The sequence below is a fragment of the Syngnathus floridae genome, chromosome 8, assembly GCF_059516105.1.
Source record: "Syngnathus floridae isolate MCC-2025c chromosome 8, RoL_Sflo_1.0, whole genome shotgun sequence".
Taxonomy (NCBI): Eukaryota; Metazoa; Chordata; class Actinopteri; order Syngnathiformes; family Syngnathidae; genus Syngnathus; species Syngnathus floridae.
The window spans coordinates 12,107,403-12,179,491 of NC_142420.1; the positions used below are offsets into that span (position 1 = coordinate 12,107,403).

The 72,089-nt window shown below is 44.6% G+C and overlaps 1 protein-coding gene across 1 annotated transcript; it reads right to left on the reverse strand.

Annotated features, from left to right (window-relative positions):
* Positions 1 to 12,310: 12,310 nt before the first annotated feature.
* LOC148394627 (uncharacterized) lies at positions 12,311 to 16,749 on the reverse strand. Its single transcript, XM_088383631.1, has 7 exons — positions 16,738 to 16,749; positions 16,057 to 16,592; positions 15,794 to 15,994; positions 15,499 to 15,583; positions 14,630 to 15,425; positions 14,343 to 14,517; positions 12,311 to 14,283 (listed from the first exon to the last, which is right to left on the reverse strand). Exons 2-5 carry the CDS (start codon positions 16,432 to 16,434, stop codon positions 14,647 to 14,649), a joined length of 1,443 nt encoding a protein of 480 aa, XP_088239757.1. The 5' UTR covers positions 16,435 to 16,592; positions 16,738 to 16,749; the 3' UTR covers positions 12,311 to 14,283; positions 14,343 to 14,517; positions 14,630 to 14,646.
* Positions 16,750 to 72,089: the final 55,340 nt, after the last annotated feature.

Consider the following 72,089-nt stretch of genomic DNA (forward strand, 5'->3'; position numbering starts at 1 on the left):
TCCACACAGAGGGGGTCTCACTCTCAGAAGGAACAATAGCAGACATTGAGGACAGCTACAAATACCTTGGAATTCCACAGGCAAATGGCAACCTTGACGAGGAAACAAGGAAAGCAGCCACAGCCAAATACCTCCATCGAGTAAGGCAAGTCCTAAGAAGTCAGCTCAATGGCAAGAACAAGTCCCTAGCCATTAACAGCTACGCCCTACCAGTAATCAGATACCCTGCAGGAATCATACGGTGGCCAAAGGAAGATATACAGACCACAGATATCAAGACACGGAAGCTCCTAACCATGCATGGAGGATTCCATCCCAAGTCCAGCACCCTGAGACTGTACACTAGCCGTAAAGAAGGAGGCCGAGGACTAGCGAGCGTGAGAGCCACTATCCAAGATGAAACATCCAAGATCCATAAGTACATCAGGGATAAGGCCCCAACGGATCACGTGCTCAGTGAATGTCTCAGACAATGGGCATCAAAGGAAGATGAGGTGCTGGAGGGACCATCATGGGAGGACAAGCCCCTACATGGGATGTACCACCGAAACATAGCTGAAGTAGCTGATATCCAGAAATCCTACCAATGGCTAGAAAGAGCTGGTCTGAAGGACAGCACAGAGGCACTGATCCTGGCTGCACAAGAACAGGCCTTGAGCACCAGAGCAATAGAGGCCCAAATCTACCACACCAGACAAGACCCCAGGTGCAGATTGTGCAAAGAGGGTCCTGAGACAATCCAGCACATAACTGCAGGGTGTAAGATGCTGGCAGGTAAAGCATACCGTATTTTCCGGACTATAAGTCGCTCCGGAGTATAAGTCGCACCAGCCATAAAATGCCCCAAAAAGTGAAAAAAAAAAACATATATAAGTCGCTCCGGAGTATAAGTCGCATTTTGGATGGGCAATTTATTCGACAAAATCCCACACCAAAAACAGTCATGAACGAGCAACAACAGGCTAAACGATAGCAACAACAGGCTAAACGATAGGTATGCTAACGTGACAAACACAAACAAAGAGCTGAAAACGGGCCTGATGTAACATATAGAGTGATTAAGGACAACTATTACATGAATAACATGTTTATAAAACCATCGGTGTCACTCCAATTCATTAAATCCATCGATCATTCGATACGATAGCAACAGGCTAAACGATAGGTATGCTAACGTGACAAACACAAACGAGGAGCTGAGAACGGGCCTGACGTAACATATAGAGTGATTTAGGACAACCATTACATAAATAACATGTTTATAAAACCATCGGTGTCACTCCAATTCATTAAATCCATAGCACAAGAACAGGCCTTGAGCACCAGAGCAATAGAGGCCCAAATCTACCACACCAGACAAGACCCCAGGTGTAGATTGTGCAAAGAAGGTCCTGAGACAATCCAGCACATAACTGCAGGGTGTAAGATGCTGGCAGGTAAAGCATACATGGAGCGCCATAACCAAGTAGCTGGAATAGTGTACAGGAACATCTGTGCAGAGTATGGACTGGAAGTCCCAAGATCCAAGTGGGAAACACCTCCAAAGGTGGTAGAGAATGACCAAGCCAAGATCCTCTGGGACTTCCAGATCCAGACAGACAGAATGGTAATGGCGAACCAACCGGACATTGTGGTGGTGGACAAAGAGCAGAGGAAAGCCGTTGTGGTTGACATAGCCATCCCAAATGATGGTAACATTAGGAAAAAGGAACATGAGAAACTTGAGAAATATCAAGGGCTCAGAGAAGAGCTGGAGAAGACCTGGAGAGTTAAGACTTCAGTGGTACCTGTGGTCATTGGAGCACTAGGGGCAGTAACCCCCAAACTGGAGGAGTGGCTGAAACAGATCCCAGGAAAAACATCTGACATCTCAGTCCAGAAAAGTGCAGTACTAGGAACAGCAAAGATACTGCGTAGAACCCTCAAGCTCCCAGGCCTCTGGTAGAGGACCCGAGCTTGAAGGGAAAAAGAGACCACCCACGGGGGGTGAGGAAAAGTTTTTTTTTTTTTTTTTTTTTATATACATATATATATATGTATATATATATATATATATATATATATATATATATATATATATATATATATATATATATATATATATATATATATATATATATATTGGCCTGAATATAAGACGATGTTTTTTGCATTGAAATAAGACTGAAAAAGTGGGGGTCGTCTTACATTCGGGGTCTAGACATTATACCCATTCACTTGTGCGCAGCGGCAAGTTAAAAGTTGCTGGTATCGACCGAGTATGTTGCTGTGATCGTGTGCGTCTTTGACACAAAGTGAGTATACACTGTATGCATTTCATTGTTACTCCTGTCCATTGTTGTGCCGTTTGTCCGATCACGGTTTGCTTCATGTGTGTGCTGTTTGATTGACAGCTCCGGTGTGCTCCTTTAAGTTTGCCTCGCATCGTACGAGTAGCCGTTACGCAGCGGCACGGCGACTAACGGTCGCCAGCAAATGTATTTTGTTGTCTCGATGCCTTATGTTAGGTGTGTTGCCGACAGTATTTCATTCATGGTTATTTAGTATAGCGGAACCGTTACGCACAGTTAGTTATGTAATATGTGCCGTCTACTAGTGTTGTGTGACGTCAGAAGTTGAGCGTTGACTTACGTGTTGTATTTCTGTCTGTTGCAGAACCACACACAAATACACACGTACACACACACGCACACACACACACCCGCACACACACCACACACACAAACGCACACGCACGCACACACACCACACACTCCCTTCACACGCTTCATACAATAATCACACACGCAAGAATCACATTCACACACCCAATGACTCACCCATGTACACTACACACACCTGCTCTCACATCCTCAAGACCAAACGTGTGCCTATATCAGGGGTCACCATCACGGTGCCCGCAGTCACCAGGTCGCCCGTGAGACCGCATGAGTCGCCCGCAGGACTGTTCTAAAATTGGCTCAAATAGCGGCACTTGTCAGTGAGATGCATCTATTTATTTTACAGTCAAACCTCAGTTTCAGAACGTCCTGGTTCTCGAAAAAAATCGGAATTCGAACAAAAAATTGGAGATTTTTTTTGCTTCGGTTGTGAAGAATGTGAATATATATACTATATATATAATATATGTAATATATATATATATATATATATATATTATATATATACATATATATATAATATATATATAGATATATAGATAGATATAGATATGTATCTATATATATAATATATATCTATATCTATATCTATCTATCTCTCTCTCTCTCTCTCTCTCTCTCTCTCTCTCTCTCTCTCTATATATATATATATATATATATATATATATATATATATACACATATATATATATAATCAATTCCCCTAATCCTTAGGGATGTCATTTTGTCATGGAAATAAATTGTGCTGTAATTAGTTTTTGTCTGCTGATTGTGTGATGCATTGGCTTATTGTACTGTACAGAGCATAATGTTATATTGCCCTTCCACTGTACATTATATTTGTGTCCACATTGTTTGCACAGTGCAATGCAGAAAACACCTTGTTACTGAATGCACATATGAATTTGATCTGTTTGATCTCTGATAGGAGCCGTTAACCACATGGGATTGTACATGACACTCCTACTGTACCCATCAGTGTGTCGTGTCATCTCATGATGGCTGCACTGTCCAAAGTTAACACGCAATCTTGTGTTTGCCACTTTCAAGTTGCTGCAGGTGCTTCCAACATCACCTTTCCCACACTAAATGGCACTGGGGGGGATCTACACCTTGGCTGTCTATTCAAGTAACACAGCACAGGGCAATCACCAGGGTCAGGCCCCTCCCCTCTCAATAGAAAAGGACCGCTGCTCTCCACATAGTTGAACAATGGGCACAACTATTACTGCCTGGCTACACAAACCTGGGTGTGGACCCACCAAGAGATCATAAAAGATGGGGTCACAAGTAAGATATTCCTTTATGAAACCCAAAACAGGCCTTTTCACTTGACTTAAAAGATAATTGTAATTCTAGTGTTTTATGTGTAAATTTTGTGGGTGCACATAGTACATACCATATGTAAATATGCTCTCCTCTCCAAAAGTATTAGAATTGTGAGGACAACTTTTTATTTTTTGATAGACTGAAACCATATGTGGTTGAAATGGAAGGTTTTGTAACTAGCAGGCAGTGTTGGTGGTAACTGACAGACCGGACAGGACAGCCAAGTGCGGTATGAGACAAACTTTATTGATAGGTAGGGTAGGGGGAGTGGAGAGCTGGAGCACTGACTTGACTGGGGTGGCGGATCAGCTGGCTTGTGTTCTTGACGGGTGAAGGTGACAGCGCCACTGCTGTCAACGTCCACCGAGTGACTGACGGGCGGATGACAGGAATCAACCTGGTGGGACAAGCAACAGAGTGAGCATGCAACGCAGGAGGGAGTAGTGCGTAATGCGTGGTCTGGGGCAAGCAGATGGTCAGGGCAGGCGGCAGGCAGAGCTTGGTCAAAAACGGACAAATGGTCAGGGCAGGTGGCAAGCAGGGCTAGGTGGGCGGGTCGGGTCAGTACGCAGACAGAGTTGGCACCGCGAGTCAGACGGGAGAAACGCAGTGAGCTTATACAGGCATCACGGACAGACTGACAATGAACAGCTGGAATTTAAGTAGCGTCTACTAACAAGCCAGGACAGTTGCGGATGACTATTTGATTGCGTGGGCGTGGCTGTGAACACTCAACGTCAATGGAAGTGAGCGACTGGGTGGCAGGTGACTCAGGCACGTGACAGTAACACATTAGCTGACAAAATGCAAATCAGTCTGTCTCTGAGGACGAGATCTGCTCGCAGATGATGTCATGCTCCGGCAACTCCAAATCGGACAAACTCCATTCCGCCCCATTAAAATCAAGAGTCAGATGCGATAATTTATTATTTCCATTTGTTTGTTCCATTTACCTTGAACATTTGTCTACATCTAGAAAAGAGAATTAATTAAACTGAAATTGAATTATTTTGGTGTTTTGTTAAATATGTTCTCATGTGGGATCTATCTATCGACCGGCGATAGCAACAAGGTATGCAAGACATTGTTCAATGGAATGATGTTGTAGAAAGCTGTTCAAAAACACTGCTCAGAGAAGCAAAACCCATTTTAGCCAATGGAAGCATTTTACTGGAAGTTCCACCAACGTTTGCATCCCCATAAAAGCGCCCAGGAATATGGTGGATATAAGTTTGTCTACAATGGTATTTTTATTGTGTATTCGTTCTCTTAAGAGAGTAAAATAACAGCCTCATTTGACTTTGATATTCTCAAAATACTTCCTTGGCTTCCAACAATTAGCTTCTCAATGTTTATTAGTGTTCAGTTCAGTTATAAAAGAGATTTTCACCAACAAATCTAGAATTGTTACTTGTGCATACAATAACTTTATTCTGCACCAGCCTTAATTTTTCTTGGTCAGTGACCTTGGAAAGAAAGCCTGATGACGGAACATGATTTTGTCCTTTCCTCCCTAGTTCTCTGAAAACCTATTGGGAATTCATTAATGCAGAGATTATTGTTGTAATGTGTTTCGGAATGTGGCACTGAAAACATTGACATGCTTATGCCCACTGCAAGAAAGCCATGCAGTCCAGAGGTCATAAAATCTTAAATTCACCATACTCTTAATACGTATTACCGTCACGACTGCTACTTTCATCTGTCAACTATTGTAGAATGCACAAAGCAAATAACATATGCCAGTTTTACACTTAATGGAGGCAATGATGGATTTATGAGGGCAGGAATCAAGGCTCTACTTTTGTCTCGGCAAAGGGTTGGAAAAAACTACATATATGTTCATTATTTCACTTGGAGCAGTCACCATGTCTGAAGTAAATCTCTGGGGGAACCATAAAACAGCGTCTAAAACAGCACCTCACTGTAGACATTTAGCTCTTTTGTCACATTAATGAGGGGAAAATGTTTTTCTGAGATCACTTTTGGGACTCTACTGAATGCCTCGTATTTTGCTGATGTCCCTTGTGGCACTGTCATAAAGTGTTTTCCTGAATTTGATTACAGTGTATTTATTCATTTTTAAGAATTGTTTGAAAGTGTGATCCAGAAATATGCCACTATGACAGTTTCCCAATAAAACAGTGAGTGAGTGACCTGTCCTGATGAGTGATGTTTATATAACGTCACACCATTAATTGTATAAGATATAATGTTATGGATATAATGAAGGCAAGAAAATGTTGCCTCTTTGATCATTAATCTTAAAGTTATTCATAATAAATATATGAAAAAAAACATTGATGATGATTTAACAGTTTTTAAACTCTGGAAAATGTACTTTTTAAATTTTATATATGAAAAGTTAGGTAATCTAGCGTTCCTGTCCATCCATCAAGTGCTAAATTTAACAGCCAAATAAATTGCTATTCTGCACCTACTGTTATGAAACACCGTCTCAACCAATACGCGCTTATGGTGGACAAAGTTCTAGTTTCATCACTTGCAGCTTCCGAAACACTATCATATCAAAGCCAATGCGATGTTAGCAAGGTGACACTTAAGGCAGGAGTGGGTACAAACTGAAGCGACAGTGACCTCTTGTTCCTGAGACTAAACAGTGGGGGTTGTTACCCAACGGTGACCATGAAGGGTGACATTGCAGTGGCAGAAGAGGTAAGAGAGGTATGGGAGTTGTCCACCCAGAAGTGCTGGCTCCAAGATGCAGAATGATGACAGATACAACAATCAGCTGACGCCAAATCTTATTTGGCTTTCTCAGAATTTCTTTGGAGTGGAGATTGTAACTAGAGTAGAGGCAGGAAGAGGCTCCAAGAGCCTTACACTAGGACTATTCTACAACAAATTTAGTTGGGCCAAATCTTTAGATTGCTCTACTCATTGGAAACAGAAACATCAACTATTTGTTGAGGAAACACTAATTGCTAAATCATTGCCAAGAACAGGGCTATTCAAATACGAATTCAGTTGGCCCTAATTTCAAATCTCAACATGTAGCCGAATCAGTAGGTTTTAATTGTCAATTTTACGTTTCAAATTTCAAACTGACATGTTTTTTCTACAAGATCTTGCCACTAGTCTGTTTTTAAAACCACTAGCCACACTTCAAACCAACTCCGTCAGCAATGTGGGTAGGCTACGCGAGTATTGCATTCCCGGTATCAAACACTGTAGGGATTCTTCATGTCTTGGGAACCGAGATACCCTCTGCATCTCTTGAATGCAATTCAATTCATGGAGGCTGGGCCACTTAGGCATAGGTTTTGGGTTGCATGTGGATTAAATAGGTTTGAAGGCAAATGCTAAACACATGTGCAGACTGAGAACAACTTAGTAGTGAATTGTTTAGATGCAACAAAATTCTTTACAGCCTTTACTCAAGTGTCCGGAGTTTAGGGCAGGGCTTAAACAAAGCCAAATGATGTAAGTTGGCCTCTGGCATGCGTCAAACTATCCACCACTAAACAAGTAGAGCTATGGATGGACCACACAATTAAACAGGTGAAATACAATTAATTGAGGACCCCAACTGCAGGTGGTGGAAAGATACCAGTGAGACAGTTCTTCTTCCACTTCCACTTCCAATCCCTTAGACCTTTGTCCGTTGGGGCACCGCTGAGGATTTGACAGTCAGTTTTCTCCATTCCTCTCTGTTCTCCGCTGTTCTCAATAGCTCGTATGTTTTTAGGCCTGTCCAATCCTTTATGTTGTCCTCCCATCTCTTTTTCTGTCTCCCTCTCTTTCTGCCTCCGTTCACTATGCCTTGCAGGATCGCCTTGGCAAGTCCTGTTGATCTTGTGACATGGCCGTACCATTCCAGTTTCCGCCTTTTGACTGTCGTTAGTAGGTCGACGTATGGTCCGATTGCACTCTTTACACATGATTTTACCTCTTCGTTTGTGATGTGGTCTTTGTAAGATATTCCAAAGAGTCTTCTGTAGCTGTCTGCTGTTAGGGTCCAGGATTCACAAGCATATAGAAAGATTGCGATTACTAGGGAGCACATTAGTCTGATCTTCGACCTGGTAGAGATATTTTTGTTGTTCCAGATGGTCTTCAGCTTGGTCATTGCATTTGTTGTTTGGGCAATCTTGGCAAGTATTTCGGGTTTAGATCCTTCATCTGAGACCACAGCACCTAGGTATTTAAAGTTGTTGACTACCTCTAGGGTCTGGTTGTTAATCTTGATGTCTCCGGTGAATCCGTTGGGGTTGTTGGTCATTAGTTTTGTTTTTTCTGCACTTATCTCCATGCCATAGTCTGTGGCTGTCTCTTCTAATCGGTGGATCAGGTCGACTAGTTCTTGTTCGTCGTCGGCAAGACCATCAATATCAAAGTCAAAGTCAAAGTCAAAGTCAGCTTTATTGTCAATTTCTCCACATGCCAAAGACACAAAGAAACCGAAATTTCGTTCCCCCCTATCCCACGGTGACAAGACATAGCTCACAACAGACAAACAAGTAAACAAGTATAACAAAAGCGTGCTGAATAAATAATGAATAAATAACACAACTAATAAATAAATAAATAAATAAATAAATAAGAGGAGCAGAAAAAAAAGGAGCAAGTGCGCGTACAGCAGACAGTCCCGAAAATACGGCAACAGTGCCGCACGCTACGCAGAAGGGGGTAGCGAGTTCAGGGCCCTAACAGCCTGGAGAAAGAAGCTGTTGGCGAGTCTGGTGGTGCGGGAGCGCAGGCTCCTGTACCTCTTCCCAGAGGGCAGAAAGTCAAACAAAGAGTGAGCCGGGTGACTCACATCTCTGGCAATCAAGGTTACCTTGCGGGCGAGATGGGAGGTGTAAATGTCCTTCAGGGAGGGGAGCGAAGCACCAATAATCTTACCAGCCATATTCACTATGCGCTGCAGGGCCTTCAAGTTCTGTTCAGTGCAGTTACCACCCCAGACAGCGATGCAACTGGTGAGGACGCTCTCAATGGTGCCACGGTAGAATGTAGACAGGACTGCCTGAGGAGCACATGCACGCCTGAGCTTCCGCAGGAAGTACAGGCGGCGCTGAGCTTTCTTTGCCAGTGACGAGGTGTTTGCGGACCAGGAGAGGTCCTCACCGATGTGCACCCCCGGGAACTTGGTGCAGCTCACCCTCTCCACCACAGCACCGTCGATGATCAGCGGCAGGTGCGTTGTGTGACCCTTCCGGAAGTCAACAACGATTTCCTTGGTCTTATTGACGTTCAGCAGGAGGTTGTTGTCCCTGCACCACGTGGTCAGAAGGTCAACTTCCGACCTGTACCGAGTCTCGTCGCCCTTCGTGATGAGACCCACCAGAGTCGTGTCGTCAGCAAACTTCACTATGCGGTTGTCGCTGTAGGTCGCAGTGCAGTCATGCGTCAGCAGGGTGAAGAGCAATGGGCTGAGCACGCAGCCCTGGGGGGCCCCCGTGCTCAGCATGATGCTGGCGTAGATTTTGTCGCCAACACGCACCACCTGAGGCCTCTGACAGAGGAAGTCCAGTAGCCAGTTGCAGAGGGAGCTACTGAGGCCCAGCTCGTCGAGTTTGCAGATGAGTCGCTGCGGCACAATGGTGTTGAAGGCAGAGCTGAAGTCCACAAACAGCAACCTCACATATGAGTCCTTTCTCTCCAGGTGGGTGAGGGCCGAGTAGAGGGCAGAGCAGATGGCATCCTCAGAGGACCGCTTGGCACGGTACGCAAACTGGAAAGGGTCAATGGTGGGGGGGAGAACGGACTTGATGTGCTCCATGACAAGCCGCTCAAAGCACTTCATGATGATGGGCGTCAGTGCCACGGGGCGGTAGTCATTGAAGCAGGACAGTGCAGGTTTCTTTGGCACAGGAACAATGGTGGCAGCCTTGAAACACGAGGGGACGATGGCCTGCTGCAGGGAAACGTTAAAGATGTCCATGAAGACACCCGACAGCTCCCCAGCGCAGTCCTTCAGCGCTCGACCTGGGATGTTGTCAGGGCCCGCCGCCTTACGGGTGTCAATAGCGGCAAGCGCCCTCCTCACACCGTCGGCAGAGAGGCGCAGGGGCTGCTCGTGCGGGGGGGGGAGTGGTCTTCAGCGGGCAAGTGCTGTTCTGGGCGTCGAAGCGAGCAAAAAAGCGGTTCGGATCGTTCAGCAGACGGACGTCGCCCTCACAGCTCCTCGGCGCGGGCTTGTAGTCCGTGATGGTCTGAATGCGCCGCCAAAGGCTACGTGCGTCCTTGCTGTCCTTGAAGTGGGTGGAGACCTTGCACGAGAATGCCTTCTTCGCTTCTTTGATGCCTCGGGACAGGTCGGCCCTCGCTGTCCTCAAGCCAGCCTCATCCCCCGCTCTGAAAGCCCTGTCCCTGGCCCTCAACAGTCTGAGGACAGCCCCCATCAGCCACGGCTTCCAGTTCGCGCGAGTGACGACGGATTTCGAGCAAGTCACATCATCGATGCACTTCGTGATGTAAGAGGTAACAGAGTCAGTATACTCCTCTATGTCCGTTCAATCGTTGTAGGTGGCTGCCTGCTTAAACAAGTCCCAGTCAGTGGTGTCGAAGCAGTCACGAAGTGCATCGGAGGCACCCTCAGGCCACACCCGAACCCGCCTCCGAACCGGCCTGGATGCCTTTACCAATTAATATGCGGGCAAAAGCAAAACGGTGAGATGGTCAGAAACCGAAGCAAAGAGGAGATTGGTGATCTTTCTGCCTCCAATGCTCACTGAGCCTTCATGTTGTTCAAGGGCCTCTGTCATTATTCTTTCAAGGAAGATGTTGAAGAGCATGGGGGATAGCAAGCAACCTTGACACACTCCTATTGTTGTCCTAAACCACTCTCCTATGTTGTTTTGTAGGTATACCGCGCTTGTGGCTGTCTTGTATAAGTTCTCAATGACTGCAATTATATTCTCATTGATGTTATAGAGTTTCATGGTTGCCCAAAGCGCTTCATGCCACACGCGGTCGAATGCCTTCTTAAAGTCGATGAATACGTGGTAAAGATCCTGTTGGTGTTGCTGGTACTTTTCGCACAGTATCCGAAGATTGAATATTTGTTCTGTGGTGCTGCGACCTGGTCTGAATCCAGCCTGTTCTTCTGCTATTATCTTTTCGGCTTGGGGCATTAGTCTTCTTAATATAACTTTTAGCATTACCTTACTGGGATGGCTGATGAGGCTGATAGTGCGGTAGTTTTGGCAGAGCTGGACGTTGCCTTTTTTGAAAAGGGTGATAATAAGTGATTGTGTCCATGATGTTGGCCACTCGCCTGTTGTCCAGATTTTGTTGCAGATAAGTAAAAGTGCATCTATGATCGGGTCACCCCCCGCCTTGATCAGTTCCACTGTGATGTTATCCACGCCTGGTGATTTTCCTGGTTTTAGTGACTGTACTGCTGTAACTATTTCTTCTCGCAGTATAGGGTCCTTGTGATTGTTTGTTGCTGCAGGGGCAGTAAGGACTTCGGGGTTGCCTTTTATTTTATGTGTGTATAGTTCGGAGCAGTATTCTATACATCTCTTTCTCACTTGTGCTTCTTCGGTTAAGCAATTCCCTTTGGAGTCTTGTATTATTGTGGTCCTTGATTGCTTTGTGGAGGTGAGGTCTTTGATTGTCTGGAAGGCCTTTTTACTGTTGTTTTTGAGTAGGCTGTCTTCAATATCTTTGCACTGGTCTCCAATCCACGCTTCTCTAGCTTGGTTTATTTCTTTTTTAACTCGTAGGTTGGTCTTTCTGTATTGTGTCAGGCCCTCTGTTGTGTTCTTTTTCCATCTCAGCTCTCTGCGTTTATCACATAGCTCCAATATTTCGTCAGTTATCCATGGTTTCTTCTTCGGGCGGTGTTTTCCGATAATGTCACTAGCTGTTTCAGTGATGGCTGAGGTAAAGGAGTGTGTTAAAGATTCTACATCTACATCTTCATTCAATGCGAGTAGTGGTGCAAATTTTCCTCCGATGTTGGCCTTGATGGATTCCAAAATGGTAGGATCTTTCAGCTTTTCTAGGTTGAATTTTAGTAATTTTAGTGAGACAGTTACGCACTTCATAGCAGTTTGTAAGATGATGGCAGCTATAACATGCATGTGGACGTTGAGGTTTCTTGTATGTGTTATACGTAATGTACGTGTGGCTGCACAGGGTGGCATTTCTGGAAGGGCGGTGAAAAGAGTTGGTGGATGTGGGGTTGTATTCTTGATTGACAATCTTAGCAATCATAAACAGAGATGAAAAGGTCAAGACCATCATCAATTTTGAAAGAAAAACAAAGGTGAAAGTCAAAGTCAAAGTCTGCTTTATTGTCAATGTCTTCACGTCAAGACACACAAAGAGATCGAAATTGCGTTTCCTACTATCCCACAGTGACAAGACATATTACATATTATGTATATATATTATATTATATTGGTCTATGGACAAACAAAACATTCAAGTAAACAATATAAAAAGTAAAAACAAGAAGGCACATACAATGAATAAATAAAATAAATACATGAATAAATAAGAGCAACATGGTTGAAATGAAGCAATTGTGCATATAGCAGACAGTCAGAATATAGCGCAAAAGTACAGGAGTAGTAGTGCAAGGCAGCCAACGTGGCCCAAAAGGCCAGGACGTTATGCAGCCGAGGGTGGAGGGGGGAGAGGATTCAGGATCCTAACAGCCTGGGGTATGAAGCTGTTGGTGAGTCTGGTGGTGTGGGAGCGCAGGCTTCTGTACCTCTTCCCAGAGGGCAGTAGCTCAAACAAAGTGTGAGCAGGGTGACTCACATCACTCACAATCGTGGTCGCCTTGCGTGTGAGATGGGCGGTGTAAATGTCCTTCAGGGAGAGGAGTGATGAAAAGGAGACACTAGCAAAGAATGCATCAATTTATGTATGAATACTGCTTTATTCATAGTGGCTGACACAGGTACAGAAAGTAAAAACATTGCCACAGTTTGGCTTTAGCCACAGGTGCTACATTTTATGTACCGTATTTTCCGCACTATTGGGTGCACTTGAAAACTAAAAAGTAAAATTTAATTTACTCAAAAAAACACAGTGCGCCTTATAATGCAGAGCGCCTTATATACGGATCAATTGATGATTTTGTGCTATTAAATGTGTAAAAGTATTCACATGTCCTGTAAATGTGTAAACTTCATACATGAAACACACATTCAATACATATTGAACATTCGTGGAGTTGCATGAACAGTAGAAATCCACCATACTTTTTTGTACTGAAGTTGCTGACTAACATTAAATTGTACATTTTTTTATATCACTCCAATAAGGATTAATCTTCACAGAGCTGTATTTTTTCAATGCAAACAGTATCTAAGGCAGCATTTTAAAGGCATTAGACTAGTCTGGACTTGTTTTTGTTCCTGATACTTGGTATCTTTTGGCCTGCACAAGTGCATCAATACCAGGTTGCATGGCCTGGCGAGCTGTCACTTTCAGAATGTCATTTACTATGTGCTTGTTTGTGAGCCTTGAACGCATTTTTGTTTTATTCAAGATTCAAGAGTTTTTATTCGCCATGTTTGAGCGTGCCAAACAAGGAATTTGACTTCGGTACATCACAGCCTCTGTTCAACATTTAGGTGACTAACAACACTCAGGATATGTGAAAAATGACAAATATTCTCAAACATCCCCTGATCTTAAACTCCCAAGAGGGCAAGGAAAAACTCAAAACTCCAGCTAGGGGAAATGAGAAACCTTGAGAAGAGACCACAGATGGGAGGGTCCCTCTTCCAGGATGACCAGGCTGCAATGGATGCAGAGAGGACACATAGTACAAACACTGTAGACAATTCAAAAAAGGTGTGGAGAGCAGGATGTTATTGCACAGCAATGACTCTGAGACTCTAAGAGTGGTGTGAGTTCATCAGAGCAACAGCCTGGGGGAAGAAGCGGTCTCTGTGTCTGCTGGTTTTGGCGTACAGAGCTCTATAACGCCGTCCGGAGGGGAGTAGTTCAAACAGACTGCAACCTGGGTGAGAAGGGTCTGTAGAGATGTTACTTGCACGTTTCCTGGTCCTGGACAGATACAAGTCTTGGATAGATGGGAGGTTGATTCCAATTATCTTTTCTGCAGTCCTGATTGTCCGTTGCAGTCTGTGCTTGTTTTGTTTGGAGGCCGATCCAAACCACACAGTGATGGAGGTGCAGACGACAGACTGGATGATGGCAGGGTCTTCAGCAGCTCCCGCGGCAGGTTGAACTGCTGTCTCAGGAAGTACAGCCTCTCTGGCCTTCTTCCGGACAGAGTCTATGTGGCCGGTCCATTTCAGGTCCTGAGAGATTGTGGTTCCCAGGAAATTGAAGGTGTCTGTGGAGAGAATATTATTACTGTGGATAGTGAGGAGTGAAAATTGTGAAGGGTCTCGCCTGAAGTCCACTGTCATCTCCACGGTCTTGAGCGGGTTCAGCTCCAGTTGGTTTTGGCTGCACCAGTAGACCAGCCGCTCCATCCCCTGTCTGTACGCAGTCTCATCACCGTCCTGGATCAGTCCGATGAGAGTCGTGTCGTCTGCATACTTCAGGAGCTTCACAGGAGAGTCACCTGAGAAGAAATCGTTGGTGTCGAGAGAGTAGAGCAGTGGGGAGAAGACGCACCCCTAAGGGGCGCCAGTATTGGATGTCGGTGTGTCAGATGTGATGCTCCCCAGCCTCACACGCTGTCTCCTGTTGGTCAGGATGGTGATACACTGACAGGTGGAGGCAGGCACCACGAGCTGGATGAGCTTCTGTTGGAGGATTTTAGAAGCGATGGTGTTGAACGCTGAGCTGAAGTCCACAAACAGGGTCCTGGCGTACGTTCCTGGGGTGTCCAGGTGGTGCAGGATGTAGTGCAGTCCCATGTTGACCGCATAATCCACCGACCTGTTTGCCTGGTAGGCAAACTGCAGGGGTCAAGCAGGGGGCCCGTGACATCCTTCAGGTGGTTGAGCACTAACCTCTCGAAAGATTTTATGACCACAGATGTCAGAGCGACAGGTCTATAGTCATTCAAACCTGTGATGGCGTGCTTCTTGGCCACTGGAACGATGGTGGAGCTCTTGAAGCACGAGGGCACCTCACACATCTCCAGGGAACGGTTGAAGATCCGTGCAAAGGTGGGTGCCAGCTGCTCAGCACAGACTTTCAAGCAGGTAGGTGACACGCCTTCTGGGCCCGGTGCCTTCCTGATCTTTTGTCCCCGGGACATCTGGCGCACTTCCTCCTCGCGGATCTGGAGTGCGGGCGCGGCCTCTGCAAGAGAGAGCGTAGGTGACAACGGTGATGAAGGTGTGGACAGAGCGGTTGTGGGGGGAGGTGAGTATGTAGATTGTGCTGCATGTGGTCCTGTTGTGTGGGAGGACCGATCAAACCTGCAGTAGAACCTGTTTAGCTGGTTAGCAAGCCTTGGGCTCTCCACAGGACGGGGGCTTTGTTTCTTGAAGCCCGTGATGCTCTGCAGACCTTTCCACACTGTTGAGGGATCAGGATTGGCAGAGAGGTGTCTCTCCAGGCTCTCCCCGTAACACCTCCTGGCTTTCCTGACCTCTCGGTTCAGTATGTTTCTGGTCTGCTTGAACAGGTCCCGGTCGCTGCTCCTGTAGGCCTCCTCCTTGACTTTGCGCAGCCTCCTGAGGTTCGGTATAAACCAAGGTTTGTCGTTGTTGTACGTGCAGAAGGTCTTAGTCTGCACACACAGATCCTCACAAAAACTGATGTATGATGTGACAGTGTCAGTGAGTTCATGAAGTTGCAGCTTTAAAAACTCCCCAATCGGTGCAGTCAAAGCAGGCTTGGAGGTCCTGCCTTGACTCCACTGTCCACTTCCTCACAGTCCTTACCACGGGCTTAGAAGTCTTTAGTTTCTGCTTGTAGGCCAGGATCAGATGAACTAGACAGTGGTCCGAGAGTCCTAAAGCTGCACGAGCCACAGAGTGGTATGCATCCTTAATTACGGTGTAGCAGTGGTCCAGTGTCTGTGCCCTCTGGTGGGACACGTTATGTGCTGTCTGTATCTGGGGAGTTCGTGTGCGAGGTTCGCCCTGTTAAGATCACCCAGAACAATGATTAGTGAATTTGGTAGAAGTTTCTCCATGGCTGTCACCTGGTCAGCCAGCATCTGCGTGGCTTCACTCGCACGTGCGTGTGGTGGAATGTAAACAGCCACCATGACGATCGAGGAGAACTCCAGTGGTGAATAGAACGGCCGGCAGTTTATGAAAAGTGTTTCTAGGAGAGGGCTGCAAAACTCTTTCAACACCGTGACATCAGTACACCAACGTTCATTAATGTAGAAACAGAGACCACCTCCCTTTGATTTTCCGGAGAGCTCCGCGCTGGGATCTGCACGCATTAGCTGAAAGCCAGCTAACTTCACGGCGTGGTGGGTGGTGCGTCCGCTAAGCCACGTTTCAACAAAACACAGCGCGGCGGATCTGCTGAAGTCCATGTTCCTTGAAGTGAGGAGCAGCAGTTCGTCCATCTTGTTCGCCAGGGAGCGGACATTCGCCAGATGAATTGACGGTAGAGCAGAACGGAACCCTCTCTGCCTCAGCTTTAGGAGGGCTCCGGCTCGTTTTCCGCGTCGTCGTGCTAGCTTGTATAGCACCGCCGCTCCAGCTAAAATCTCTGACAAACAGTCTGAATCAGAGAGAACAGGAGAGAAAATACCAGAATAAGAATGTCCGATGTTTAACAGCGCTTCTCTGGTAAAAGTGATCCGAGATGGACAGCAGAGGACACAGAAAACACACAAATTAAGACAAAGAAACAGAGAGCGACTCACCGTAGCGGCCATCCGCGGCGCCATCATGACGACGTTTTATTGATATTCATTACTGAGAAAATTTGTTCACGAAGGTCGGTTGTCCCAAACATGCACAAAATGTTAGCACCCAGGGCTGTTAATTTGGGGTACCCTGATAGTAGATACTGATAGTTTGTCCAGACCTACGGAGGCAAATTTGCCCTTCAAATCTGCATGTCTTCGGCTGTTGTGGTGTCCATCATTGGCACCAACTCAAGAAACTCTTCAGTAACAGTCAATGTCTCATCAACTCCACGAATAAAAAAAGCCATGTCTGTGATGTTGGTGCTCTCGTCAATTGCAACGGAAAATGCAATAAATGACTTGACTCTCTGTATCAATTGACTCTCTAAATCTGCTGATAGGTCCGAAATTCTCTCTGCTATAGTATTCCTCGTCAGGCTAATATCAGCAAAAGCGTGTCGCTTCTCGGGAAATACAAAGTTCAGTCACCTTCCTCATGCATTGTTTAACAAAGTCACCATCGGAATACGGCTTTGATGCTAATGCTATGTATTTCGCTGGCAATCAGGTAGCTGGCTTTTACTGCTGCTTCACTGACTTGTCGGGTCTGGATGAAAGTTGACTGCTCTTTCCTCAGACCCGCCAGCAATTCGTTGATCTTATCTCAAGCTGTCATCATTTTCGCTGTGAAGAGTCTCGTAGTGGCGTCGAATATTAAATTCCTTCAATCCCGAAACTTGTTGCAAACACACCAAGCACAAAGGTTTTCCGTGCTTATCTATAAATAAATAGGACGTGGTCTATTTTTCATTGAAAATTCTACACTCCGTATCTACTTTTCTCCGTTTGGATAATGACATTTTGGCTAATGAGGGTGTAGGGGAGGGGTAGAGACCAGGGTAGAAACAACGTCGTAACAAGCAGCAATTGGCGCATTGCAAAACAATGTTGTCTTCTACTCTGATCAAAAGAGTGTGTGCACCATAGCGAATAATCAATGAATTGCATATTATTAAAAATATTGCATTTTTTCACTTTTAAATTATCCTGCGGGCCTGATCGAACCATCTTGTGGGCCGGTTCCGGTCCGCGGGCCGTATGTTTGACACCTCTGAGTTACGGCGAGGCACTGCAGCGCGAGAGGCAATGAATTAGGTGAGAAATTTCACCAAGCATCCAGCATTTAGGTGTGCAGCCCAGTCTATGTCATACAAAGTTAAGTCATACCATTTTAATATCTGCATAATGGTTTGGTACAACCTTTCCTTGAATCACCATGTCAGCTTACTCAAGAACAAGGGTGTTCAGAATGCAATGATAGTTGTGTGCAAGTGTGCATGCGCACTGAAAATATTAAACAGCGCACTAAATTCAAGTATATTACAGGACATTAGCTTAAAAAACATGCTTCTGTAGTATTTAATGAAACGAATCAAGTACATCTGCTCATGGAGCTGGAAAAGCTGCCACGTCCATCCCTATCAAAACACTGCTACTGTCTATCACATAAAATCCAAACATTTCCACCTCTTATCAGATTTATTCAGCTTGTGGCAATTTGTTGCGGCTTTTTGGGATCTTCTGGCTCATTTTGCTAAACAGGTTCTATTTAAGTTTCGTGATGAAACAGGTCTGGATGTAAATGAAGTCAACTTTCCAAACAATTTAATTAACCAAAGTTAATTAATGTTTTAACAAGGGGCTCATTAGGTTTTCACACAGGGCCAATTAGGTAGCTTTGAGTCGTTTATTTTCAATTCAATTATCTTCCAAATGGCTTATTCTCACGGAGGTCGCTGGTGTGGTCACCCATTTAGAAATGACACTTCAATGATAATGGTTGTTTTTGCAGAGTCTAAAGCATATGTGAGTAGTATTGTTATATGCATGGTTGGGAGGGTTACTTAAAATGTATTCCAGTATAGTTACCAGTAACATGTTAAACATTTAGTCAGTAACATGAAGTGATTTAACTTGAATACAGCAATCCCTCGTTTATCGCGGATAATTGGTTCCAAGACCACCCGCGATAGGTGAAAATTCGCGAAGTAGTGTCACCCTCTCATATTAAACATACATAAAACAATTTTGTGTATCAATAAATGTATATTAAACCATATAAGTGCATATGTTATCATTAGAACATTAAATAATTGTTTCAAACATGTAAATACTACATTAATAGTATAAATGACATACAGAAAATAATGTATAAATAATATAAATATAAATATGATACGTTTGTGTGTGTGTGTGTGTGTGTAACATATGTAGCTAAAGTATATATACTGTAAATGTGTTTTTAGAACTCTTTTACTATTATAACAACTTCTTTATAACAAGGTGCACGTTTAAATATGGTAAATATGTTTTTAGAATTCTTGTTATTATTAAAAATGTTTTATAACAAGGTACAATACTGTAAATATGTTTTTAAAACTCTTATTATTATAACAGCTTTCTTTTAAAAACAAGGTACAGGTGTACGTTGTCACGGTCGGGTGGAGCATGGAGCAGGACGACCAAGTGCAGCTTGGACTAAGGTTTATTGGTGAACTCAAAAAGGCAAACTAACAGACTCGGCAACCGACATGACTCATTAACAAAACCTAACAACAAGACTGACCGAAAACGACGTGAAACAAAATGACCGGGTGACATTACCAATGACAGCAACTGGAACCAAAAAGACATCATGACGTTGACACATAACAATGATCCGACCGGGAGTGAGGGGCAGACAGGACTTATATACATGACAGGTAACGAGAGGCAGGTGGGAACAATCACACTGATCATGGGCACACAGGAGGGGAGGTGCGAGAGCACAGACAGAAACCAAGACAACAGACACATAGTGGAGCAGTTGGGGACGAGACGTGACAGAACCCCCCCCCCCATAAGGGACGGCTCCCGACGTCCCCCCAAAAAAACTAGGGGAACCGAACCGCACTCTGGCAGCGACTGGGGGAACCGAACCGCACTCGGGCGGCGACTTGGGGAACCGAACCGCACTCGGGCGGCGACTTGGGGGACAGTACCGCACTCTGGCGGCGACTTGGGAGACAGAACCGCACTCGGGCGGCGACTTGGGAGACAGAACCGCACTCGGGCGGTGACTTGGGGAACTGAACCGCACTCGGGCGGCGACTTGGGGGACAGAACCGCACTCGGGCGGCGACTTGGGGAACCGGACCGCACTCGGGCAGCGACTTGGGGAACCGAACCGCACTCGGGCGGCGACTTGGGGAACCGAACCGCACTCGGGCGGCGACTTGGGGAACCGAACTGCACTCGGGCGGCTACTTGGGGGACAGAACTGCACTCGGGCGGCGACTTGGGAGACAGAACCGCACTCGGGCGGCGACTTGAGGGACAGAACCGCACTCGGGCGGCGACTTGAGGGACAGAACCGCACTCGGGCGGCGACTTGGGGAACCGAACCGCACTCGGGCGGCGACTTGGGGAACCGAACTGCGCTCGGGCGGCGACTTGGGGAACCGAACTGCGCTCGGGCGGCGACTTGGGGAACCGAACCGCGCTCGGGCGGCGACTTGGGGAACCGAACCGCGCTCGGGCGGCGACTTGGGGAACCGAACCGCACTCGGGCGGCGACTTGGGAGACAGAACCGCACTCGGACGGCGACCCTAACATGAACCGCACTCTGGCGGCAACCCTAACATGAACCGCTCTCGGGCGGCAACCCTAACCTGAACCGCACTCGGGCGGCGACTTGGGGAACCGAACCGCATTCGGGCGGCGACTTGGGGAACCGAACCGCACTCGGGCGGTGACTTGGGGAACCGAACCACGCTCAGGCGGCTACTGGGGGGACAAAACCGCACTCGGGCGGCGACTTGGGAGACAGAACCGCACTCGGGCGGCGACTTGGGAGACAGAACCGCACTCGGGCGGCGACTTGGGGAACCGAACCGCACTCGGGCGGCGACTTGGGGAACCGAACCGCACTCGGGTGTCGACTTGGGGAACCGAACCGCACTCGGGCGGCGACTTGGGGAACCGAACCGCACTCGGGCGGCGACTTGAGGAACCGAACCGCACTCGGGCGGCGACTTTGGGGACAGAACCGCACTCTGGCGGCGACTTGGGGGACAGTACCGCACTTGGGCGGCGACTTGGGGGACAGAACCGCACTCGGGCGGCGATTTGGGGGACAGAACCGCACTCGGGCGGCGACTCCGGAAGTCTGTACCGCGATCGGCGGCAACTCTTAAAGTCCGTACCGTGATCGGAGGCATTTCAGAAGGCGTGGCTGTGCGTAGTGGCAGGAGCCATCACGCGCCGCAGCAGTGGGCGTGGAGCCAGGTGCAGCTGGCTCAAAGTCCGGCGACAACCGCGGGTCCGGCGTTACTGGCAAGAAGTCCGACGACGGCCGTGGGCCCAGTGACGCCGGGGTGAGGCCCGATGGTGGCCGCGAGTCTCATGGCGGCCGCGGGTCCGGCGTCGCTGGAGCGAAGTCTGGTGGCGGCCGCGGGTCCGGTGTCGCAGGAGCAAGTTAGACGGCAGCTGTGGAGCCCATGGCGCTGGAACCTGCTCAGACGTGGATCGTGCGTCGCAGTGGGAGCTGGTGGTGGAGGGGGGTCCAAGCGCGTTTTGGTGGTCGGATCATTCTGTCACGGTCGGGTGGAGCATGGAGCAGGACGACCAAGTGCAGCTTGGACCAAGGTTTATTGGTGAACTCAAAAAGGCAAACTAACAGACTCGGCAACCGACATGACTCATTAACAAAACCTAACAACAAGACTGACCGAAAACGTCGTGAAACAAAATGACCGGGTGACATTACCAATGACAGCAACTGGAACCAAAAAGACATCATGACGTTGACACATAACAATGATCCGACCGGGAGTGAGGGGCAGACAGGACTTATATACATGACAGGTAACGAGAGGCAGGTGGGAACAATCACACTGATCATGGGCACACAGGAGGGGAGGGGCGAGCACACAGACAGAAACCAAGACAACAGACACATAGTGGAGCAGTTGGGGACGAGACGTGACATACGTACTGTAATTGTGTGGGCACTCCCTGCCTTCTGCTAGTGTGCGGGGAACTTTCGTGCCATAATTTCTCAATTTAGATTTTTTATTTTGAATTTTTGATTCATTTTTGTGGAAAAATTCCGCCATGTACTGAAGCCGCGATAAATGAACCGTGATGTAGCGAGGGATTACTGTACTTCTGATTACTTTTGGATTAAGCTAATACCAAGTATGCTAATGAAAAGAAAATGTGTTTTTTTCAAATATCACGCACGGTGAAAAGTTGGACCAAAACAATACAACATGTTGAATAGCAATGATTTGAGATTGCAGCTGCCCAAATGTCCTTCTGAGCGGTCAAGATCAGTCTGCACATACCATAGTTGACAGGAGAATATTTAACATTAGGGTAGACTGAGAATGGTTGTAACAATTTTTTGCTTCAGGACCTTAAAATGTACCTGTGGAGGTCCCACATTGTGGTCTTACTGGGTAAAGGGAGCAATAATATAAAGTTTGGTCAATATCTGGTATCCCCATTTTTGTCTAGTCTTGTATTTGCTAAAATAATCCCCCTCTTTACCGTTTGATGCATGGGGCCAGTCACGCATGCCTATTGGTAATTGGTAATATTGAAACCAAATAAACCCATTCCGCCAGCACCTTTGCATCCAATCCTAGTGCTTGGTGAACCGTTTGAACATGTTCTGTTAGACTGTATAGGACCTTTGCCATGGACAAAATCTGGACACCAACACATCTTGACTTGAATGCGTGTTGCAACGCATTTCCCAGCCATTTTTTTTTTTTTGCACATAAGCCTATCAAACAGCACCCACATAAACTAAGTGTTAACCCTACTAAGAGGACATTAATCCGGCAAGAGGTGAGCTATTTGATCGGACATGGGCTAGCTATTCCAAGCATGAGTGCACAGAGTTTGCCTTGTGTTTTAGTTTCCAAACCTGACAACACTCTGCGTTTTTATGATGACTACAGGAAAATCATTACTAAACCCGACTCATTCCTTCTTCCTTGAATGGAAGACTGTATAGATCAGGGATGGGCAAACTTTTTGACTTGCAGGCCGAATTGGGTTCTAAATTTTGACTGGGGGGCTGAACCAGGAGCAGATGGATGTCGTGCTTGTGTGAGTAGAAATGACATATAAAGGTTATTGTATAAAAGGTTTTCACTTTTAGTAGGTAGTAAAGCATGGATATTCAAAAAAAGCTTTTTGAAAACAAATGCATTTATTATCAGCATTAAAAAATATATTTCACCAAAAAAACACGATCAGTGATTCTCATTAAATACGACACTGTTATTATGAATAATAGTTTCCATCACTTCAGCGCCTGCAGGTCAGATTTATTAAATATGCTTATCTAATGAGGCGAAATCACATCAAACGGCAAACAATCTGACCAAATACATCATCTTGAAGAATCAGTGAAAGAATACATCTAAGTAAAGTAATAAAGAAATCAATAGTATTGTTGGTCTCCCTTTTTTGCATGTGCATCATGGTCTGGAGTAAAATTTGTTGTGGTAATTCTTAGGATAGAGCCGAGGTGTCGGTCCGTTAACCTAGATCTGTGATGGGCTTTGTTGACGTTCATGTGGCTGAAGGTCTGCTCACACACGTAACCCGAGCCAAATTGCCCACTCTTTTTTCAAACACTTGGCACTCAGTGTCCACCTTTATTTTCTTCAGGCCACTCATTTTAATGGAAGGATTCCAGGGGAAGGTTTCTGGGTGGCATTAGCGTAAAACTGTATCTGAAAGCTCAGCGCGCGAATTACGAGAATGCTGACGTTACAGCCCACACTCGAAATTCGGCACTGATGGAAATAGAGCGTGGAGTGCGCCGGGTCTGTACTACTTAGTACGTACACGCACTTGAGAGTGTACACCGAGCTTTCTGACACCGCTTCCGAGAGGAAATGCTCGGGCGGGCGCTTCCCATCTACTGGGGAAACCTAGTAATTGCAGGAAACATGACCCCCCAAAAAAGTTTAATAATACAATTTATTCAGGTTTAGCGGGCCGGATTAAACGGCCCCGTGGGCCGGATGTGGCCCGCGGGCCGTAGTTTGCCCATAGATAGTCAAGCACCATTGGTAACTTGATAACATGCATTTGGCCCATCTAACTTGCATGATGTGTTGTAAGTGCAAATAATGCACATACATTATTAAATATGGAGGCACTTGCAGCTTAACGATCTTTTTAGAGGCTTTGGAAGCATCTAATAAAAAAAAACCTAACATACTTTGTGATTAATAAGTTCTTTTAATGCTTACTGTAGATTCACAAGTGCATACTTTTTTTAATCCCAATTGTTTGACAGTGGGTATTGCAAATTGTTGAAGTCTATCAAGCAAAATCTGTTCTAAGAGTTTGGATACTATACGAGCCAAAGAAGTACTAAGTCTATACTTATCTTTATTTATATTGTTAGAGGGAATGGACATGCAATTCAGTGCACGAATTTTGGGATCCAAATAAATCAGGCCCTTGAGGAGCAGTTTTAGGAGATCATGCGCAACACCAACAGCGTGTGCAATTTGTTAGCATGAACAAGCAATTTAACTCTCTATTTTTCTCTCATAATTCTAAGCAAGTAAAGAGAAGCTTTTTATTTAAAACATGTTTACACAAATGTTTTTCAGGAAGAAATCCAACCTATATTTTGTGTTAAAGTTATATTTTTCCTTAGTATTTCCCACATGCTCCCTCAAAAGACTACTATCCAAAAGCTGACGCAATAAACAACACATCTTTTGGTGCCCTAATACTTTTATACAGTACAGTGTATTAATGAAATGATCAGAAGAGTGTATAAAGTCTTAAATATTTTGCAATAAATTGTTAAGAAACTGTTTAAAATATTTGAAATATATTTTTAATGCGAATTAGTCGAATTATCAAATGAATTACTGTCTTTATTGTATGGTGTATTCGTTTTAAATGAGTACAGTGTTCCATTGATTATTGTTCCTGAACTAAGTGAAGTTGATTGATGACTAAGTTTATTGTGTTTCCCCTATATTACCGTATTTATTCTAATTATCGCCCAGGGCGATAATTAGAGAAGGTTTATGTCCAACAGGGGGGGTGGGCGATTAATAGAGAACACTTTTTGTCCGATCGCCAAGGGGCACTGAAATGGGCGATAATATGTATATTTTCCTTATGTAGTATGCATTACCTGCATCTCACTGGTGTTCTTAACACTAGAACAGCGGCTGTTTTGATCTACCTCTAACAGCGAGGTGCGTCAATTGACGCTCCATCGATGCGACACGTTACCATCGCACATCACATGTTGCGCACGTCACGTTATCGCGATCGCACGCCCCAATAACGTAATTGTATGAGGATATTGTAGCGGAGTGACGAGTGTAATTGTATCATACTTTATGGAGAAAAACTATTTAAAAGGAACATTCGACGTGCTGTCAAATCAGTTATATTTAAACTTGCGCAATGACGTCACATTGCGGTCACGGAGGAAAACGGAAGTTTTGGGGGGAATTTTTAGCAGCATGGGCGATAATGGAAAAACTCAAAACTCCAGCTAGGGGAAATGAGAACCTTGAGAAGAGACCACAGATGGGAGGGTCCCTCAGCCTGGTCATCCTAGAAGAGGGACCCTCCCATCTGTGGTCTCTTCTCAAGGTTCTCATTTCCCCTAGCTGGAGTTTTGAGTTTTTCCTTGCCCTCTTGGGAGTTTAAGATCAGTTTAAGATCAGGGGGTGTTTGAGAATATCTTTCGTTCTTCACATGTCCTCAGTGTTGTTGTTAGTCACCTAAATGTTGAACAGAGGCTGTGATTTACGGAAGTCAAATTCCTTGTTTGGCACGCTCAAACATGGCGAATAAAAAACGCTTGAATCTTGAATCTAATTAGAGGTATCAATGTTTCTTATTTATGTCATCGCTAACACACACTGGGCGATTATTAGAATATAGGCGATAATTAGAATAAATACGGTAATTGAACATGTTTTTTCATTTACGGTATGGTTTTTGTTATTTTGTTGTTTTTTTATTATTAAAATTATTATTACCGCATTTTTCGGACTAAAAGTCACTCCGGAATATTCATCGCATCAGCCATAAAATCCACAATAAAGTGAAAAAAAACATATATAAGTCGCACCGGAGTATAAGTCGCATTTTGGGGGAAATTTATTTTACAAAATTCAACACCAAGATTCAAGAGTTTTTTATTCGCCATGTTTGAGCGTGCCAAACAAGGAATTTGACTTCGGTAAATCACAGCCTCTGTTCAACATTTAGGTGACTAACAACAACACTCAGGACATGTGAAAAATGGAAGATATTCTCAAACATCCCCTGATCTTAAACTCCCAAGAGGGCAAGGAAAAACTCAAAACTCCAGCTAGGGGAAATGAGAAACCTTGAGAAGAGACCACAGATGGGAGGGTCCCTCTTCTAGGATGACCAGGCTGCAATGGATGCAGAGAGGACACATAGTACAAACAGTGTAGACAAAAAAGGTGTGAAGAGCAGGATGTTATTGCACAGTAATGACTCTGAGACTCTAAGAGTGGTGTGAGTTCATCAGAGCAACAGCCTGGGGGAAGAAGCTGTCTCTGTGTCTGCTGGTTTTAGTGTACAGAGCTCTATAACGCCGTCCGGAGGGGAGTAGTTCAAACAGACTGCAACCTGGGCGAGAAGGGTCTGTTGAGATGTTACTTGCACGTTTCCTGGTCCTGGACAGGTACAAGTCTTGCATAGATGGGAGGTTGATTCCAATTATCTTTCAAGAACAGACATGAACGAGCAACAACAGGCTAAATGATGCGGTATGCTAACGTGACATAAACACAAACGAAGAGCTGCTAACATTAACAGTTATCCAAATAACTATAACATAAATAACACCTTTATCAAACCATCTGTGTCACTGCAAATCATTAAATCCATCGATCGTCTTTTATGTAAACAATTCCGCGTGTGCGCCGCTGACGTCGGTTGCAGTTCAAATTATTCCACAGGCCCATATAACGATATATAAATTATATATCAAATAACTATTATATAAATAATATTATCAAACCATCTGTGTCACTCCAAATCATTAAATACATCGATTGTCCTTTATGTAAACATTGCTTCGCCGCACCCCCGACGTCGTCAGTTGCAGTTCAAATTATTCCACAGGCCCATATAACCCATATAGCCCATATAACGATATATAAATATTTATCAAATAACTATTATATAAACAACAATATTATCAAACCATCTGTGTCACTCCAAATCATTAAATCCATCGATCGTCCTTTATGTAATCAACTTCGCGTGTGCGCCGCGCCGCTGACGTCGGTTGCCGTTCACATTATTCCACAGGCCCATATAACGATATATAAAGTACAAACCGGATTCGGTTGAAGTTGGGAAATTGTGTAAAATGTAAATAAAACCTAAATACAAGGATTTTTGAAAATCGTTCTCAACCCCTATTCAATTGAATACACTACAAAGAGAACATATTTAATGTTCAAACTGATAAACTTAATTGTTTTTTGCCAAATAATAATTAACTTCGAATTTCATGGCTGCAACATTTCCAGTAGAAGTTGTTAAAGGTGGCAAAAAATACAGAGAAAGTTGAGAAAAGCTTCTCAAACACCTATTTGGAACATCCCACATGTGATCAGGCTAATTGGGTACCATGATTGGGTATAAAAGGAGCCTCCCCAAACATGCTCAGTCATTCACAAGCAAGGATGGGGCGAGGTTCACCACTTAGTCCACAACTGCGTGAGAAAATAGTTGAACAGTTTAAGAACAACTTTCCTCAAAGCAAAATTGCAAGGAATTTAGGGTTGTCAACATCTACTGTCCATAATATCATCAAAAGGTTCAGAGAATCTGGTGAAATCACTGCACGTAAGCGCCACGGCCGGAAACCAAGACTGAATGACCGTGACCTTCGATCCCTCAGACGGCACTGACTTAAAAACCGAGTGTGTAAAGCAGGGGTGCCCAAACATTTTCAGCTCGCGAGCTACTTTCGAAATGACCAAGTCAAAAAAAATTATTATATATCCATCCATCCATCCATCCATCCATCCATCCATCCATCCATCCATCCATCCATCCATCCATCCATCCATCCATCCATCCATCCATCCATCTTCTTCCGCTTATCCGGGGTCGGGTCGCGGGGGCAGCAGCTTTAGGAGGGACTCCCAGACTTCCCTCTCCCCAGCCACTTCATCCAGCTCATCCCGGGGGATCCCAAGGCGTTCCCAGGCCAGCTGAGAGACATAGTCTCTCCAGCGCGTCCTGGGTCGTCCCCGGGGTCTCCTACCGGTGGGACATGCCCGCAACACCTCCCCAGGGAGGCGTCCAGGAGGCATCGTGATGAGATGCCCGAGCCACCTCATCTGGCTTTGGAGGTGCTGACCCTCATCCCGACCGCTTCACACTCGGCTGCGAACCGCTCCAGTGAGAGCTGGAGATCACGGCCTGAAGAAGCCAACAGCACCACGTCGTCTGCAAAAAGGAGAGACACGATGCTGAGGTCCCCAAATCAGACGCCCTCAACGCCTCGGCTGCGCCTAGAAATTCTGTCCATAAAAATTATGAACAGAATCGATGACAACGGGCAGCCTTGGTGGAGTCCAACCCTCACTGGGAACGAATCCAACTTACTGCCGGAAATGCGGACCAAACTCTGGCATCGGTGATACAGGGACCGAACTGCCCTTATCATTTGGCTCGGCACCCCGCACTCCTGAAGCACCCTCCACAGAACCTCTCGAAGGACATGGTCGAACGCCTTCTCCACAAAACCCATGTGGACTTATATATATATATATATATATATATCGTGGGAAAAAAAGTCCTCCCATTCCCTATGAAAGTGATACTTTTTTAAAAAAAAATCTTTTTACTATGTCCAGCTGCCCCATTCATTTTTAAACCCTTTAAGTTTAAGAAAAAACAGGGTTCTGACAATTGGAGGGAACTCGCGAGCTAGTGTGTTAGTGTTGTGTTATCAGAGCCGTAGTTTGCACACGCGTCAAGTGCGAAAAAAACAAAAACATTTTAATGTCACGAGATCGACCAGTAGTGGCTAGGCGATCAACCGGTCGATCGCGATCGACGTATTGGGCACCCCTGGTGTAAAGGATATCACCAAATGGGCTCAGGAAAACTTCAGAATACCACTGTCAGTAAATACAGTTCATCACTACTTCAGTAAGTGCGGGTTAAAACTCCACCATGCAAAGCAAAAGCCATTTATGAACAACATCCAGAAACACTGCCGGGTTCTCTGGGCCTGAGCTCATGTAAAATGACTGCTGCACAATGAAAAAGTGTTTTGTCGTCTGATGAGTCCACTTTTCAAATTTTTTCGGAGGAAGCGGACCATCTGGACTGTTATCAACGCAAAGTTCAAAAGCCAACATCTGTGATGGTATGGGGGTGCATTAGTTCCCATGCCATAGGTGACTTACTTTTCTGTGAAGGCAACATAAATGCTGAAAAGTACATGCAGATTTTGGAGCAACATATGCTGCCGTCCAAGCGACGTCTTTTTCATGGACGCCGCTGCTTATTTCAGCAAGATAATGCCAAGCCATATTCTTCACGTGTTACAACAGCGTGGCTTCGAAGTAAAAAAGTCCAGGTTCTCCCCTGGCCCGCTTGCAGTCCAGACTTGTCTCCCATTGAAAATGTGTGGCACATTATGAAGCGTAAAATACGACAGGGAAGATCCCGGACTGTCGAACAACTGAAGCGGTTCATCAAGCAACAATGGGAAAGAATTCCACGAGAAGCTAAGAGAATTAGTCTCCTCTCTTTCAAAACATTTATTGAGTGTTATTAAAAGCAAAGGTGATGTAACGAAGTGGTAAACATGCCCTTTCCCAACTTCTACTGCATGTGTTGCAGCCATGAAATTCTAAGTTAATTATTATTTGAAAAATAAAATAAAGTTTATGAGTTTGAGCATTAAATATGTTGTCTTTGTAGTGTGTTCAATTGAATATAGGTTGAAAAGGGTTTTCAAATCATTGTATTTTGTTTTTATTTACATTTTACACAATTTCCCAACTTTAACCGAATCCGGTTTGTATATATTAAATTCCAATTAAAAAAACAACAATATTATTAAACCATCTGTGTCACTCCAAATCATTATATCCATCGATCAAAATCTTCGTCCTTTATGTAAACAACGCCACGTGTGCGCTGCGCCGCTGACGTGGGACTCGTCATCAGTTGCAGTTCAAATTATTCCGCAGGCCCATATAATTATAAACAACAATTTTATCAAACAATTTCTGTCACTCCAAGTCATTAAATCCCGTGATCAAATCCTTTGTCCTTTACGTAAACACTGCCGCGTGTGCGCCGCGCCACTGACGTCATTTGCAGTTCAAATTACAATAATCCCTTTCTACATCGTGGTTCGTTTATTGCGGTTTCACTACCTCGCGGATTATTGAATTTTGAAAATTTGTGAATGATTTCACATATAAGTCGCTCCTGAGTATAAATCGCCCCACCCCCCTACCCAAACTATGAAGAAAAAAACGCGACTTATAGTCAGAAAAATACGGTATTATTTTCATTAAGAGTACAGTGGAGCCTCGGTTTTCGAACGTCCTGGTTCTCAAACAAATCGGTATTTGAACAAAAAATTCTAGATTTTTCTGCTTCGGATGTTGGACGAAATTCGGTTGTCGGACCTCGCGAGATGAGCCGAGAGGACCTGCATGCCAACTGACTCTGTTCGTTATTACATTCTCGTTGCTCTGAGGATTGCATCAACTCTAATCATGCCTCCAAAGGAAACAAGTGGGAGCAGTAAAGCCATCCTAAAGCACAAAGACGCTCCTAAAGCATCGCGACAGTGAGCGCCTGGCGCGCTGCGGTTGCGCAATCGGACCAAATTAAGCTCCCTGCACACTGAGGTCCACATAAATTTTGGAAAGTACATCAGGACTCTAAAAATATTTTCTAAATTTTAGCGACCGCTCTGTCACAATAATGCAACCAGCGCGGTGCAGTTGCGCGGTCGGCAGCGCGCTACGGTTGCACGTTCGGTGGTGCACTGCAGTTGCGCGATTGGAGAAAATTAAGCTCCCTGCGCACTGAGGTCCACTTAAATTTTGGAAAGTACATCAGGACTTTAAAAATATTTTCTAAATTTCAGTGACGGCTCTGTCACAATAATGCGACCAGCGCGGTGCAGTTGCGCGTTTGGCGACGCGCTACGGTTGCGCGTTTGGCGGAGCGCTGCAGCTGCGCGATCGGGCAAAGATGCGCAAATGAAAAAAATGCTTAAAAAAGGCGTTTATTTGCTTGGAACATATTTTTTCCATTATTTGTAATGGGAAAACATGATTCGGAATTCGAACGATTCACTGCTCGAACAGCCTTCTGGAACGGATTGTGGTCGAAGACCGAGGCTCCACTGTACTTGTATTTTTTTAGTCAGCCACCAATTTCTCCCACTTAAAAGTAGGACAGGAGGTCTGTAATTTTCATCATAGGTGCAATTCAAATGTATGAGAGATAGGATGTGAAAAGAAAGTCTGGAAATACCATTTCAGGATTTTTATGGTGGAAAGTAATTATTTGGTCAATAACAATATCAGGTCGGAGGCTCCATGCAAGATAACATTCCTGTGGGATCAAAATGACCATGAGAACAGTGAGCAAAGATCCCAGAACTACACTGGAATGACCTGCAGAGACTTGGGATCCAAGTAACAAAGTTTACCTTGAAGAACACCAACACCAACAGGGAATCAAATCCTGCAGTGCCTGATGTGTCCAGGCCCATCTGAAGTTTGCTAGAGAGCATATGGATGATCCAGAAAAGGATTGGTAGAATATCATGTGGTCAGATGAAACCAAAATAGAACATTGTGTTTGGAGGAAGGAGAATTCTGAGTTGTATCCTAATGATACCACTGTAAAGCATGGGTGTGAAAACATTGTGTAAGTGGCTGTTTGCCTGCAAGGGGGACAGGATGACTGGTCTGTGTTAAAGAAAGCATGAATTGGGCCCATGTAAAATGAGATTTTGAGCCAAAATCTGGAGTGGCCTAACCAGTCTCCAGACTTCAACCCCAGAGAAAATCTGTGGAGGAAATTGAAAGCCTGTGTTGCCCAGTGACAACCCCAGAACATCAATGCTCTCAAAGAGATCTGCATGATCAGTGACAAAAGAATTCACAATAAAAAAGATCGAATTGAACTTCTGTTACCGACCAAATACTTATTTCCCACTATCATTTACAAAAACAATCTTTAAAATGGCCTAAAACGTAATTTTCAGGACTTTTCCCCACATTCTATCTTTTACGATTTCAATGTACCTATGATGAAAATTACAGAGCTTGCTCATCATTTGAAGTGGGAGAAATTACATGAGTCTTTCTGGTTCTTTTTTTCGGGGTGGGGGGTGGATTAAGAACATTGTTATTGGTCTTTTTTTTCTGGGCGAACAGATTTTGTAAACAGACATGCCACCTTCTATTTAAGAACTGTAATGAATGAAACATCAAAGGGTCCCATTCTTGTGCAGCTTGCGGAAGGCCATTCTCACCACTGTTACCAAGCGATCAAGTGATAGATGGGGGAGACCGGGTATCACCACTGATTCCACGAATCAGGCATAAGATAAGAGATATGATCATTTGAGTGTTTACCCACATCCTCCCTGATTGTGTATGGTTATTATCAAGGCTGGAAACAGGTGTATACAAAAGTTACACAAGAAAAAAGTCTTTTGAGGCACAAAAGTATTCTTTTGCATTCTTCCCTCGCTAATTTCAAACCACTTTGTAAATATGGTTTCATATTCTTTATGAGACGGAAACAATAATCAATAAGAAGTCCAAAGGCAACTAGCCTCACACAGGTTTTGACCGGATAAATGTGGAATATTTCCTCAACAGCCGTGGAAACGTCGTTGAGAAATACAACATTGATGGGGTGATTTATAAGATTTGGATTTATTTCAATTGATCCATACTAATAAATAGTGTAAGTATTAATAATATTTAATTCCAATTTATTTACTGAAACAAATCACCTGTTGAAGCAACATAGCATCCTATTGTTTATTGTTGTTTATTGGCCAAGGTTTGGCCTGTGGTGTTCGCATTTTGGCTAACTGTTACAGCTTACTCCAGCATGTGTTACAATCTACCCTGGCTGCTAGGTAAGTTGAAACAAAAGACCACATTACCTCATGGTCAGTTTGATGTTTGAATTGGTGCCATTCATAGTAAACAAGTGTGGGTACTTCCGATTAAAATTTGAGTTCTCAAACTCAAAAATTCACTGAGTTAGAAGTTCCAAAATGTTTCCGCTTTTTAACCACCACAACTTCTGGTTAGTATATTTGGCACTGCAATCTTCTTGCTTACTTTCTTGGTTTACTTCCGCCAAAAGTAATGTGCTCATATTCAACACAGAACACTGCGCCTGTCAAAAATGTTTAACAAAATCTAACTGGTGATTACACCTCACAAAACATCCCTAAATCTGATTTCATGTCATTTCATAGTCTCAAGTCCACTTTGATCACTTTGAATCTATTTGTTGTGCATTTTGCATTTGTACACTTTCATCTGGTTTTCTCCATTGACTCATTTATAAAAGAATTTAGCATTGTGACTAGGACTGTTCCTAATGAATTAGCTTTTCATTTCTTCAGATAATGAATTTAGAAATGGTCTACTGTTTGTTTCTTCCTGTTTTGGATTGGACCCATATTAAATAGAGAACAAAGAGCACAAGGCAGGCTGGAGGTTCTGTGCTTGTTATACAAAACAAGAGCTGGGAAGCCTAACTTGGTAACATCCCCAGGGTTCAGATCTTTTCCTTGATGATTTCTTTGACATGATGATGCCTTTGGTGTTTTGATTTTTAGCTTAGTTTTCCTACTGTTTTGTAAGTTTGCAAGTATTGACTTTAAAGGAGAGACGCCAGCCCTCTGAGGCACTCAACCACTATCCTGTATCCTAATCCGATGAGCTCGCACACAGCATGTTCCTTTCGTGAGTTATGCATGACTTGGGCTACCCCAAGAGATAAAGGATGGATGATGGGGTGATGGTGTCCTTTTGGGGAGATGGGTGGTGTTTGTGTTGCAAGGAGGGAGGGAAAGGGTGGGGATTTGGGGTATGGTTCTGGGGAAAGGGCTGGCGCCGGAACAGACTGAGAACTCTATATGCGTGCGTGTGAGGGATCTCATCGTCCTCCACTTGTCTCACTTCTCTGAACACAAACCTTTTTGTGTACAATTCATAACAAAACTCCAGGCTTAAAAGATGACCCCTGAAGCAAATTACATGACCTGCAGTGCTTTATTGTGACTGTTGATGAACATGGGAAGGACAGCTCATCATTTCAGAGCCACTGGACAGATAGTTTGTGCGTGCGGTTAGTGTTTGTATATCATTCGGCGCAATGTGGGGTGTGGGGTTCATTTGTATTGGAAGTGGGGTATTGTGTGCAACATCATGGGTCACATGGTTGAAACAATAGGATGCTATGTTGCAGGCTTACTATTTTTTGTTTGATACCATCAATGTTGTGCCCATATTACGCCAAGTATAACAAATTGGTCCTTGACTGCTTTGTATTCATATTTGTGCTTATGAAAAGTTTTTTAAAAACTCATTAAAGTTCTGAAAAGACACCAACCTGGGCAAAATGCGTCACGCCAGAGTTTTCAATGAATGTGTACCCGGTAAGGATTTATGGTCAGGGAGCAACCCTTTATAATGTTGAGATTCAAACACTGAGTAGATTGCTTACCGGCATCTTTAGATGTGCTTAGACCTGAGGGAGTCCTTTATAGCCAACGAAGTCTGTAACAAGCCAGCCATTTGGTCAGTAATGTTCAATGACAGCTCAAAGCACCGACTTGTGGTCTGTGGGACTTGTGGACATTCATGAAGCTCTTGGAGGCCACTTTATATGGTGATAAAAAGGGACCAACAAAGCCTTCTCACCAGAGGCAGATCCTCCCAGTGTCGCAGTCCTTGTTAATCACAGCAAACAGTTGGAGATCCTTTCAAAGGGGATTATATCAGGGTCAGGAGCATTTGGACCTTAATTACCCTTGACATAATGTTTGACCATTCTGTTATCACTGGGGAGGGCAACACTTATTCAAGGGACATGGGCCTAAAGGTCACAGAGGTTACCCATGTCATCACAACACCCTACCCCAGCCAATTTATTGAACATTTTGTCCGATGGGTCTAGCCCTACATACAACAAGGAGCATATCCAAAGTTGTTTGTTGGGAAGATAAACGATTAAGGATGCTACTGTTAGTGCAGTCTCATAAAGCACCTTGTTTTCAAATAGACCTTGGACAGCGGACTCCACAATGGCATGCAAACATATGATTTGGGAAATAGCACACAAGAAAGGGTTAAAGGTCACTGGCTCTATCTTCACATTCACAGCATACATATATCTGCACAGAATCCTTGTTTTATTTGCCTCAACCAAGCCAGTGAATAGTTCATGTTAGACCAATAAGACCTTAAAGCAATTGCCTTTTCCCCGAACCATATTCTATTTTTTTTTTTCAGTACACACCTGTTCATAGCACCTTGATTGTGATAGTTAAACAGTTTTTGGTTTTATTAAGTAATCATACATAATAAAAAATGACTATCTATGGATAGATAGATATTTCCATGTATGTGTATATGTGTATATGTTTGTCAACTTTTGTCAACAACAAATTAAAGATAAATGACAATATGCACCTTGTAATCCCCTGGAAATTAACCCACTTTTAGGTGATCAGATAATTGGGGGAGTTACTTTGACTGCAGGGGAGGATTGAGAAGGATTACGGAAAGGCTGGAAGAGGGTTGGGAGGAGAAGGCACGGAAAAGATAATCAGTACTTACTGTGTAATTGCATCTCACCGATTTCCCACTGCCATTTTTCTATGGTCCTTGACTCATAGAGTACAAACAGTTGAATAACACATACTCCTTTTATCGTAATATAATACAAAACATGCAACATTTTGATTAATGTTTTTAATTACCCATAAAATTAACTAATAGTAACGTGTATCTATAATAGTAAGTGGCATCAATCACGACTATTCAAGCAATTACATCTAAAAAATTTTTTGCATTTGTCTGAAAATAAGAATCTACTAATCGCATTCAGAAGACGTTATGAAACTAATCGAAATAATTACATCTCATTTCTAGCATTCAAATGACAGCGGTAGTCAAAAATATGTGATTGTTGTAGGTGGCACAGTTAGTGCAAGTTGGAGTAACATTGTTGCCTCCAGTTTGAGTCAAATATTTTTCGGCAAAAAAGCTGTGAAGTTGACCTGAGGTTTAGGATGAATTCCCCCTTGTTTGTGAACGATACAGTGCAGATCAGCCTTTACAAAGTCAAAGAACCTAGGTGAGTTAGTAGGTTGTCTGCTTAGAATGAGAACAGCACTGACATGAACCACAACAGCCAGTCAGAATACTGTCTGCCTCAATTTGCCCTTAATATGAGATTTTACGTGATCGTCAAAACTCAACATGTTCAAGACGGCACTGGCAAAGAAAGCTCAGTGCCGCCTGTACTTCCTGCGGAACCTCAGGCGTGCATGTGCTCCTCAGGCAGTCCTGTCTACATTCTACCGTGGCACCATTGAGAGCGTCCTCACCAGTTGCATCGCTGTCTGGGGTGGTAACTGCACTGAACAGAACTTGAAGGCCCTGCAGCGCATAGTGAATACGGCTGGTAAGATTATTGGTGATTCGCTCCCCTCCCTGAAGGACATTTACACCTCCCATCTCGCCCGCAAGGCAACCTCGATTGCCAGAGATGTGAGTCACCCGGCTCACTCTTTGTTTGACCTTCTGCCCTCTGGGAAGAGGTACAGGACCCTGCGCTCCCGCACCACCAGACTCGCCAACAGCTTCTTTCTCCAGGCTGTTAGGGCCCTGAACTCGCTACCCCCTTCTGCGTAGCGTGCGGCACTGTTGCGCTATTTTCGGGAATGTCTGCTGTACGCGCACTTGCTCCTTTTTTTTTTCTGCTCCTCTTATTTATGTATTTATTGTTGTGTTATTTATTCATTATTTATTCAGCACGCTTTTGTTATACTTGTTTACTTGTTTGTCTGTTGTGAGCCATGTCTTGTCACCGTGGGATAGGGGGGAACGAAATTTCGGTTTCTTTGTGTGTCTTTGGCATGTGGAGAAATTGACAATAAAGCTGACTTTGACTTTGACTTTTGTAACTCACAAATATTAAACACATTAACCTGACAATAGAAAATCAGAATGCAAATGTCTGAAAATACGAAATAAGAGACATGAGCAGAGACAGAACAGGAGCTAGCCACTGGCCTATTTTGTTTTACTACAGTAATTTTACCAATAGTTGGTTCTGTTTTGAAAAACGATTTCTGTTTTATGGTGAGTAATTGCGGAATCTGAGGTGAGGCCAGCTGCTTGTTGACTCACTTTTAATCCCACCCATATATTTGAATGAAAAAATTCACAAATTCATTAGTTTTAATGCTAAAATCTGTCATGCGGTCACGTTTATTTTCCGGATTTCTGTCTTGTCTGTGTCGTAACTTCACTTCCTGTTTTATTTTGTCATCCTTTCCGTTTCAGTTCGTGGTTCCTTCCTCTGTTTCTGTTGTATTGTATTCCCTGATCCCGATTGTGTGCACCTGTGTGGTTGACGCTAATTGTCAGCACCTGCGTCCCAGCCCTTTTGTGTGTATTTAGTCCGTGTCTTCCCCTTGTCTTGTGCCAGTGTGTCTTGCCTCGTCCCGACCACCAGCGATTCCCTGACGTCCGAATTCCTAGTAAGATTCCTTCTTTCTGTCTCGCCACCGAGCGACGCTTTTTGTTAGTGCCTTGTTCCCCATAGCCCTTTTTGTCTCGCCCGAGTGCGACGCTTTTTGTTTGGACTTTTTGCCGTGTGTTTCTCTCGCAAGAGGCGCCTTGAGTTGTATTTTTGGTCATCTTTTTGTTGGAATAAATCCGTGAAAAGAAAGACTCTGCATCCGAGTCCTCCGCCTTGTTCCCTGCCTGACAAAATCATGGCGATGACTGGATTTAAAAAAAACAAAAAACTGTAGTAAGCACAGAAGAGAGAACTACAATTTGACTTTTATGTCCACCTAATCATCCATTTTGAACACTGCTTATCCGCGAAAGGCAGACTAGACCTTGACTGGTCACCAGCCAGTTGCAGAGACAAAAAACAATCACACTCACATGCACACTGCCTCTAAGTGGGAATCTATTCTGCGCTGCCCATGTATCATCAACACCATCTAATGCAGGGGTCTCAAACTCAACTTACCTGGAGGCCGCTGGAGGTAGAGTCTGGGTGAGGCTGGGCCGCATCAAATCGTAATCCACAAAAGTAATCCATAACAAAGGTCAACTGATCCAATCTTCTCAATTTGAACAAATTAACAGTCAGAACATGCAGAACATGAAGAACAGGAACAGTTCTTCAGAACATAGGCTTCATTTCTACTTCCTCCTACTCCTTGCTGCCAGAGACTTGGCAGCGCTTCCTCTCACACAGCTGAGCCACATTTGGCTTGAGGGAGGAGGCAACTGAGACCCTCAGTATGGCTTTAAGATGCTCATCTTTAATTCTGGACCTGTACTTTGACTTATTGAAGTTCATTGTGGAGAAGAGCTTTTCACACAGATAGGTGCTGCCAAAAAGGCACATGGTCCGCTTGAACATCCTGGAAAGCTCAGGGAAGCTGGGGGGCAGTTCTCTCAAAAATTGTCCAAGCTCCACTGTTCTTCCACTCACTTCCCTGAACTTGGCTTTGAGTTCAGTATTGCACTGTAGGTCAATTAGCTCCATCTGCAGAACAGGGGGGGGCAACCTCAACATCAAAGGAGAAGGGGTCAGCAAAAATGTTAAAAGTGGCTCTGTGTGTCTTGAAGTCTGCAAACCTGTGATCAAATTCTTCTTGTAGCTTCCCAATGGTATCAGCATACTTCTCACCACTGAATGCTGTGCCTGAATCCATGAGTGTCTTGCAAGCTGGGAAATGGCAGAGGTTTTTCTGAGAAAGGTGGGCTTTCCATAACACAAGTTTCCTGGAGAATGCTCTGACATTGTCATATGCAGCACTGACAAGCTGGCCCTGGCCTTGTAACTTCTTATTCAGTACATTCAACTCCTGTGTGATGTCAACAAGAAAACCTAAGTCCATCAGCTATTTAGGATCACTTAGCATAGGAACAGGCATCCCATCCTTCTCGATGAAGGCTTTCACCTCTTCTCTCAACTCAAAAAAACCTCTTCAAGACTTTCCCCCTGCTGAGCCAACATACCTCGGTGAAGTAGAGCACGTCCTCATATTCCGACTCTATTTCTGCCAAAAAGTCGCGGAACTGTCGGTGCTTTAAAGCCCTGGATCTGATATGGTTGATCATTTTCACGAAGTCAGACATCACCTTGTCAAACCCCAGGATTTTGCTGCAAAGGGCCTGCTGATGGATAATGCAGTGCAAAGCAATGGCATCCTCCACACCCTCCTCTTCCAGTTTTCTTTAAACAAGTGCTACAAGTCCGTTTTTTCTCCCCGTCATTGATGGCGCTCCGTCGGTAGTTATTCCGGCCAAACGTTTCCATTGTAAGCCGGCATCCTCAATGGAATCACACAGCTGTCGGAATATCTCCTGACCGGTGGTCTGGCCATGCATTGGAATCACTGAGAGGAACTCCTCCGTAACTTCAATATTGTTGTCAACACCACGGAGATATATTGCAAGCTGCGCCGTGTCAGGGACGTCTGTGCTCTCATCAAGAGCCAGCGAGTATGAGTGGAAATGTTTAGCTTTCTCACGCAGTTGATCGTAAATGTTACCCGACAAATCAGAAATACGCTCGGCCACTGTGTTGGCGGAAATACTGATGTTACCAAACAGCTCCTTTTTTTCCGGGCAGACAATACTTGCAGCCTGGATCATGCACTGTTTTACAAACTCGCCGTCTTTGAAGGGCTTTCCAGCTTTTGCTATCATTTCACTCAAAACATAGCTAGCTTTCACAGCCGCTTCGTTCTCTTTGCTTGTTTTTTTGAAAAAAACTTGTTGCCTCAGTAGAGATGATTTAAGTTTGGCGACCCGATCCTCTCGCTCATCTCCCAGGTATTTTGCATACTCCTCAGCATGTTTAGTTGAGTAATGACTTCTGATGTTAAACTCTTTGTTAACAGCAACTTTACCCATGCATATTAGACAGGTTGCGACGTTCCTGTGCTCAACAAAAAAATATTCCGCCTCCCACTTCTCCTGAAATTGCCTGTGCTCATCCGCAACTTTTCTCTTCACGGCAGGTTTTGAAACAGACATGACAGGGGCTGACAAACAATGTACAGCACTCGGTGACAGTGACAAGATATTTCCCTCCACTCGCTCATTCAAACATGTCAAAGTGCTAATTCGCCAATTAGCCAATTGCTAATTCGCCCAGTTGTCACGAGCCTGAGCTACGGGAGCCCATACGTGTCAAAAAAAGTAAAACGGCCAGATGCATGTGCGAAAAGAAATGCGCGGGCCGCACTAACACACAGCTTAGATGTCACGCAGGGGGCCGCAAAATATTGTCCCGAGGGCCGCAATTGGCACGCGGGCCATGAGTTTGAGACCCTTGATCTAATGGCTCTGCCTAATTATCATCATCATCATATCTATTTTTTTTTTTTACTTTTGACATGCAGGTAAGTGCCTACCCTACCTCCGCTGACAAAACATACTACAAACGTAACAGAATTGTTCAGTTTTACAATCAAATTTCTGCTTTTAATTTCGCCAAATCCACCCAAACACACACATGCACGCACGCACTCACCCACACGCACACACACACACACACACACACACACACACACACACACACACACACACACACACACACACACACACACACACACACACACACATATAAATAAAGTTGTGTATTTGTCAATGTACAATGTAATTTCTGGAGAAATTGCACATGGAGGCTGAGAAGCTGAATGAAATGGAACACTGGTTAGCACGTCCGCCTCAAATTGCAGAGGTTGTGGGTTTGATTCCAGCTCTGGCCTTCTTGTGTGGAATTTTCATGTTCTCCCCGTGCCTGTGTGGGTTTCCTCCAGGTACTCCGGTTTCCTCCAACATTCGAAAGGCATGCATGGTAGGCGGATTGAGCACTCCAAATTGCAAGTAGGTGTGAGTATGAATGGTTGTTCATCTATATATGCCTTGCAGTTGGCTGGCAACCAGTTCAGGGTGTCCTCTACCTACTGCCCGTCGTCAGCTAGGATAGGCTTCGGCACACCCGCGACCCTCATGAGGACAAGCGTTTCGGACAATGGATGGATGGATAATGTGTAGAATAACATCACTTCACACATTTATCTTACAGGATAAGAATATTAGTAAATGTAATAATTTTCTGAAAAATCCACATTAGCTTTTTGAAAAAGAGCTATTCCCATTGTATCAGCACTTTGATAAACGTGACTGGCTAGAAATTAGCATGCATGTTTTTATTTGTGAAGGAAACTGGACCACCTGGAGACAGTCCACACAGGCTTTGGGAGAACATTCAAACTCCACACAGAGGACCCACTTGCTGTGACGCAGCAGTGCTGTTGGCGCTTGCCAACATGCTCACCAAGCCCAGATGAAGGCCCACTGTTCCTCTGAATGTTCTGTTCTTTTATCTATTCACAGACCTCTATGCCACCTCTGTAGGATGTAATCAGTGTTGGGTTCATCTCAGGAAAGCTACTTAAGTATGTTTGACAGTCAGTCTAACAGTGCTTGTGCATTCCAGTCCAGTACTCGTGCCCAGCAAATCAGTGATAGAGTGTATTTGGGTTGGGAGGAATAGAATATCTCAGTCCGTGAACCAAGCAACAACCGGTATAATTCTGTGTTCATTTTAGTACCTGGCGTGGCATATCTCATGAACTGTTTTCACAAAATCAGGAATATGTCACACTAACTCAAAGGCTGTAAATGATATTTTTTCATAAAATGTGAAGGGTTTTGTCATATTTATTAAATTGTTAACATGTTTCAAAGCAGGGGTCTCAAACTCATGGCCCGCGTGCCAATTGCGGCCCTCGGGACAATATTTTGCGGCCCCCTGCGTGACATCTAAGCTGTGTGTTAGTGCGGCCCGCGCATTTCTTTTCGCACTTGCATCTGGCCGTTTTACTTTTTTTGACACGTATGAGCTCCCGTAGCTCAGGCTCGTGACAACTGGCCAACTTGTCAGCCCCTGTCATGTCTGTTTCAAAACCTGCCGTGAAGAGAAAAGTTGCGGATGAGCACAGGCAATTTCAGGAGAAGTGGGAGGCGGAATATTTTTTTGTTGAGCACAGGAACGTCGCAACCTGTCTAATATGCATGGGTAAAGTTGCTGTTAACAAAGAGTTTAACATCAGAAGTCATTACTCAACTAAACATGCTGAGGAGTATGCAAAATACCTGGGAGATGAGCGAGAGGATCGGGTCGCCAAACTTAAATCATCTCTACTGAGGCAACAAGTTTTTTTCAAAAAAACAAGCAAAGAGAACGAAGCGGCTGTGAAAGCTAGCTATGTTTTGAGTGAAATGATAGCAAAAGCTGGAAAGCCCTTCAAAGACGGCGAGTTTGTAAAACAGTGCATGATCCAGGCTGCAAGTATTGTCTGCCCGGAAAAAAAGGAGCTGTTTGGTAACATCAGTATTTCCGCCAACACAGTGGCCGAGCGTATTTCTGATTTGTCGGGTAACATTTACGATCAACTGCGTGAGAAAGCTAAACATTTCCACTCATACTCGCTGGCTCTTGATGAGAGCACAGACGTCCCTGACACGGCGCAGCTTGCAATATATCTCCGTGGTGTTGACAACAATTTTGAAGTTACGGAGGAGTTCCTCTCAGTGATTCCAATGCATGGCCAGACCACCGGTCAGGAGATATTCCGACAGCTGTGTGATTCCATTGAGGATGCCGGCTTACAATGGAAACGTTTGGCCGGAATAACTACCGACGGAGCGCCATCAATGACGGGGAGAAAAAACGGACTTGTAGCACTTGTTTGAAGAAAACTGGAAGAGGAGGGTGTGGAGGATGCCATTGCTTTGCACTGCATTATCCATCAGCAGGCCCTTTGCAGCAAAATCCTGGGGTTTGACAAGGTGATGTCTGACGTCGTGAAAATGATCAACCATATCAGATCCAGGGCTTTAAAGCACCGACAGTTCCGCGACTTTTTGGCAGAAATAGAGTCGGAATATGAGGACGTGCTCTACTTCACCGAGGTATGTTGGCTCAGCAGGGGGAAAGTCTTGAAGAGGTTTTTTTGAGTTGAGAGAAGAGGTGAAAGCCTTCATCGAGAAGGATGGGATGCCTGTTCCTATGCTAAGTGATCCTAAATAGCTGATGGACTTAGCTTTTCTTGTTGACATCACACAGGAGTTGAATGTACTGAATAAGAAGCTACAAGGCCAGGGCCAGCTTGTCAGTGCTGCATATGACAATGTCAGAGCATTCTCCAGGAAACTTGTGTTATGGAAAGCCCACCTTTCTCAGAAAAACCTCTGCTATTTCCCAGCTTGCAAGACACTCATGGATTCAGGCACAGCATTCAGTGGTGAGAAGTATGCTGATACCATTGGGAAGCTACAAGAAGAATTTGATCACAGGTTTGCAGACTTCAAGACACACAGAGCCACTTTTAACATTTTTGCTGACCCCTTCTCCTTTGATGTTGAGGTTGCCCCCCCCCTGTTCTGCAGATGGAGCTAATTGACCTACAGTGCAATACTGAACTCAAAGCCAAGTTCAGGGAAGTGAGTGGAAGAACAGTGGAGCTTGGACAATTTTTGAGAGAACTGCCCCCCAGCTTCCCTGAGCTTTCCAGGATGTTCAAGCGGACCATGTGCCTTTTTGGCAGCACCTATCTGTGTGAAAAGCTCTTCTCCACAATGAACTTCAATAAGTCAAAGTACAGGTCCAGAATTAAAGATGAGCATCTTAAAGCCATACTGAGGGTCTCAGTTGCCTCCTCCCTCAAGCCAAATGTGGCTCAGCTGTGTGAGAGGAAGCGCTGCCAAGTCTCTGGCAGCAAGGAGTAGGAGGAAGTAGAAATGAAGCCTATGTTCTGAAGAACTGTTCCTGTTCTTCATGTTCTGCATGTTCTGACTGTTAATTTGTTCAAATTGAGAAGATTGGATCAGTTGACCTTTTTTATGGATTACTTTTGTGGATTACGATTTGATGCGGCCCAGCCTCACCCAGACTCTACCTCCAGCAGCCCCCAGGTAAATTGAGTTTGAGACCCCTGTTTTAAAGCTAATCTAAAAAAATATTAAATAGACCTTACAGGAGTAAAAAAGCCGTTTTTAAAATTTATGATGCAACCGTGGACATCAGACATTATGAATGTATCATTTCCACATTTGGGGTACGGAGGCTAGCTAATTTCTTGTGACTAATCGCAGATAAGAATTTTATACAGTTTCTATAGTATTCAGTCAGTTTCAGAGCATATGTGATAGTGGGACATTCAGTCGCCATGGGGGACTTCATATTTTGCCTTTCCAAAAACATGCACACACACAATCACAAATATCTTTTAAGACAGGTATGCCATTCGTATACATGCACGCCCGCACGTGTGCACACACACACACACAAACACACACTAACACACACACATAACACTTACCAATTGCAACAAATATTGCAACATAGACAGTATCGTTTGGTTGAATGAAGCAAGAATAGATGTCAGATGATAATGTATTGCTAGTGGGTGGTAGGAGTTAAAAACTTTGCCACATATTCTTAAGTAAGCTTGGCCTACTTCGACTGCAATTCCATATAACTGGAAGGTGTTGGCGGCACGGTGAAGCACTGGTTAGCACGTCCGCCTCACAGGTAGCAGGGTGCGGGTTCGATTCCACCTCAGGCCCTCCTTGTGTGGATTATACATGTTCCCCCCGTACCCGCATGGGTTGTCTCCGGGCAATCCGGTTTCCTCCCACATCCCAAAAACATGCTTGGTAGGCCGAATGAGCACTCCAAATTGCCCCTAGCTTGTTCGTCTCTGTGTGCCCTGCGATTGGCTGGCAACCGGAAAAGGTTGTCCCCCGCCTACTGCCCGATGACTGCTGGGATAGGCTCCAGCATGCCCACGACCCCCGTGGGGACAAGCGGTATAGAAAATGGATGGATGGATGGATGGAAGGTCTTGCTCTAGTATGTTTTATGTTCTTTCAGAACCAGAGGTGGAGGGGATGGGCTGGATCAAAAATTTTAAGGCAAATGTGTATTGTGATATGTATTTTAGTTGTTATAATATTACATTTTAACCAAATACTGTATGTTTTAATCACCTTTCCAGCTTGTTAGAATAGGACACATTCTAAATTACGCTTAAATTTTGTGGATGATTAGGTTCACTTTACGGGTGCTTGAGCACCCCCAGAAATGAGAAATACACGCTTATGATACAAACATTTGACCGGTAGTGGATAAACAAATAAGATTCAGCTTCTCTACTTTTTTTCATAGTGAACTCCCAGGAAAAACATCATTGGGGATTCTGGTGCACTATTTCAAAACAATGAGGGAACTTGAAGAATAGCTTCAAAGTCGTAGTGCCCCTCAGTATATACTTTGAGAATGTCACAACACAGGGCAGTAATCTGGGCAAAGTGAATATTGCCAGCTGGACGTGATGAACCATAGAAGCAACACAAAACCCATAAGAAGGGGATAAAAGAGGGTGATAATCCCTTCCATTGAATGATTGTGGACAATGCATACAATGTTCTAAAGTGTATGTTGGTTGTGAGAAATGGGGGCACATGTTTATAAGGATAGCTCTGAATATCCAAACATTCTCTACACGGATTCTCCATTGGCCTCAGTATCTTTGCACATTAAGGATAAGAATCTGAATGGGAGTGGATGTGTCACTGGACAAAATCCAAACCAGTACACTGATTATTAATGATGGAAAATGAAACCGACTCAATTTATCCAACCATCCATTTTCTGCAATACTAGGAAGCAGAAGCTGTTTGTGACAGGCTATCATATATGCTGAAGTGACAAAGGACATGCTTCGATCTCTGCTGCTGCCTCAAAATCCGCTAGCTCTTACTGCTGGTCTGTAACTGTTAGCCTAGCGCTTAATAACAAAATGTCAGTTGCGGTGACATCACACCATCTCATCCTCGTGTGCAAAATTATAATTCAATATTCATCATACAATGCAGCACAGTGAAGCTCTGGGTAGTATGTTCGCTTCACAGTTCTGAGGTGCAGGGTTTGATGACGGCATCCCTGTGTAGAGTTTGCATGTTCTCCCCTTGCCTGCATGGGTGGAATACACCAGTTTCCTCCGACACTACAAAAAAAAAAAAAAAATGGTATAGATTGGCCACTCCAAATTGTCCATGGGTGTGAATGTGAATGGTTGTCTATGTGGGCAAAGCAAACATTGGGCCACAGACAAGACATGTGGGGTATTCCAGAAAGCAGGTTCAACATACTCTGAGTCTATCACTGAACTCTGAGTTGACTTACTCTGAGATGGGAGACTCTAAGTATTCGGTTCCAGAACAGCTGATCCGAGTTAGTTCAATCAACTCTGCGCATGTTAACTTGGTGTTACGCGCTTACACAACCAAACCACTATAAAAAGCTATCATCAATGGAGCCCCGATACCACGAGTCACCATGACAACTGAGTTAAAACAGATTACTTTATTTTACCACGATGGAGTTGAAGGTCCTAATGCAGGCCTACGGCGAGGACGAACGTATTTTGTTGCCCGAGTCACTGCTTAAGTTTGAATGTACTATTCCATTAATGTAACATTTAACCATAAGATCGTAGCATAGTTATGAATTAAAGTAGGAATGAAATCTGATTTTCATTTAGGTGCAATCCAACAGAAGAAAAAGGGACTTGAAAGCAGCTCAAAATGAAACATAAAAACAAGTCAAAAAGGTAAGGCATGTTTTTCTAGGCTGTGATTGCACCTCATTTTAATTTAATTATTTTAAATGGACTTTTAAACAATGTCAATATTAATTTAAACAAAGATATTAATTCAGGGGCGGCTCGTGGCGCACTGGTTAGCATGTCTGCCTCAAAGTTAGGAGGGTGCGGGTTCGATTTCACCTCCGGCCCTCCCTGTGTGGAGTTTGCATGTTCTCCCCATGCCTGCGTGGGTTTTCTCCCGGCACTCTGGTTTCCTCCCACATCCCAAAAACATGCTTGGTAGCCCGATTGAGCACTCCAAATTGCATCATAGGTGTGAGTGCGAGTGTGGATGGTTGTTCGTCTCTGTGTGCCCTGTGATTGGCTGGCAACCGGTTCAGGGTGTCCCCTGCCAGTAGGCAGTAGCCCGATGACTGCTGAAACAGGCTCCAGCACGCCCAAGACCCTCATGGGAACAAGCGGTATAGAAAATGGATGGATGGACACTAATTCAGTGGCTACTTAAAATAATTTAATAATAACAATCTAATAATTTCCTAGTGTTATTCTACACTTTGTGGATTAACACGACACAAACACATTTGTGTTTTATACCTATTAAAGTAATTCAAAATGTGACGCTGTAGTCTACACCAACACTCATTAAAATACTATTTTGAAAACCTGCAAAAACCTGTTTGTCATGTGTTTGGTATTTTTTTTAACTGTAACACTTTCCCTGGTAACGAGTTACTTTTAGAGTAATTCAGTCAATAACAGTTTCTTTTTTGAACAAGTAGAGAATAACTATAATGACTTTTTTAAAGTAAGGTTCCCAACATTATAAATTGAGGGCCAATAATAATTTGTGATATAGCCGACTGTTTACGTTTATTAGCATTTTGTTTTCTGCCGTCTCCTATGCTTGCTTTGCTTATAGGCTAGAATTGATAATTCTTAACTCGACAAACATTTTCTTTTTTCCTTCCTGGCGTCGTCGTGTGTGGCAGCCTTCCAGCAGTTCGCTCTCTCTCTTTTCTAAACCTTTCTATCATCTTCGGTGTTATGGGGACTATTTCTATTCAGCCTGAAAGCCTGGTCCCGGGTAGGTGTGGTTCTATACCTGTCTGTGGAGGTGAGGAAGACCTATTGTGGCTGCAGAGCCAGGGCTAAGCTAAAGCCCAAGCTAATGGCTAGGCAGCTCGCTGAGAAGTGGCGTTTTAAGTGCTGGTGAAGACTATGAAGTCCTTCAGAGAGTGCAGTATGCTGTGCTTCTGTGAGATGTGGCTAACGACGAGCATGCCAGATACTGGTGTTGAGCTACCGGGCTTCAGCATGGTTAGAGACATCAAAGCCAGTGGGAAGAGTAAAGGTGGCGGTCTCGCTCTGCATTTGAATGTTAGGTGGTGCCACCCTGGGCATGTGTGCATCAAGACTTCCATCTGCTGCAGGGACATTGAACTTTTGGCAGTAAGTCTGCGTCCTTATTATTTGCCCAGGGAGTTTGCACAAGCCATTGCTGTTCTTGTTTACCTTCCTCCGCGAACCGACACAGGACTAGGTGTGACATCATCCACTCCGCGGTTGCTGACCTGTATGTGGATTGTTATACCAGGGGAAAAAAGCCTGCTGTATGCGAACGTTGAGGATGCATACAGTGCCATCCCTCTGCCTACATTTGGGAGGGGGGATCACAACTTGGTCCTACTTCGGCCGGATTACAAGATGAAATTGAGGAGACTTCCAAAGTCCACTCACCTGTTCAGGAAGTGGTTGCCTGAGGCTGAGCAGTCTTTGAGTGACTGCTTTGGGTCTATTGACCAAGATGTGCTGCTGGGGCCACGCATTGAGGACGCTGAGGAGGCTGTTGACCGTACCATTGAATACATCAACTTCTGCATGGATGTTGTGGTTTTAGTAAGGACTGCTATGTCAACAACAAGCTGTGGATTCCGAGTGGGATCAAGGGCCTCCTGAATCGAAAGAAGCGGGCCTTCAAGTAGGGCAATAAGCAGGAGCTCAAGCGAGTGCAGAGGGCGCTTAGAGCTCAAGCAAGTGCAGAGGGAGCTTAGAACCCAGCTCGAGGTGGCAAGGTCACTCTATTGGAAGAAGTTGGAGCGGAAGCTGCAGCAGAACAACATGAAAGAAGCGTGGGACGGAATGAGGTTGACCACCGGCTGCGGTCCAAGGCAAGGTGTCAATAGTGGCGGTGTGGAGAGGGCAAACCAGCTGAATGACTTATTTAACAGATTTGACAACACCCACTTGTCTTTGCCCTTGCTCCCACCGGCCCCTTCTGCTCCCCGATCAGCCCCTGCTCCATCACTCAGCTGTAGGTCGGTGGGTAATGTCCTTCCACCCAGCTGAGGAGACTCCGACCCGGGAAGGCTGCACGTCCAGACGGGGTCTCTCCTTGTCTGCTGAAGTCCTGCACTCTGGAGCTGGGTGATGCACTACATCTATCTTTAACATCAGTCTGGAGAAAGGTGTGGTGCCTCAGCCGTGGAAGACATCTGCATCATCCCTGTCCCAAAGGATACGCGACCTGCGGAGCTAAATAAAGTAAAGTTAAAGTCCCAATGATCGTCACACACTCATCTGGGTGTGGTGAAATTTGTCCTCTGCATCTAACCTATCCCCGTGTGATTTTGATCCATCCCCTGGGGTAGAGCAGTGAGCAGCAGCGGTGCTGCGCTCAGGAATCATCTATCTAGGAATGATCTAACCCCCCAATTCCAACCCTTCATGCTGAGTGCCAAGCAGGGAGGCAATGGGTCCCATTTTTATAGTCTTTGGTATGATCCGGCCGGGGTTTGAACCCACAACCTTTCAGTCTCAGGGCGACACTCTACCACTAGGCCACTGAGCTGGTTCAGACCAGTCGTCCTGACTGATGAAGACTGGAGCGATACTGTTCACCACCTCAGGGCTCAGGTTCAGCATGCTCTCAACTAGGGAGAGGATGGGGGTGGAGGATGCTGTTGCCTCTTTGCTGCATCTCTCTCTCTCTCTCTCTCTCTCTCTCTCTCTCTCTCTCTCTCTCTCTCTCTGTCTCTCTCTCTCTCTCTCTCGCTCTCGCTCTCTCGCTCATCTGCACAAGGGAAAAGGGAGGATTACTTTCCTGGATTTCTCCAGCGCCTTTAACGCCATTCAGCCTGTGCTCCTGAGGGACAAAATCTTGGTTATGGGCGTGAGCTCACACCTGCGGGCATAGGTCATGGACTACCTGATGGGCAGACCTCAGTATGTGCGCATGGGAGGCTGTAGGTCCAGCACGGTGAGAAGCAGCATAGGAGGTCTCCCTTCCTATTCACCCTGTATACCTCTGATTTCCAGTACAACTCTGAGTTCTCCCATGTGCAGAGGTTTGCGGACGACAATGCAATTGTTGGCTGTATTAGGGATGGACGGGAAGAGGAGTACAGAAGCCTGGTCCGGCGCGTCGCCAGTTGGTGTGACTCTAACCATTTGCACCTAAACACCGCCAAGTCCAGGGAAATGGTGGTGGATCTCAGGAGGCCCAGGCCTCGTCCATATCCTGCAATCAATGGCGTCTGTATGGAGGTGGTGCAGACCTGTAAATATCTTGGAGTGTTGCTGGACGACAAACTCGACCGGTGGAGGCTTGTGCAAGAAAGGACAATGCCGGCTGTACTTCCTCAGGTTGTCCTTCAATGTCTGCGAAGTGAGGCTGTGGATATTTTATTGTTCTGTTGGCGAGCGCCCTCTTCTTTGCAGTGGCGTGATGGAGGGGGCAGCGTCAAGAAGAGAGATGCCTCCCACCTGGACAAACTAGTGAGGAATGCGGGTTCTGTTGTGAGCACAGAGCTGCCTGATCGAGCATCTGTGACAGAACAGTGGGTGTTGGGCAGGCTGCTGCCCATCAAAGACAACCTCATCCACCACTGTACAGACCGTCACTGGGCGGAGGTGTAGCTTCAGTAACCACTAACCATTTTGCTCCACGGAAATGCTGTTCATTTCTTCCCCATGACGTGAGACTTTTTAACTCTTTGCGGGGGTTAAGGGCGCGTTCACGGCCATAATACTGTTTATTTATAAATCTATTCCTTGATTATTAATTATCCATCCATCCATTTTTGGTACCGCTTGTCCCCACAGGGGTAGCAGGCGTGCTGGAGCCTCTCCAGGTCGTCATCGGCCAGGCAGGGAACACCCTAAACTGGTTTCTAGCTAATCGCAGGGCACAGAGACAAACAACCATTCGTAGTCTCAGTCACACCTATGGTCAATATGGAGTGCTCAATCGGCCTACCAGGCATGTTTTTTGGGATGTGGGAGGAAGCCGGAGTGCCCGGAGAAAACCCATGCAAGCACGGGGAGAACATGCAAGTTCCACACGGGGAGGGCCGGAGGCGGAATCGAACCCGCACCCTCTGAACTGTGAGGCGAACGTGTTAACCAGTGCAACACCGTGCTGTCTAATTACTAATTGTTATTATAATCATTGCCCATCTACCGTTTTGGCCCGAATAAAAGTCTATTTTTTTTGCATTGAAATAAGACTGAAAAAGTGTGGGTCGTCTTATGTTCGGGTTCTGGACATTATACCAATTTTCACTTTTGTGCAGCGGTAAATTCAAGGTTGCTGATATCGACTGAGTATGTTGCTATGATCTTGCGCGTCTTTGACACAAAGTAAGTATATACATTTCATTGTTACTACTGTCCACTGTTGTGCCGTTTGTCCAGTTGTGGTTTGCTTCGTGTGCGTGCCGTTTGATTGACAGTAGTGATGTGCATTCCAGTTCTTTTAAGTGAACTGAATCTTTAGAATCGGTTCACTCATAAGATTTGTTCAAAAGAATCGTTCACCGAATCGTTCGATACACTTTCTTATTTATTCGTTCATTTATGTTTTTTAACCTCGTGTAGTGTACCTATTGAAGTGTCCATGAGGTGTACCTAATCACAGGCCACTTCATTAGGGAAAAAGCTTAGGTGAAAGTGAAAAGTGCCACACCCGCCCTCACGCCCACTTTTTGATTGCTTGTTTGATCTGTGACGTCATTCGGACACTATTAGGTACACCCCCATTTTCAGATGTTCCTAATAACAGGCCAATTCTTTAGGGAAAAATCATGATCAAAGCTTAAATGAAAGTGAAAAGTGCCACACCCGCCCTCCCCCCCACTTTCTGATTGGCTGTTTGATCTGTGACGTCATTCGGACACTCTATTAGGTACACAGCCATTTTCAGGTTCGTTCACAAAGATTCACGAGTGAGTGACAGACAGTGTTGCTGCTATGCCAGCCGACACGCGTTATGCCGACATTGATGTTTTAATTTTGTATTTGTTGGATTGTAGTTGATGGTGTTATTAGACCGAATGTGTTTTTGTTTGAATAAAAGGTTGAAAAAAAAATCCGTTATGCCGACATTTGTTTTTTGGGGGGACACCAACTCATATAACGTAAAACACATATTGTCATATATGTCAGTTAACCAAATGTCTTATTTTTGTTTTAATTGGCAAATATAAAAACAAGGAACAAAACACCAGACAAGTTTTAACAAAAATAAAACATTAAAATAATAATAATAACAATAATAATATTAAAAGTAAATTTCAAACCAGCAATCTAACGTGAAATTGCAGTAGATATATTGGATAACAATATTTAGGCATATATATGCATACACGTTATTTAAAAACTACTATAAGTGTTATAAAATCAAGATTACCCAAAGAGAAGCATAATCTCCCCGTTGTTGCATCCCTTCATGCAACAAAGTTAGCCGTTAGCTTGGAGAAAACATGCATAAAAGAAGTGTTGTTTCAGTGAGTGGTTCTTCCTTTCCTTGGCAAATCCATCCATCCATCCATCCATTTTCTGTACCGCTTAGTCCCCACGGGGGTCGCGGGCGTGCTGGAGCCTATCCCAGCCGTCATCGGGCAGTAGGCGGGAGACACCCTGAACCGGTTGCCAGCCAATCGCAGGGCACACAGGGAGACAAACAACCATATGCACTCACACTCACACCTAGGGACAATATGGAGTGCCCAATCGGCCTACCAAGCATGTTTTTGGGATGTGGGAGGAAACCGGAGTGCCCGGAGAAAACCCACGCGGGCCCGGGGAGAACATGCAAACTCCACACAGGGAGGGCCGGAGGTGGAATCGAACCCGCACCCTCCTAACTGTGAGGCGGACGTGCTAACCAGTGCGTCCTTGGCAAATCGTAAATCTAAATTATGGCTTACATAGTTCACGCCAGGAGACGCAACACATTCACCGACTGATCCGTTGATGCACGGGAAGGCAGTTAACCCATTGACTCGTTCGCGAACAGGAAAGTCAGGATGCGTTCTCTCACTGATCCGTTCTCGCGATGAACTGGAAATGCAAACCACTCATTCACTGACTCGTTCACTCGCAGATCCGTTCAATTGGTCAATGGGAAATGCAATTTACGACTCGTTCGTAAACGTGAAGTTACGCCATTTTCTTCTTCGTTTTGTTTTACGGCGAGGTGGCACCAGTTCAATGTGCATTACTGACACCTACTGGTTGAAGTCATATGAACTGAAAAAAAGAACGAATCACTTTAAGAAGTGATTCGTTCACTCTCGTTCACTGAAAAGATTCGTTATCTTGAACGAAACGTTCACTCACGAGCCACCACTGACTGGTCCGGCGAGCTCCTTTAAGTTTGCCTCGCATCGTACGAGTAGCCGTTACGCAGCGGCACGGCGACTAACGATCGCCAGCAAATGTATTTTGTTGTCTCGATCGATAACTTATGTTTGACGTGTTGCGGAGAGTATTTTATTTATGGTTATTTTATTTATTTTTCCCAATAATTCAGTAAAGCAATCAAAACTGAACCACGTCTTCCCTCCGGTGTTCTGACCGACACCCGGGGGCGAAAAGAGCATAACCATCCGAGCCAACCCCCTATACAGCCCTCAGGCTCCCCAACAATAGCGGTAGCAGTTTGCATTATTTTAATGCAATGTTTTTCCTTATTCAGATTTGTTTCAAGACTACAGTTAGACTTCACTTTGATGGTGAATGCAGTTATTGCAATTTTGTTGTTTTATCACAGTAGATTGGTTTATTTACATTTCAAAAATCAGAAGCCATTCATTTACAAATGTGATTGCAGTTTAGTTTACATATTTAAATGTTCAGATATTAAAATGTGATAGACAGTTTTTGCATGATTTGAATGAGGCAAATAACATGCTTTTTCTCTCGAGTATATTGTTATAATCATTTGTTTGAGATGTAATTATTTTCTGTATAAAAATTAAGTTTGGTGTTCAAAACGTAGTTTTTCAAACTTGAGTCTTGAAAAAGAGGGGGTCGTCTTATAATCAGGGTCGTCTTATATTCGGGCCAATACGGTATTTAATATATAATCAGATCTCTTCCTCTCTTTTGTTGTCGTTTTTGTTGTGCCTTATCTATCTGTCTGTCGGTCCGTCCGTCTGTCCGCCCATCCGTCCATGATTTTAAGATTATAAGATTGTGTTTTGCAACAAGACTTTTCAGTTCAGTTAACAGTCCTACTTGTTTCCCTTGGGCTAACCTTGGCCCGTACATAGCTAATGGATTGTTCAAAGTCAAAGTCTCGTTTATTGTCAATTCCTCCGCACGTCAAAACACACAAAGAGACCGAAATTACGTTTCCCACTATCCCAGGGTGACAAGACAGAGTTCAAAACGCACATACAAGTAAACAACACAGGAAAAATAAAACAAGAAGATGAACAATAAGAGTGACAGCACGCTAGCCGCTCCCGATGCACAGCACACGCCGCCATCTTGAATCATAACTGAAGCTAGTTTCAAAGAGGAATAGTTGCATAGTCCAACTATGTTTCGTGACAACTGTATTTTTTGTCATAACTAAAAGTGTACCAAGCATAGAATGTGGGGCAGTTAACAACGAGCTAATCCTTCCCTGAAAGACTAATTAATGTAAATTATTACATTTATTACATTATTATTATTTTTATTTAGTGAATAATTGTCCATCCATCCATCCATCTTCTTACGCTTATCCGGGGTTGGGTCGTGGGGGCAGCAGCTTTAGGACTTCCCTCTCCCCAGCCACTTCATCCAGCTCATCCCGGGGGATCCCAAGGCGTTCCCAGGCCAGCTGAGAGACATAGTCTCTCCAGCGCGTCCTGGGTCGTCCCCGGGGTCTCCTACCGGTGGGAAATGCCCGGAACACCTCCCCAGGGAGGCGTCCAGGAGGCATCCTGATGAGATGCCCGAGCCACCTCATCTGGCTCCTCTCAACGTGGAGGAGCAGTGACTCTACTCCGAGATGACCGAGCTTCTCACCCCATCTCTAAGGGAGAGCCCGGACATCCTGCGGAGGAAACTCATTTCGGCCGCTTGTATCCAGGATCTCGTTCTTTCGGTCACGAGCTATGGGTCGTGACCATAGGTGAGGGTAGGAGCATAAATTGACCGGTAAATTAAGAGCTTTGCCTTTTGGCTCAGCTCTCTCTTTACCACGACGGACCGGTACAGATTACATTACTGCCGACGCTGCACCGATCCGCCTGTCGATCTCTCGCTCCATCCTCCCCTCACTCGGGAACAAGACCCCAAGATACTTGAACTCCTCCACTTGGGGCAGGATCTCATCTCCGATCCGGAGAGGGCATTCCACCCTTTTCCGACCGAGGACCATGGACTCTTATTTGGAGGTGCTGACCCTCATCCCGACCGCTTCACACTCGGCCGTGAACTGCTCCAGTGAGAGCTGGAGATCACGGCTTGAAGAAGCCAACAGCACCAGGTCGTCTGCAAAAAGCAGAGACGCAATGCTGAGGTCCCCAAACCGGACACCCTCAACGCCTCGGCTGGGCCTAGAAATTCTGTCCACAAAAGTTATGAACAGCATCGGTGACAAAGGGCAGCCTTGGCAGAGTCCAACCCTCACTGGGAACGAATCCGACTTATTGCCGGAAATGCGGACCAAACTATGGCATCGGTGATACAGGGACCGAACCGCCCTTATGAGTTGGCTTGGCACCCCGTCCTACCGAAGCACCCTCCACAGAACCTCCTGAGGGACACGGTCGAACGCCTTCTCCAAGTCCACAAAACACATGTGGACTGGTTGGGCGAACTCCAATGCACCCTCGTGTCACGTCTCGTCCCCAACTGCTCCACTATGTGTCTGTTGTCTTGGTTTCTATCTGTGTGCTCGCCCCTCCCCTCCTGTGTGTCCATGATCAGTGTGATTATTCCCACCTGCCTCTCGTTAACCTGTCATGTATATAAGTCCTGTCTGCCCCTCACTCCCTGTCGGATCATTGGTTGCTGTCGTTCGGGGTTGTCGTACTGTCTTGATGCCGTCATGTCCTGCTGTCTTCTTGTTTCACGTCCCGGTCAGTCAGTCAAGTTATTGTTTGTTAAGTCATGTCAGTTTGCCTTTTGAGTTGCTTCAATAAACCCTGGTCCAAGCTGCACTTGGTCGTCCTGCTCCATGCTCCACCCGACCGTGACAGAATGATCCGACCATCACAACGACCAGCGCTTGGACCCCCCTCCACCACCAGCTCCCGCTGCGACGCCCGATCGTCGTCCGAGCTTGTTCCAGCGCCATGGGCTTGCAGATGCCATCGGATCTTGCTCCAGCGACGCCGGACTCACGGCCGCCATCGGAATTCCCCCCCGGCGCCATCGGCTCCGCGACTGTCATCGGACTTCACTGCCGCGACGCCGGACCCGCAGCCGCCATCGGAGTTCCTCCCGGCACCATCGCCTCTGCGACCGTCATCGGACTTCGCTGCCGCGACGCCGGACCCGCGGCCGCTATCGGAGTGTCTCCCGGCGCCATCAGACTCGCGGCCACCACCGGGCTCCATCCCAGCGTTGCAGGACCTGCGGGCGTCGCCAGATTTCAAGCCAGCTGCGCCGGACCCGCGATCGTCCCTGGCCCCACTCCCACTGCTGTGGCGCGTGGTGGGTCATGCTGCTGCCACAGCTCCGCCTTCCGATTGACGCTGATCGCGATCTGGACTTTTAAATGCCGCCGATTGCGGCGCTGACTTTCGTATGCCGCTGATTGCGGTTCTGTTTCCCCGAGTCGCCACAGAGTGCGGTTGTGTTTCCCAGAGTTTCCGCCAGAGTGTGGTTTCTGTCCCCCAAGTCGCCGCCAGAGTGCGGTTCTGTCCCCCAAGTCGCCGCCAGAGTGCGGTTCTGTCCCCCAAGTCGCCGCCAGAGTGCGGTTCTGTCCCCCAAGTCGCCGCCAGAGTGCGGTTCTGTCCCACAAGTCGCCGCCCGAGTGTGGTTCGGTTCCCCTAGTTTTTTTTTTTTTTTGGGACGTCGAGAGCCGTCCCTTGTGGGGGGGGTTGTGTCACGTCTCGTCCCCAACTGCTCCACTATGTGTCTGTTGTCTTGGTTTCTGTCTGTGTGCTCGCCCCTCCCCTCCTGTGTGTCCACGATCGGTGTGATTATTCTCACCTGCCTCTCGTTAACCTGTCATGTATATAAGTCCTGTCTGCCCCTCACTCCCTGTCGGATCATTGGTTGCTGTCGTTCGGGGTTGTCGTACTGTCTTGATGCCGTCATGTCCTGCTGTCTTCTTGTTTCACGTCCCGGTCAGTCAGTCAAGTTATTGTTTGTTAAGTCATGTCAGTTTGCCTTTTGAGTTGCTTCAATAAACCCTGGTCCAAGCTGCACTTGGTCGTCCTGCTCCATGCTCCACCCGACCGTGACACCTCGAGGATCCTGCCGAGGGTGAATCCGAGGTTCGACCTCCCGACAGACCCTCCTCTCCAGCACCCCTGAATAGACCTTACCAGGGAGGCTGAGGAGTGTGATTCCCCTGTAATTGTAACCCTCCGGACCCCCTTCTTAAAGAGGGGAACCACCACCCGAGTCTGCCCATCCTGAGGCACCGTCCCAGATGTCCACGCAATGCTGTAGAGGCGTGTCAGCCATGACAACCCCACAATATCCAGGGCCTTTAAGAACTCCGGGCGGATTTCATCCACCGAGCCTTGCCACCAAGGAATTTTTTTAACTACCTCAGTGACTTCGACCCCAGAGATTGGAGAGTCCGCATTGAAGTTACCCAGTAGAAAAATGGAGTCCCCAGAAGGAGCGCCCTCCAGCACTTCCTCCAGGGACTCCAAGAAGGGTGGGAACTCTGAGCTGCCGTTTGGTGCATAGACACAAACAACAGTCAGGACCCGTCCCCCCACCCGAAGGCGGAAGGAGGCTACTCTCTCGTTCACTGGGGTGAACCCCAATGTACAGGCGCCCAGCTGGGGGGCAATAAGTATATCCACACCTCCTCGACGCCTCTCACCGTGGGCAACTCCAGAGTGGAAGAGAGTCCAGCCCCTCTCGAGAAGGCTTGTACCGGAACCCAAACTGTGTGTGGAGGCAAGTCCGACTATATCTAGTCGGAACTTTTCTGCCTCGCACACCAGCTCGGGCTCCTTTCCAGCCAGAGAGGTGACATTCCATGTCTCAAGAGCCAGCTTCTGCAGCCGGGGATCGGACCGCCAAGGTCCCTGTCGTTGGCCACCGCCCAGCTCACAATGCACCTGACCCCTTTGGGCCCTCCCACAGTTGGTGAGCCCATGGAAAGGGGAACCCACGTTTCCTTTTCGGGATGGGCCGGCCGGGCCCCATGGGCGAAGGCCCGGCCACCAGACGCTCGCCTTCAAGCCCCACCCCAGGCCTGGCTCCAGAGGGGGGCCCCGGTGACCTGAGTCCGGGCGTGGGAAATCTGAGTCCATATGTTTTTTTCGTCATAAGGGATTATGACGAAGAATGATTTATTGTTATTTATTGAATTATTCTTTACATTATTATGATATTTATATTCATGACATTTAGGATGTAAAGGCATGTTTATTTAAATTTATAATTCATGGGGGTATGTTCTGTTATGGGCGGCTTGGTGGGGCACTGGTTAGCACGTCCGCCTGACATTTAGGAGGGTGCGGGTTCGATTCCACATCCGACCCTCCCTGAGTGGATTTTGCACGTTCTCCCCGTGCCCGCGTGGGTTTTCGCCGGGCACTCCGGTTTCCTCCCACATCTCAAAAACATGCTTGGTAGACCAATTGAGCACTCAATGTGAGTGCGAGTGCGGATAGTTGTTCGTCTCTGTGTGCCCTGTGATCGGTTGGCAACCGGTTCAGGGTGTCCCCCGCCTACTGCCCGATGACTGCTGGTATATGCACCAGCACGCCCGCGGCCCCCGTGGGGACAAGCGATATAGAAAATGGATGGGTGTTTTGTTATATTGTGTTACTATTACAGGGCTCTTTTAAAATATTTTGGCGCATATACTGTTCTAATAAAAATAGTCTTTGCAAATTTTTTTTTTTTTTAACCTTTCGGAAGTAATTTCACCCATTCAGTGTCGAACCGCCACTGTGCAGCAATGACCCATTGTTTTAGTTGACCAATATTTTCAGTTACCCACGGGAGTGGTTCTTTGTGCTCCTTCTGAACATTATTGTGATCTGGGCAACAAATATAGAAAATAAAGAAAAATGTTTTGTTTTTGGCTTCACTATTCCTGCTTTGTCTGCTTTTCAACCACCAGATAGCTCCAACAATGTTTAAAAACAATGCCAGTTTAATAGAAAATGTAATCTCCTAAATCTACGATATGTAGTTTCTTAAAGATTGGCAAAACCTCTTTTGGTTTTTAGTTTGAATCGTTTACCTCATTCAACTGAAGCTCATTTTATCATATCAATCTAAACCGTGCTGTTGTGTGGCTTTAACCCTCTTAAAAGCTTGTTCTTTTTAATCGAAAACATGGGTAGAACTCAACATCCCCAAATTCCTCTAAGACGGCTCAAACCTCTCGAAGAGATGAATGGGGTCATGTCCACAAAGAGGAATAATCTTCTTTTCTCCACAGCCTTAAAAAGGCCTGTCAAATGGCTTCATTGTCAACATCCAAGAAGCCTGTTTTCTAAAAGTGTCAAGATCAAAGAGCTTGACTGACAATACACACTTTTTGTTATTGCAGTGATAACTCACCAGCTTAATGTTAGACATTACAGTCATTCACAACAGGCTGTACAAGCTTTGGATCATGACAGACGCTCTGAGGAGTTAACTACAAATCAAAAAAACAATACTAAAGCTGAAAGGAAGAGGGCTGTGTGCGCATAAATATTAGCACTTGGAAATGGAAAACTGTGACAGTGCTTGCCTCCAAAGTCACTCTAAAGCAACATAAAATTTATTAGATTTGAGTGAATTGTATCTTTAGTTTTGGATGAAAAAATAAGAATTGAATGGTGTTAAGTAGAAAGAAAATGCTGAACAAACAAGCCAGAGATAGATGCTGGGGGGAAGAACTATTCACAGTCGAGCTGCTCACATAAATAGGAGAATGAACTAAAACACGTATTAACATAGTTTGTTACACCCTTTTCACATGGACAGTTTTGCTGACCATGTTCTTCATTCACAGGCCATCCCAGAGAACTGGAATACACTGTCAGTGATACGAAACAGTCATATCTGTTACAAAAGACATTTACTCATACAAATGTGCATGCACAAACACAAAGTGAAGTTGTAGTATACACAGCACTTGACTGAAGAAAATTGTACCGTAATTTTCGGACTATAACTCGCGTTTTTTTTTCATAGTTTGGGTGGGGGGGGGCGACTTATATGTTAATTTTTTCACAAATGTTCAAAATTAAAAAAAAAAAAAAAAAAGTTAAACTGCGATGTAGCAAGGGATTACTGTAATTTGAATTTCAAGTGACGTCAGTGGCGCGGCACGGCGCGGCGGTTGTTTACATAAAGGACAAAGATTCGATCCCGGGATGACGAAGGGCCCAACGTACTACCGGCATCATTAGCGGCTTTGTTTCTAAGTGACACGGAGGACGAAGAGTTTGAAGGATTTAAGGATTTGGAGTGACAGAAGGTTTGAAAAACTATTATGGCTTTTACGCACGCCCGGTCCTACTCTACGGAGCTTTCTTTCACCTCTGTGGATTGAAGTCGGGGGCCGGCGCTCGGCCGGGTGGCTGTCCAGGGACGGTGGATGGGGCTCGGACATGGCTTTTACGCACGCCCGGTCCTACTCTACGGAGCTCTCTTTCACCTCCGTGGATGGAAGTCGTGGGCCGGCGCTCGGCCGGGTGGCTGTCCGGGGACAGTGGATGGGGCTCGGACATTGCTTTTACGCATGCCCGGTCCTATTCTATGGAGCTCTCTTCCACCTCCGTGGCTGGAAGTGCCACCTCCGGGGATGAAAGTCCACGCCGCCACACACCTGGAAGTCCACGCCGGTGCTTGGGGCTGTGTGGTGGTGAACTATTTATGTTATAGTTATTTGATATATTTTATTTCGTATAGCAACTTGTATATGTTGTTATCGTTACAGTTCAGTACTTGTTGGCTCGTTGAACTCTTGTTTTGTTAAATAAAGAGACGTTTACCAAACCCACGTCTTTCCTTGTACTTTAACGGTATAATATAGTTATATACTAGATCTGTGGAATAACGACGAGGCTGACGTCAGGGCGCACGCGTGGCGTTGTTGACAAAGGACGAGGAATTTGATCGATGGATTTAATGATTTGGAGTGACACAGATGGTTTGATAATGTTTTTTATGTGATAGTTATTTGATATATACTTTATATATCGTTATATGGGTCTGTGGAATATTTAGAACATTTAGACGTCAGCAGCGTGGCGCATACGCGGCATCGTTTCCATAAAGGACAATCAATGGATTTAATGAATTGGAGTGACACAGATGGTTTTATAAACGTGTTATTTATGTAATAGTTATTTGAATAACTCTGAATGTTACTTTTAGTCCGAAAATTACGGTAAATGTCCTCAGTTACTTTGTTTCTTATTATCTTTGACAAATGTTTGGAATAAAAAGAAGCAGCACTGTTCACAAAATGATTTGAGTGCAACTACTCATAATTCAAATCAGCTGATTATTTCTATTTTAATTGCACTCTTTAATAATATTACATTTACTGTGTAATCAAAAGATTATAGAATCAAATGAAAAGAAGAAATAACTGTCATTTACTTAACATTGGTCAGGAATTATTTTTTGTTTTCCTGAGTGAGAGTAACGTTGAACGACCACTTAGTTTTTCCTTAACAATGATGTTGACTATTCAGGTGCAAATAAAAACAACTGAAAAAATGCTTCTACAAATCTTTCAGTGAAGAAGGTAATGTGTTTTCAATTGAGTTATTAACTTGTATGCTTATTGACCACTTTACCTCCTTTGCTAACAGTGTGGAGTTTTATGAAGGAAATCTTGTTGATGTTCTTACAAAATGTTTTGCTAAAACACCATTTATGACAAAATTATAGTGAGAAATTTGATTCTCGCGTGTTTGTAGTATAATAGTGTAATATCAATGCTCGTTTTTTATTTTAACTGTTTTGTAAGACAAAAAGAAAAAAGTTCAGAAAAAACATTTTATACAAATATTGATGTAATTGTATCTCTATCTAAATCGCTTTTTTGACATGCAGGCGTTGCACTGTTTGGAATTGCCATTTGAGTGGCCAGTGTGGTGAAAAGCTGTTAGGCAAGGGTGACTCGGCCCTCTCCTCATTGTTTGCAAAGCTTGGTATTCCTCTCATAGCATGCCCTGGGCTCTCTGAGATGTACTTTTAAAGATCCCAGGCCCTTCTAATGGCCCCGCTTACCTCCTCAAGTCTCAAATTTGAACACATCCTTTGAACTTAATATTTTACCTTTCAACTCCAAACAAAATATTGCTTTAATTTCCAAAGGACAAACGCTGTATGTTTTTCCCAATTATTTGCATATGAGTTATAATCACTCTCCAGTGCCACCTTCTCTATATATCCCAGTCGTACCCTCTCTGTTTACCCTTCCTCCCTCACGCTCCGGCCTCCCTCTCTCTCTGTTTCTTTCGCGTTCCTCTTTTCTGAGTGTCCCGCTCAGCTGGCCAGCACCTTTTCAATCTTTGCCTGGGGAATTGTCCCCTGCATGTCAAGTGTAGCCGTGGGTTTGGATGAGAGGTGCTTTTCAGGTCCCCCGTGCCCCTCACCTTTGAATGGAGACAATGGAGCTGTTCTTTATGTCCAGATGACCACACACAAACACAGATGTACAAACTGCAACGGAACTATTCATCATCCTGCAGCAGCAAGAAGACGCACACTGTATGTACTTTTCAAGCAATAAGTCTATTACATAACAAAGTCATGGTTGTTTTGGTGTCCAAGTGAGTACACACTTGTTGCCAAGACAACATTGCTTGAGTTGAGTCAGAGTTTGCCTCATGACCACGTACAAAGAGAAATGTGGCCAAGTTTAAACTAAGCCAAAGCAGAGTGGGCTCTGAAAAGACCAGTACTAGTCAGCTGTACCACCAAGGCAAACAGCCCACACTTGAACACAATTTACTGCAAGTAGTCACATATCCTATATTTTTCACATTAACATTGTGGTGTTTGTTCATGTGTGTGTGTGTGTGTGTGTGTGTGTGTGTGTGGGTGTGGGTTTGGGTGGGTGGATGTGCGTGTGCGTGCGTGCATGCGTCTGTGCGTGCGTGTCTATTTTTCTATTTATTCCATCTGATAAAATATCATGACCTTGTCTTCACACTTTTCTAAGATCAGCACTGATAAAAGTAATGTTGAATTTCTCTTGCTTTATTACATTTGAAAGGACTGGAACTAATTAAATTTACTTTGATTTAATTTAATATCCACAGAGAGGATGAGAAGTCATGCGGGAAGGACAGAGTCGAGCAGCTGCTCCTCCACGTTTAGAGGAGCCAGATGAGGTTGCTTGGGCATCTGATTAGGACAGACATGGACAAACTTCGGCCCGCGGACCACATCCGGCCCCCGGGGCCGTTTAATCCGTCCCGCCAAACCTGACTAAATTGTAATTTGGGGGGGGGGTGTCATTTTTCCTGCAATTACTATGTTTTCCCAGTAGATGGGGAAGCGCCCGCCCGCGCATTTACTCCCGGGAGCCGTGTCAGAAAGCACGGTGCACACTCACAAGTGCGTGTGCGTACTCAGGAGTACGGACGCGGCGCACTCCGCGCTCTATTTCATCTATCGGTGCCAAATTTCGAGCGTAGGCTGTGACGTCAGTATTCTCGTAATTCACGCGCTGAGCTTTCATATATAGTTTTACGCTAATGCCACCCACAAACCTTCCCCTGGAATCCTTCCATTAAAATGAGTGGCCCGAAGAAAAGAAAGGTGGACACTGAGTGCCGAATGTTAAAAAAGAGTCGACAGTTTGACTCGACCTACGTGTGTGAGAAGACGTTCAGCCACATGAACGTCAACAAAGCCCGTCACAGATCTAGGTTAACGGACCGACACCTCGGCTCTATCCTAAGAATTACCACAACAAATTTTACTCCAGACTATGATGCACTAGCAAAAAAAGCGAAACCATTAATACTATTGATTTCTTTATTACTTTATTTAAATTAATTTAAATGGCGGCTCGGTGGGGCACTGGGTAGCACGTCCGCCTCACAGTTAGGAGGGTGCGGGTTCGATTCCACCTCCGGCCCTCCCTGTGTGGAGTTTGCATGTTCTCCCCGGGCCCGCGTGGGTTTTCTCCGGGCACTCCGGTTTCCTCCCACATTCCAAAAACATGCTTGTTAGGCCGATTGAAGACTCCAAATTGTCCCTACGTGTGAGTGTGAGTGCGATTGGTTGTCTGTCTCTGTGTGCCCTGCGATTGGCTGGCAACCAGTTCAGGGTGTCCCCCGCCTACTGCCCGATGACGGCTGGGATAGGCTCCAGCACGCCCGCGACCCCCGTGGGGACTAAGCGGTTCAGAAAATGGATGGATGGATGGACTTTATTTAAATGTATTCTTTCACTGATTCTTCAAGATGATGTATATTTGGTCAGAATGTTTGCTGTTGGATGTGATTTCGCCTCATTAGATAAACATATTTCATAAATCTGACCTGCAGGCGCTGAAGTGATGGAAAATGTTATTCATCATAACAGTGTCGTATTTAATAAGAATCACTGATAGTAGTTTTTTTGGTGAAATATTTTTTTAATGCTGTTAATAAATGCATTTGTTTTCAAAAAGTTTTTTTCTAATATCCATGCTTAAGTATCTACTAAAAGTAAAAACCTTTTATGCAATGACCTTTACATGTCATTTGTATTACTTTACACAAACACTACATCCATCTGCTCCTGGTTCGGCCCCCCCGGTCAAAATTTAGAACCCAATTCGGCCAGCAAGTCAAAAAGTTTGCCCACCCCTGGATTGGGATGTCTCCTGGACGCCTCCCTGGTGAGGTGTCCTGGGTATGTCGCACCAGCAATAGACCCCGGGGACGACCCAGGTCACGCTGAAGAGACTGTGTCCCAATTGGCCTGGGAACGCCTTGGGATCACTCCGGAAGAGCTGGAAGGAGCAACTGGGCAGAGAGAAGTTTGGGCTTCCCCACTGAAGCTGTTGCCTCCGTGACCTGACCCTGGATAAGCTGATGGCTCGATGAACGGACACAGAGAACCAGGTCATACATACTATGCAAGTGTGCAAGGAGAGACATCATGAAAGGCGTATGCAAAGCATCCTGCACCTTGATTTACTCAAAGGAACCTCAACATTCATGAGGAAGCAGACTAGGATCAACAATACGCCATTTAACACTTTGTCCACTGCAGGTCTTTTACTGTGTCTTTTTGGTTCCATAGACCAAGACCATACAGCAACTGACAACCATGAAATGAATTTCTGTTATCAACTGTTAAATCTGACAATAAATGAAAACCTCTGGTAGTTACCATTTAAATAAGATGTATGTACAGTATGGAGATTAATGAATTCCCTTTCTGCTTTAATAATGTCTTCACAACCATTGAGAACTTTGAGCATGGCAGGACAACAGAAGACGGGTCCAGACAGTCTTGGGCAATCGATAACCATGACACTAAAGAAGAAGCTACTGGTGAATTGGGCCAAGGAACTTTAAGCACATTCTCCTTGAGTGTCACGGGTGTCTGAACATGTTATCATTCGTGCCAAGTTTTTTCAAGATGTGACCATGTGCTGTTCAGAGGAGTGGACCTTGACAGTCTGGTCTAAATGGTCTCACAAATGCAAGCTTGCATGAGAGTGACTTACAGGACATTGTAAAACACACATTCAAACAAGTCAGGGAGTCTGCAAATGAAGGAGGGAAATTGTCAGCCTTATTTGTTATTACCATTCCTATCACCATGGGTTATGAGAAGCACCTTCTTATAAGCACCTATATGCCATGTAGTCAGAGCCCCCCTACACACACGATTGCCTCACTAACTGAGAAAATCACTTATATTAGTGGATTAGCTGCACAAACAAGGGCCCTTCACCTTTACATGGCATAAATTGCTGTTGCCCGGGAGGGATATGTTGCAGCATGCAGCATCCATGCCCCCCGCTCCCTTCCCCCTGCGACTAATATATTTATGTTGAACACTTGAGACTCTGGTGGTAGTCCTGTCCTCCTCTAATGATCACAATAATATAAAGAGAATCTTTAGGTAGGTGGTGCTCTCACTTAGAACATTTACACAGGCATCCCATTTTTGTGGGGGCACTTTTCACACAGTTTACATGCACTGTCTGCCTCCATAAAGCTCGGTGATGACAATGTTCATTTCAGCTTGTTTAGCTTTAACAATGAAATGAAAAATGATTTGTTGGTACTTACCTATTGCTATCTGTAACTGAACCAAATAGTAACTTATTGGATAATGATAGGTGTGAAAATGTTACTATATATGAACATTATTTTTACACAAAAATCTGCCTTTGCTTGCTGTTATAGTGATAAACAAATGCAGAAGGGGGAAAAAAACGCACCCTTTACAAATATGTGCCTTAAGGAATTATTTCACAGATCAAATGGAATAAAAGGAATGGATTAAATAAATTCTAATGGGTTGCTTTAATAGGCGGCTCGGTGGCACACGGGGTAGCACGTCCGCCTCACAGTTAGGAGGGTGCGGGTTCGATTCCACCTCCGGCCCTCCCTGTGTGGAGTTTGCATGTTCTCCCCGGGCCCGTGTGGGTTTTCTCCGGGCACTCCGGGTTCCTCCCACATCCCAAAAACATGCTTGGTAGGCCGATTGAAGACTCCAAATTGTCCCTAGGTGTGAGTGGGAGCACGAATGCAAATGGTTGTTTGTCTCTGTGTGCCCTGTGATTGGCTGGCAACCGGTTCGGGGTGTCCTACTGCCCGATGACGGCTGGGATAGGCTCCAGCACACCCACGACCCCCGTGGGGACTAAGCGGTTCAGAAAATGGATGGAGGGTTGCTTTAATTCCATAAACTAAAGACGAAGCTCCACTGTATATATATATAAATATTTATATTATATATTTAATATATATTATAATATATATTATATATTTAATATATATATATTATATTTAATATATATATATTATTATATATTTATATATTATAATATTTAAATATATATATATATATATATATATATATATATATATATATATATATATATATATATATATATATATATATATATATATAAAGTTCTATCAATCAATCAAGCCGATTTCCGTACTCACAGCTTAACTAATTTTGCCTTGAGATGTGCCAAAAGATACCATCGCGGCGGACGGGCGAATGCTCGCGAGTCGCGAGGCTAACGTTTCCTGGCCAGCTGGCCGGCCGCTTCCATACCCCCCCTATATATAAAAAGTAATAATAATTTTCAATGGATTTACACGAGTCACAAAAATTATACTTTCGACGGAAAAAAACACGGAAATCCGCGGCTCCGCAGAAAATTCTCATCCCTGAGTACAACATTATAAATGTCTGTTTCTGATTCCGTTAATCAGAGCTCACTGGTAGAACATTATGATTTTCCAAGAATGTTGTAAAAAAGACCATTTGAGAATATTTCCGAATTGTGAGAGATTAACATGATCAGTACCTGACAGGGGCATTTAGCATCTTGACACCCGAGGCCACAGTTCGATGATCGGCTTAATGCCGCAGATTTGAGGCCGCATCAACATATTTTCTTTTAAGGTAATCGTAGGTCTAGTAATCAAATCATATTCAATGGGTCACACCTCACCGCGCAGGATACTGACATGTCTTGTCGCCATCTTCCTGCTACGGATCCCCAAAAGGCACAAACATAACAAATTTGCTGGATCAAAGACTACTGTATATGTGTAGCAAATACAATGCACTTACTTCAGCACTGAGAATACGAGAAGTCGTTTATGATAACATTTTGCTTGTGGTAGACTTGCGACGTGTGTTCTCTGTGGGACCGTAGTGCACGTGCTTCAAAAGGCATGTGCTTAAGTCATTGCATTCTATTCGTGTATCACTGCACTTCTGATGCCAGAAAATAATGCACATTGTCCCTTTATTTAAAGAAATTGACAGTATGTTGTGATTATTAATGTACACAAATAGTCATCTTTCATTAAATAATTACTACTGAGAGTAATGGAAATACTTGGATCAAAGCATTCAAGAATTTTGTCGGCCAAGCTACACTGTTGAAGATAAATGTATTGTTTTGTTTTGTTTTAAGAATTTCAATTGAAGATGAGTCATGGGCTATAATGGTCTTACAGAGGGCCCTTCTGCAGATGATATGAGTATCTTTCAAGTCTAGTCCAATTTATGTGGATAGCCCTTAAAAACCAAAGAGTCTCGAGAGCTTTACAAGTCCACAGTTGATAAATCCCATGAAAACATAAACATATGGGGATTCCAGGCAGTTATTCTTTCATTTCCAATGTGAATTAGAAGGTCATTACTCATTTTGGGGGGTTTATATGTTTTGTCTGGAACTGCTGATTTGTGCGCGGGCATCGTGGGATCAATTCCCACTCAGTGAAGGTATGGCTGTGGGTGTGAATGGTTGTCTCTATATGTGCCCTACACCTGGGTGGTGACCGGTTCAGAGTGTAGTCTGCTGGATGTCAGCTGGGATAGGCTCCAGCACCCACCACGATCATGAACAGGAAAGCGGTGTTGTAAATGTATGGAAGCTTTTGTCCTTCCGACAAATCTCAATCGATATTTGCCCGTCAAAAGCTACCTGTGCCAGTCCCATGTTCGTCAATTTGAGCAGGATAACATAGAACAATGTAAAATAGTGTGTTGAGATGATGCAGGGCAATGTGTCACAGAGGGGCGCAATAGCTTTAAATTTAGCAACATTATCATTTGATTGACATTTTGTGAAAACAGTTATATCTGATGACCTGTAATCGACAGATAGGAAGTCTAAAGTAATGATTAAGAAGTAGTAAGATAAAATGTAAAGGTACTTGAAATAACTGTTAATCAATAAAACAAATAGTAAAACTAATGAAACTGTTAAAAATGCTTGATTTCTTTTTTTTAAGATTTGTGTGGGGTCTATTGATGACAACAACGTTTTATGATATGAAAACTCCTTATGTGTACTGAGTCCAAAATAATAATCCTTGCCTTTATAACATCAGTTAGTATCATTGCAAAAGGAGGTTGAGGAGTAACTAAACCTAGGGCCCAATTGATTAATTAATTAATAGTGGCAAAAACAACAACATTTTAGCCTCACTTATCTTCATAACGAATAGGTTTCTTTCTTTTAGATATTGGACAATAAATCATGAATATATAAAGAGCAGGCCTTCTTATCCCAAGGTTATCCATCAGGTAGAATATTAAAACAACACGCTCAAAAGAGTAAGGCAAATACCAACTGGGTGCACCACGTAATGAGGTGACATCATAAGTGGAGTGGTTCCTCAAGTTCAAGTGAGGGTCCACAGTGATGTCGATGGAGTTTTTGATCTGGGCCATGATCAGCTTCCCAAAGCACTTCATGACTATCAGAGTTACGCTGACCTGTCACTGTGAAGGTCTTGGGTGTGGGGAGGATGCAGGCACTCTTTAGGCAGGTAGGGGCAGACACGAGTTGGAGTGAGGTGTTGAAAACCTTTGTTACCACCTTTGTCGGCTGGTGGGATGATTATTAGATATTATTAGAGGATTGTCTGTAACGCCAACGCAGATGCAACAGTTGCAACCAATCCTACCGGTGTTGGGAAACCATGCAATACATCTTAGTCTGTTCATCAGGGACAGTAATGGGTAAAAATTTAGGACACAACTGGCTTTGTGTTTTCACAATCTTTTCAGACTATTTACTAACATAATAAAACAGTGTGTTTTTAAATAGATGCTGTTGCAGGATTATACGAAAGGTACCAAACAGAGTTGTAAGAAACATAAAGTAGCAAACGAGCACAGAAAGATCTCGTGCCTTTTATGGTAATATTTCATGGTCAATCCATGAATACACTTTAATTAATGCAGGGTTAGTACAGAATATAGAATTGTAAAACAACAAATGTAATGGTAACTTTAAACCATTAAAATGTTAGATGTGTCTACAAATATATGAGTAAAATGTATCCTTTCAGAAAGCACACTTTAGAATAAGATGAGAGTGAAAATAATTTAAGCTATTATGTTGAATACATTTAGAAGTTGTGGTGAATAAATCTATTTAAAGATGATAAACCCACTGATTAAGATCAAATAAAGTTCTCAACTCTTTTGACATTATGTCTTAAAATCAACTAGTGTCAACTTGTTAAAATAGAACTCAAGCTCTTAGAACACCTGACTTTACACCCACTGAATCTAATCATGGCTTGGTGCTCAAGGACCAGGCCAATGTATCCGTACCTCAGCTGATATGTATATAGTCAAGAAAAGGAAGTGGCTGAGATAACTGAGGCATTTCTCGGTTGGACAGGCGTGAGGTAAGGCACCAGGAATCTCTCCCAATGCATTACCTCAGTCTGCAGGCCTACAAATGGTTGCAGTGACAGTCTAAAAAAGAGAACAAGCTAACTCTCTGAAGGTGCTACCTATTTTAGGCACTTGGCTCTGGTTTGTCGTCATTATGATTATCTGCTGCGGTTGGAGAAAACATTGTGAGTCATGATTCAACTTTATGAGGTTGGATAACTTGGCATATAATTAAAGGCTGTGTCTGCTCTTGTTGAAACAAAGAGCTTGTCAATTGGCAGTTTTACAAGGCTAAAAAGGATTTGTTTGGGGAGGTGTGTTGCCAGCTAACAGACATTCTATTCAACATCAGCAGTAACGTGTGTGTCCTTGGCAAGGCTATATGGAATGTCCAAGATTCATCTGAAAGGTCAACAACAGTATTTACAAGATATTAAAGTCCATTTCGTGATTGCCACACTTGGGGTCCATTCTTTGAGCTCCGAGCAATGGTTCAGCAGCAGTACAGATCCCGTCCCCCCAGATGAAAAAAAGTGTTGGTGGAAGAAAGACTTTAGTGGGTGGAGTAGCTTCAGATCGTATCTCAGCTTGTGCTTCATCTGAGCCATTAGGGACAATTAAAAACCATGGGTGGCACATTCACTTGTCCTAAGCCAAGGGTGGCAAGGATTAATTTTGATCTTTGCGATAAACACAAAACCTCGTCACTGCAAAAAGCCTGTTGAATCCACTGATGTCAATCTTATAATGCTTTTTGTGCCCAACGCTGTATCTCAGTTACATGCTACTAAAATGAACAGGATTGTGGTTATATCACTCCTTTCCTTAAATGCCCTATGCATGCAGATCTACATGAAATTGGCCCATGTGGCAGCCAACAGATGTTAGTATTTCACCCTACCTGTTCATCCCCATGACATACAAGGTATTTGCTTTGTTTGTTTTGCTTTTGCTTTTTTAAAAATATTTCTTGGCAGATACACATAAATCTTGATTTTATGCGGACTTTGCAGTCAATAATTAGGGAATGGCGTTAACCCCAAAAGTGCGTCGTATAGAAAGTCTTGTTTTTTTTTTAGAATGGCATGTTTTTAGGCAGCCGAAGGGGTCCTTTATTACGTTAATTTAGGTCAGCCATGTTGTTGGGCAACCGAGGGGGTCTGTTTGTGCCACACACATCGAATTCTGTTTACGTTTTATGAAAAGAGAAGCAAATGACAATATCAGACATATTGGGTAAGTCATTTTGATGCTATGTGAATTGGATGGAAGAGAGAATAAAGCAGCCACTTATTCTACGACTGTGTCTGGCCATGCTCTTTGACTTGTGAGTGACTCTGTGGATGAGGTGCTTCTGCAAACTTTCTGAATCAAAAGCAATCTTAGCTATTTGTAACACTGTAATAAAGCTCAAACAAACTTATTATCTAACGCCTTTAAATTGGTCATGAAATTCATCGAATCATGGCGCTAAGGTCAACGCGCTAGTCATTTAGCTTCGTATGGTCCTTATATTATCCATTCAAAATTCTA

Excerpts from the sequence above, each read along its gene's own strand:
- LOC148394627 (XM_088383631.1), bottom strand. The coding sequence starts at position 16,434 with ATGGACGAACTGCTGCTCCTCACTTCAAGGAACATGGACTTCAGCAGA. Across the intron at positions 15,995-16,056 it reads CGCAGATGCTGGCTGACCAG|GGCGAACCTCGCACACGAAC; the intron begins GTGACAGCCATG and ends TGATCTTAACAG. Across the intron at positions 15,426-15,498 it reads GAAACATACTGAACCGAGAG|TGTGGAAAGGTCTGCAGAGC; the intron begins GTCAGGAAAGCC and ends ATCCCTCAACAG.